The 72089-nt window shown below is 34.5% G+C and overlaps 4 protein-coding genes across 4 annotated transcripts; 2 read left to right on the top strand and 2 right to left on the bottom strand.

Moving 5' to 3' along the window:
* Positions 1 to 31654: 31654 nt before the first annotated feature.
* Positions 31655 to 38858, bottom strand: LOC123525097 (putative mediator of RNA polymerase II transcription subunit 26). The gene is made up of 2 exons (XM_045303841.2): positions 38535 to 38858; positions 31655 to 34054 (listed from the first exon to the last, which is right to left on the bottom strand). Exon 2 carries the CDS (start codon positions 34004 to 34006, stop codon positions 31823 to 31825), a length of 2184 nt encoding a protein of 727 aa, XP_045159776.2. The 5' UTR covers positions 34007 to 34054; positions 38535 to 38858; the 3' UTR covers positions 31655 to 31822.
* A 2405-nt stretch (positions 38859 to 41263) lies between these two features.
* On the bottom strand, positions 41264 to 71785 carry LOC123525099 (CST complex subunit STN1-like). Its single transcript, XM_053538178.1, has 9 exons — positions 71638 to 71785; positions 71135 to 71230; positions 70396 to 70458; positions 69646 to 69816; positions 63296 to 63450; positions 60952 to 61089; positions 52140 to 52244; positions 47918 to 47990; positions 41264 to 46251 (listed from the first exon to the last, which is right to left on the bottom strand). Exons 1-9 carry the CDS (start codon positions 71780 to 71782, stop codon positions 46085 to 46087), a joined length of 1113 nt encoding a protein of 370 aa, XP_053394153.1. The 5' UTR covers positions 71783 to 71785; the 3' UTR covers positions 41264 to 46084.
* On the top strand, positions 54711 to 60938 carry LOC123525098 (3 beta-hydroxysteroid dehydrogenase/Delta 5-->4-isomerase-like). The gene is made up of 5 exons (XM_053538179.1): positions 54711 to 56008; positions 57571 to 57735; positions 58472 to 58687; positions 59457 to 59642; positions 59843 to 60938. The coding sequence occupies exons 1-5, from the start codon at positions 55891 to 55893 to the stop codon at positions 60208 to 60210; spliced, it is 1053 nt and encodes a 350-aa protein (XP_053394154.1). The 5' UTR covers positions 54711 to 55890; the 3' UTR covers positions 60211 to 60938.
* LOC123525100 (uncharacterized) lies at positions 65177 to 66579 on the top strand. Its single transcript, XM_045303844.2, has one exon. It carries the CDS (start codon positions 65246 to 65248, stop codon positions 66335 to 66337), a length of 1092 nt encoding a protein of 363 aa, XP_045159779.2. The 5' UTR covers positions 65177 to 65245; the 3' UTR covers positions 66338 to 66579.
* Positions 71786 to 72089: the final 304 nt, after the last annotated feature.

Raw genomic sequence — 72089 nt, 5'->3', positions numbered from 1 at the left:
TCATGTTTATACATCATTTTTCAAATTTGAAAAGGTGGTTATTCTTAAGCCAATCTGAAAAGTTAACATTTTCTTTATAATTTTGCAGAATTTAATCATGAAAAACATGTAGCCAAAAATGAAAATAAAACCATAGATAAATCTTCATTGTTTCAATGTAATTAGAAAGAAAATATGTGAAGATGAATTGTGAAAACAAAAATCAGTAATTAAGTCTTCACGGCGTTAGGTTTAATTACAAAAACAAATGAATAAATAAATTGCAAATATTGTGTTAGAATAACAGATCTGCAAGTAAACAAAAAATATTATATATAGTTTTAGTGTGCAGTCGGGAGAGGTATAACGAGAGAAAACTTCGAACACAGCGGATTTCTACTTTCAATGGTTACATATCGCATTTTATAAACCGCCGGTCCATGAATTCTGTTACAAAGATATAACATGTCCAATGTCTAAATAAATCTGAATAAGAGAATTTCAAATAATGTTGAAATTCTGAAAAATATCTAAACACTCAGAGTTTTGGTTAAAATAATAAATCCTTTTGGATAAATTTTGCAGCCTGTGGACTTCTTTAAATGGATGTTTTGCAGGATTTTTTACAGAAAAAGGGTTTCTTCTTTATATCGATCTGTAGCAATCGGGAAGTAAAGGCTAACAGTCGAAAATTTCGTACTTAAGTCGGTCAGTACTACATCAATGCGTGTTTATCACATCTGTGGTAAAATATATAAAAATAAGGTTATAAAATGATGAGTTATGAGTGGATATTTGCACACAAACAAATGTGATGAAAACAGATGTAAAATAATTTCTTTTTAAGAAAGAGCATTCTATCATAATTTAGTATATAATAGTACACTAATGGTAAACATGAAATGATAGATAGTAAAGGAAAGGATTTTAATGGATTTTAATCATGATTTTATACATTGAAACCGTTATGGTTTTCCTTCATTTGCACTGACAAATATATTAATAAAATTAATGTTGCTCATTAACATAACAACGGGAATTTAAGTTTAGTTGCAACTACAGTAATACATTTTTACGCAGATATCGTATACTCATAAACACTGGAATTTCTGAACTGCTTGTTATAGTATTTGCGACTTATAGAGTTCTGTGGCCTAAAATCATGCATCGGTGATCTACACTATACATATTTAAGAATCACGCTGTCTATACAGAAATGTCGCCATATGACCTGTAACTTTGTCGGTGCACCGTTAAACCCAACAAAAACTTTTTTCAGAAAGCTAAGCTATCTTACCTTTACATGTCGGTCTTTTCTCCTCTCTCTCTGGTTTTTCATTCTAGCTCGAATGTTCGGCATCAGTATTGTTACAGGATAAATTTCGCGCCCTGGGAGCAGAGCACATTCGAACGAGTTTATCATAATAAGGGTGCATATGTAAATTTTGGGATACATATTTATACAAATGCTAATGACCAACTGCTTACATCGTCTCCAAAGCAATGAAATCGAAAAGATCATAGTTTATTATAATGTATATACACCCCCGATTTAACTATACGATCTGTCAAAAAAGATTTCGTTTTCGTTGTTTGAGACTTTGTATTCGGATAAACGATTTATCCAGTCTAGCGGTCGTACTTCTCCGAAAATGTTTTCCCAGTTCAAAGACTTAATTATCTCATTAAACGACAACGGTTTATAACCGCATAATGCAATAAATGCATTATGTATGAACTGTCATTAACATAATATATACAAGAAGTGTTGCTAATTTTAAATGTTTTAATATAGTGATAATGAATCTTTTATATTCAAACATTAAATGCCACATAAAACTATTGTAAAATCAGACATTTGATGTTTTATATTTTGATTGATCCTATGAAAAGGAAAATGTCGCAACGCCCTTTTGCTTATAATGAAGAATAAAGATAGTGACATATGATCCATTAAGTCGAAGGAAAACGGCTTTAATGCTGTATATCCCAAAAGTTATTATCGACCTAATATTTGACTAATTTATTTAGATATAAGTTTATAGTAATTTGTTTTAGCTGATTTGAGATGATAGCTTAAAGCTTATTTGAACCACTCTCGAGTCCGCCTCCTGGAAAAACCAGTCATATGAGAAGTCATGGTCGTGACCCCAGTGGGGCTCGAACCCACGACCCCCGGGTTGAGCGGCATACACCTTAACCACTAGACCACCGCTCCCCTCTAGGTACTATTTAGGTATTAATGCCGATATCGTGTTGTTGTCTTTAAGTTTTGCAAAAATCATTATGTCAACATTGCCGTTTTTAGCCAGAGCCGTATGTGCTGCCTAGACCTTCACTTCTGTCCTGTACATGTACATATGTTAAGATATAGCGTTATTTTTTATTTGATATATGATTCAGTTCTATATGGAGTTTGGATTTCCTATTTTATAATTATAATTGGCACTATTCGAAAGATGCTTTGACTAACACTTTAAATCACGGGAATCTTTTAATTGTTTTTTTTTTTCATGAAGTTTGAAATAATTTACATTCTCCAGCGTACGATTTCAGGTAAAACTACATTTGCATAGTATTAATTTGTGAAGCGCAACAAAATATAAGAGGGGACAATCAGTTGAGACACATCTGTCATGAAACAGAATGCAAAACGAAAACTCATTCCTTGTACTGAATTAAGTAGTTAGTTTACTAGCAAAAAAGAAAAAACAAGTTTTGCTAACATACGATAGTTATTTTGGTTGTAACGAATACTTGGTAAAGATAGTGTGCGACCATAAAATAACTCTTGTAATAATAATAACGACTTTTAGAAGAAGAAACATTATACAGTACAATTTTATACAATTTTATTGGTTATCGAAGTGTCACATTATAACTCTACAGACAGTATACACATGCCTACACATACGGTTAAAGATAAAAACAGTGTTTGTTATACATCCGGCCAAATATGGCTTATAAGACACTCAGACATTATTATACTGTCATTAGTCTACAGATCACATAATTTGTGATGTACAGTAATTGTTCTTCTAAATATTCTTTGTAGTATAAATCATGTAGAGATATGTACGAAAGTTATTAAAAGATGCATGGGCTCTGTCACAGCACAAAACTGCCACAAACTCTAACACAACCCACAAAAACAAACTCTTACAAGCCACAGGTGATTTAGGACTCAGTAGTGTTATATTTTCTGGTCCTCTTGGATAGAGTACAATTCAATTTCACTATAATAATAGAATTCCACTAAAGTCAGTGCTAGGGGCATGAGGGGTGTTACACATTTCATCATCTGTCTTGATTGCTCCTAACTAAGAGGCCAGTACTGGTTCTTTACAGGAAAGGCAGCTTCGCGTGTATTGGTGCTATACACAGGACACGTTTAAGAACCAGGTTGTCTATTCGCAAAAAGCTAGGCTAATTAAGCGGGACAGGCCTGTATCTAAATGATTTCTTTCTCTTTGTTATGGGGGGGGGGGGGGGGGCTTTCTCCCGCTCTGTCCCTCTGGTCATATCGCTGTGTGTCTGTACTTGTAGAGGATAAATTTGGCGCCCTGTGTGGCTGCCTTTGCGCTAGTAAAGCACATTTGAACGTTTTTATCATGAAAAGGGTGCTGTATAAATCTGATATAATATATCTATACAGACTCAGTTAAACAGAGTCTGCTTTTCATTTTACTTGGTTGCATTTTATGCTCTCAAAAGATATTCTGAGAGATTTAATTAGATATAGCGCATAGCGCAATTCGCTTGTTAACTCTATCTAGATTACTTAATTTAAAGGCAAGGACAGATTTCCCGGACGTACAGAGTAAAGCTAAATAGTCCCGCAAAAAAAGAAACTTCAGTAGACATATTTAACAGATGGGTTGCTTCGACCAGAAAAGCACAAAACCTGAGTCATTATGAAGGGGATACCAACGCATTTCACCTGCAAGTGCTGCAATATGTGTGTGCTTATAAACACCTAAAGTAGATTATGAACTTCTTTTATGCAATAGTATGACCGAAAGCTCATATAGCCGCCACATATTTGACTACCAGTTAAACAAGTGAATCTTAAATGTTTAGAGTAGACATCATATTGTATCCTCCAATGACCACCTATTTAGCATTGGCTAGACCAAATGCATGACTTGCACTTCGAGTTATAACCTTAACGCTGATACCATAACCAAGGTATTTATTTTATCAAGGTATGTATACTTACCTACAATATCAATAATCATAGTACCACACATAAAGCACAGCTTTTGAAAACGATACAGGTCAAAAGTGAACTACTCTACATTTGCTACTGTTGATTTTCATATTACCAGTTTTATTTATTTTTTTTATCATTAACGTCGCACCGACACATGATAGGTCAAATGGCGACTTTCCAGCTTTAATGGTGGAGGAAGACCCCAGGTGCCCCTCCATGCATTATTTCATCACGAGCAGGCACCTGGGTAGAACCGAACCACAAAACAAAGCATATAACAAAGTTTGAAAATCTGAAGTGATAAAATATATCATCGGCAAAGTCAAAATATTGATATTTTCATTCTCATATTAGAGATTTGACGTAAAGAGCTAAAACATTGTGATGGTACAGATTAAACAGCAAAGGAAGCAGCTTGCAACCCTGTTTCAGTTCCGTTAGTACACTCAACCAATCAGTCTTGAAAGAGGTGACTCTAAAGCAAGCATTAATAGATGAGTGCAGTGAATCTACTGCGGTCAACAATTTTCCAATGTCTCTAGTAGTTTTATCCTAGTTATTCTATTAATACGGTCGACATTTAAAATCGGCGAAGACAGAAAAATGATATTTGTACTGCTTCAAGATCACGTACCTGTAAGAATATTGTTTAAAATGTTCATACAGCTAAAAATTTGTTTTAATTAAATTTAAATTGTCTTTTGACCTTTGAAGTGTTGTGTAATTTTTCTTAAACGATATCCAATAAACAGGGAATTGATTCAGTTATGTATGTAGGCGTTAATTTAAAATGTATTAATTTGACATGATGGTAGATGCATATGTTTGAAATGTGATATATTGAAACAGGAAAACATTTTATTTACTTCAAACCTTTTACAATAAACGTATGGATAAAGCCAATAATTCTGCAATGAATGGAAATAGTTGAATTAGTTTTGAAATTGGACAAATTATGAAAAAATGAACAAACTATTACGTATTAATGAGAAAAGTAAACTTCTGCAGGAGGGAAGTGACACACTAGCTGATGGTATGAAAGAGGTTTTTTCATAACTGCGTTTGCGTCAACACAAATCTTCAGACTTCTAATGCAACAGTTAGTTTTTTTTGTTGAACGGGCAGTTCAAATTCAACGAGCACTTCAGATTTTAAACACATTATGAAAATCTATGTGAAACACTTACAAATTCGACAAAATAGAAATATGCAGTCACATAAAATCAATTCATCGTAATACCTTTACAAGTTTAAAAAAAATCGATGAAAATCAATTAAAAAAATTGCATTTATCTAAGACACTCGCTCACATTTTTGTGGTTAATTGGATTTATAAAACATTTGTTTCAACTCATCAGACAACATATTTTGAAATGATGGATAAAATGTTTACGGGAATACGGGATATTTTTTGCGGGATTACATTTCTTTTTTTCTCTTCTTTTTCATTACCAAAGATACTAAGAGTGTCTGAAGATTTCCGCTACAAAAGCCGAAAGTGTACGTGACTGGCCTTAAATGAGCGAACCTTTATTTCAAGGACACACAGAAATATACTTACTCTCTCAAATAGGGGCTTAATATTTTTATTTTTCTTTCAACCCAATCATATTTAAATTTTATTATTTTTTGTTGTTGTTGTTTAATTATTGAGATAAAGGAAATTAACTTCCAATTAAATCCGATTCAGTTTTTTTCTTTCTTTCTTTTTATATTATTTCATTTTTAGTGTGATCGTAAAATGAATAAAACTGTATAATGAGTTAGATTTATTTTATTGAAAATCAGAAAATGAATTTCTACAGTATGCTAAATTTTAGATATTTAGGTATGCCAAATTTCAGATATCTAGGTTTATGGGAACCGTTAGGTAAATGATAACTATGCTGATTAAAGATATAAGATATTCAGACTTAGCTTCATTTTTAAGAAGTTTAAGTTTCTTTCCGCGCTCAACCACGGTTTCCAATTTTATCTCACTATAAAGCACATTCATGCTATCTAATTTGGTTGCGCTCGTTACAATTGATTCCAATTCATTTAATCATAGAATTGTAAAGTCGTTCCAAATGACGTTACATTGTTCCAGGATTGGTCTTAAGAAGGGAAGGTACATTTTTCAAGTAAATTGTGAAAGATCTCTTAGATGCTTAAAATATTACGAAATAGCATTTAGATTGTACTTTTTCATACCTAACTCCCTGCAGTCTGGTACAATAATACGACTGACATAACAATCATTGCGAAAATTAGTGCATTGAAATTCTATCACCCATTGGGTAAAATCAAATAACCCTAAAAGTCAAACTCATGTGCAACATTAAAAAAGAAAGAACAGGTCTAATCCCATTATAACAATTAAGTGAAACACTAAATGCCAAAGATACTTTCAAATGCCGACCGCAAGGTCCCATATAGAAGTAAAACAGTATCTTTGTCATAGTTGTCATCATCAAAACAAAGAAATACCAAATGGCAACGAGTTGTAGGTGTAAGAAATTATTATAGCTTCATTCTGGTCTTATTCAAGCGTAACTCTTAAAGTTCCATAAAGGCTTTTAATTTTAAGTTAAAATCAGACAATGCTGCTGTCAATATAGAGACTGCACATAATTAAATATTTAGAAAAACACTACTTTCAATATTACACATGAAATTATGAAGTCATGGTCATATAGGAAGATAATCAAAACAGGGCATTTTATAGAACATTCTGTTATGTTAATCATATAGTCAAACCTCTGAAAAATTCATGAGAAAACAATATCAAAAATTGGATTTTAATAAGAAAATGATACATTCTATGTTCATGACATACAATTTGGCAGCCAGATTTTAATCCAAGGCATTGTGATCCTTTAAAGCCAATGTTACTACTCCTTAATGAGGTCACCTGACTGTATTGAATTGTTAGACTGAGAACAAAATATTTGAACATCGACAAGATTCAAGTTTAACAAATGACAGTCGTTTCTTTTAAATTTATTCTTTCTTTTACAAATAAGGAATACTCGTAATCTCGAAAGGCAGTATTTAGACAAACAAGAAAGCAGCAGAAATACAGTTTAGATAAAATAGACTTTGAACTGATTCTTAACAATAAGTATATGTTCATTGTTTTAAGCAAACGGCTACCTTTACAAAACATTGAACACTGTTAAATACTATACAAATAGTAAAAACTAAGAACGTCACTTTTGCGAGACCATTAACATGTTTCTTGCCGAAGGCGGTTCATAATTGAATTGACGTGCAACAAATTGAACTATGACGCGTACATAAAGGTTATGTTAGTGCATTTAATTTCTGTCAACGGGTAAAAAGCAAATTTCCCTTAAAACAAGTCTTTATACAAAATGAGGAAAATCTCATCAACAGAATCAAGTGCAACCCTAAAATACTAGATTACTTTCAAACTGTCTGTAATATACGACTCGAGGATTTATGATTTAACTACAAAATCACCATCGAAACAATAACAGTTTAAAGGTCGTACGTGATTTGAATTTCTGCATGACGGAATCAAAACAAAAATAAAAACTGGAAACAATGTCAAATATGTAGAGAAGCAAACCAAATAAAAAGGATATGGTTTGCAGTATCCTTTATAACAGACAAACACTCCTAAGTTTGAAAGGCGGTTCCTAGAAAAATAAGGATAAAAATAATAACATGTTCATGTGATATATCATGATAAGCATATCATGTGTTTATGTTTGTCTGTTTAACAAACAATTGCCTAAAAACATTGAACGGTGTTGATTATTAAATAAAATATGATAGAATAATAAAAAATAATGACCACACGTCTCCCCAGCATGCAAACAGGTTTCTTGCCGAAGGCGGCAACAACTGAACTGACGTAAAACAAATTGAACTATGACGAGATCACATGTTAGTTGTCATTTTCGATCGTACAAAAAATAAGCAGTGTGCGCACGTCGAGTATGCAAGATCGACGCAAACGCTGAGAAAATATAGGATCTAATAAATATCAGATTGAATGTTTATCATTTACGACGGCCGATAAAAATTGCATGACAAGGTAGTTGCTTACTTTAATTAAGAGTTACATGTCGTGTAATAATTTAAGCAAAAAGTGAAGTCGTTTCAATTTACATTAATCAATGTCGTAAATCAAGTGGTTGTCTGATGAGAATATTTGTTTCACCGATTTTTAGATTGTTATTGACTTTCGTTAAAATATCACGTATTAACATGTGTAACGCATTCAAATGAACTTTTTAACACCCTATCTTTCTATTTGTTTGATTATGATATATGATATTGGACAGACAATATAGACTGGCAACATTCACAACATTAAAAATGAAAATAAAAAAATGAAATATCATAGTTTATGAGCTAGTCTACATTATTTCATCATAATAAACCTTTTAAACACTGGGACAGTATAAACGTCAGTTATGTTTTTCAACTTGAACAATGTGTTAATGTTTGTAGGGAATAAACACCAAATGTGTTCTCTTTGTGTCATACTTTATGGTAAAATAGAATATATATCTTGTATTAAAACAATGTAGATCCCAACGTATTTATTGTAATGTTGTGTCATTAGTGTTTCCTGTTTGAATAATACCTTACTATACTTGAGCCGCACCATAAGAAAACCAACATAGTGCATTTGCGACCAGCATGGATTTTGACAAGCCTGCGCATCCGCGCAGTCTGGCCAGGATCCATACTGTTCGCTATCGGTTTCTCAAATTGCAATAGGGTTTGAAAGCGAACAGTATGGATCCTGACCAGACTGCGCGGATGCGCAGGCTGGTCTGGATCCATTCTGGTCGCAAATTTCTCATAGAGGGGCTCATATATGTATTTACGTACAGGATATAAAATTAATATTGATATGTCCCCATCTTAACACGCGACACAAGAAAGATATGCAAGGTTACTAACATCAACGGTACCTGAATATGAGACAGACATATTTAAATTCAGTTTTTCTCTTTACTTTTCATCTAAACATACTAATGCAATTATTAAAAGGTTAAGAAAACGAATAGGCATTATGAAGTGTTCTTCGCACAAAATAAATTGTTTGTTATAAGGCGGAACTTAATAAAAATGCATTGATATATTCAACACGAGTTACGGGTATGGACCCGTAATGATAATCAGCATTTTCTGTTTCCGTTTCTGTACACCCACATGCGGTTTTGGCATTCTCCGGTTATTACAAAAAAGAATATTTCGGTTGAAGCTCGTTGGTCAGTGTTCTAAGAAATTCCAGCAACAGAAATCAAATTCTTTTGTTACAACCTTATATCATGTAAGACAAAACATTTATGTACAATCTTTATGCAAATAGTATTGAACATGTGCGACTTTTGCCCTTCATCTCTTGAAAAATGCTTAGTAAGTCAGAAAACTGTACCTTAAAATATGCCTGGAGTTTATAGGTTTAACTTCAAACATTCAAGTGGAAACAAAAACGTGATAACAATGATTCTCAAAACATTATTGGGGGTGGGGGTGGGGGTGGGGGTGGGGGTAGGGGGGAGTTGAAAGTCCAGTTTAATTAGCTACCACTACAAGCAGTTTACTATAGCTCATATTGCTCAGCGCTACGCTACCTACGGAACACCCAGTATTAGCTGCATCAATCATTAAGTAAAGAAACAAGGCAATACATCCTTAAATTTCAGAGGTTTCTCTCAATATTCCCAAATAATTTCATCATTAGTTAAAGTTTTCTGATAAATCTCCCAGAATTGAAAAATTAAATCACAAGAAACGCTGTCGCCGTTAATGAAAATTAAACAGCAATTAAATCTTATTTGTTTACATGTTATAAAAATTAAAAACATCTCAAATGAAGACAAATTGCGCGAAACTGTAACTGGATTGTATTGATTTACTTCTGCTCCTTGGGTCGGTGTTCAATTACATTGTTTTATAAACAAACACATGTACATAGATACGACTTTCGCGATCAAACAGTTAGGACAATATGTAAAATATGACGAAACTCTGCTATCGGATAAAGTCAGATGCCCACTTATTCTACGTACCTTGGTGTGTTCCGCATTATTTCTGTATTTCATATATAATTGCCCCTCTGACTCTTGCCCCTTATTTTTGTTGGATAATGCTATGTATGGAAGTACTCTAGCTGGCATACGGAAGGTTGGTGTTTTTACTAAGGCGTCAGCCCGAGCCTGATATATTGCCTTGAACGGTAGCTGGGTCATCCTTTATCAAATGCTGGAAATTTTTTGACGTAAACCAAAACAAACAAACAAAGATAGATAATTCTATGATGGATATTTGTGAAAGTCAAATAAAACCCTATCAACAAAATCGATTTTGCCTTCACGACTCTTTAGTTAATTTAATATTGATACAATTTCTTGTGAATATTTGCTAAAATAGCCATTTGATATCAACATATTAATCATACCATGAAAATAGTAAATATTATTATAATGCGTATTTCAATGCCTTGAAGTAATGTACAAAAGATAAAAAGAAATGATTTTTGCCATATTGTTTGGAGAATGGTGATTACGAAATGATACCACCTTTATAAGCATCGGATATTGTAAGGGTTTTTCTGGCTAGCTTTAAATTTCATCCAAGAATTCAAATAGATCAAATATTTCAAATGTCAGAAACATTCTCATAATTTATTTAAACATCGTATTAATTGCTTTCGAATAGTCCAGTTATTCCGGTTTTTTTTTGTGTGTGTTTCAATTCAAGTGATAAAGTAATAACGTCATGAATAGAAGCGTAATGCAATAAAACATAATAATTGAGCCGTGCCATGAAAAAAACCAACATAATGGGTTTGCGGCCAGCATGGATCCAGACCAGCCTGCGCATCCGCGCAGTCTGGTCAGGATCCATGCTGTTCGCTAACAGTTTCTCCAATTCCAGTAGGCTTTAAAAGCGAACAGCATGGATCCTGACCAGACTGCGCGGATGCGCAGGCTGGTCTGGATCCATGCTGGTCGCAAACCCACTATGTTGGTTTTCTCATGGCACGGCTCATATATGAAAGCTAATTGATATAATATATACAAAAAGTGTGCTAATTTCAAAAGTTTTAATAACTGATAATAAACCTTTTATGATCAAACATAAAATGCCAAACAAACCTGTAACAAAGTAAGATATTTAATATTTTGATAGATCCTATGTGAATGAAAATGTCACAACGCCCCTTTGCTACTAATATTGATAGTGTTAAAATACTGTTATAAAGGTTTATTTATCACAGGTATTATATGCCTTTTCATAAATCAACATTCATTTTGTAAAAGATAGAAAAGATAGAACCAATATACTCAAAATCCTTACTTAGCAGTATTATTAAAACTAATAGTTAAAAAAACTAAACTATCGAGTAAAGATAAAACGTATGTTTTCATTAAAATAGAACAAAATGAAAATGCATAGGTCAAAACAATATTTGTAACCGTCTGTTACATAAACAAGAGGTAATATTGTTGAATTTATTTCACCAGCATTCGTGTAATGTTTGCATCTTGGATTGAGGGTTAAATCAATCCCTTAAGAGCTGCAGCATCTAAAAATATACGTAAATGTTATAATAACGGTTATTTCAATAACTGTAAGACATTGTTTTTAAAGTTAGGTGCAATTATATGGTTGGTTTTCTGTTGAACGGTCGTAAATTGTAAAAAAACATCATGAAATAGAGAATAAATGTTGACATATTTCTTGCCTATGGTGATTATGACTGAATTGTCATATAGCAAATTAAATTGAGTTATGACAATTATAAGGACATTATCATTTTAATAGTAAATATATTATGCATATGCTATTGACAATTAAACAATACCGATTTAAACATTGATATGAAAATGAGGGTAAGTGCAGTATGTGATCAGTAATGCTCTTTTTTTATCTTAAGCACTTGTTTGTTTTTCATAATAATATTATTCAAATGACGAAGTAACGTATATTCTAATATGCTTGTCTCTGTTAAAACACTCTTACGCTAGAATGACGTCACGTTAACGTGCGGTGACGTCAAAGTATTTGTTACGACCAAGAAAGAGCGCTGCTATATTTTATCTACTGTTTCAGATTAAAGGAATATTAGAATCGAAATAATTTATAGCAAAACCGCGTTTAACACTATTTTTACACTCGGGCGATAATACGTCGTACTTATAATTTCACTCGGGCTGCGCCCTCGTGAAATTATTACGCCCGACGTATAACCGCCCATCGTGCATAAATAGTGTTAAAACACTATTTTACTATAAATTATTTCTTAAATAAAAGATTGCTCAGGTAAATAAAAAAGATTCATATATCATATCACCTGAGGTGTAAAGTGATGCTATCTGGTTAAATATTACAAACTTTTGTCGTTCTATACGCAGTTTGAGAAGAATATACTTTACTTTGCATCTCATCACTTAATTATGTAAAACGTCACGTATGTAACACATAGTCACGTATGTAACACATAGTCACGTATGTAACATATATTCACGTATGTAACACATAGTCACGTATGTAACACATAGTCACGTATGTAACACATATTCACGTATGTAACACATAGTCACGTATGTAACACATAGTCATGTATGTAACACACATTCACTTATGTAACACATATCCAAAAGCAGCAAATTATGGGTTTCGTCTGCATCTAATTCATATTGTTTATCTTTCATTTTTATATATTAACATTAATGTTCGCAAGTGTGAAACAGATATGATTTACTGCTTTCCTGTCAAGTTAAGATCTAGTCAAGTTCTGTTTGGTTCATATTCTAGATGTTAATGAGATGAAACATAAGTGACTGTTTTAGATTTGAAAGACAATAGCTATCATTGTGAGTTAAAAGAGAAGAATGTTTTAATTTAAAAACAATCAAGGACAACAAGGTAATCAATGTACAGTTGTCAATGTACTCATATCCTTTATTTGATTATGTATGCGACTTTGCACGGCAGTATATTTATATTATGTTAAAAGTGCACCTTCATTAGTATTACAAATGACTTGTATTACCTTCAACATTTACACTTAATGCAAGCATGTTCACTGTTGTTAATCGTCTAGAATAAGGTGTGATGATTTATGTTCTCTCGTCCCTGAACACTGTCTGACAGATGTTTGCTTAAAGTGAAGAATCTTCAAGTAATAACAAGAGTATTTAATTACATTACTTCTTTGCTCAGTTTGCATAACTACAAGAGCAACAGTAACCTTGAACAAGTACATACACAGCCACAAGTATGGCATACAATTATATGAGGATGTCGTGCTAGCGTTTGCCTACTATCTTAAAACTTATTTAAACTGATTTTATCATGCAATGGCCTGTAGTATTATAATTAGTGTCCATATTTATTCTCTTACCGTTATTTCGCATAACTGATGTAATTTAACAATTTGTTACAGACTGATTGATAGCATTTTGAAAAAGAAATTATATGCCTGTTAAATGTCTTCTTTTGGCTGAAATATCACACTAATATTTCACACATTTTCTTAGCAGTTCAAAAACAATTCTTACAATATATTGTTGTGAGTAATTTTTAAAATGTGACTGACAATATCTGTCTACTCAGCGAAAATGATAAAAAATTTAAAGAATATTTTATATGATAATTACGCATTTACAAATGTCACCTTATGACACGCCTACACTGGGTATTAAAATTCAAAGTGCTACGTCCGATATTTACTTGTCACAGTTCAGTTGCATACATTCCTCAATTTCAACCCATACCATTGGCATGTGTTTCAAAACTTGCATGTATACTCTCTCTGTGTGAAATTTGATGGTTAATAAGATTAATGTTTTGAATTCAAGTAACTTAGATTTAACATGAATGCGAACATAATTATTGTAATGTTATGTCATGAGTTTCCCTGGCTTGATTTATGCTTTGTTATGTACAGTGTGCATTAAGCTTTAGATATCCTGCATATTAAAGATTTGCAAGGTCATCTAAATTGTGCTACCTGTAAAATAGAAATATAGGGCTGGCAGATTGAAAAATAGATCTCCAAATTCAAGTTTAAAAATACTTTTATTTCAAACAATAGATCAAGTGTACTTTTAAAGACAGAACACCATGGTAATGAATGGGTTGACAATAAAATCCCTAATAGTATTTAAAACAGCATGTTATTTTTTGATATGTATCTGATAAAAAATGTTTCAAACGTAATAGAAGATCATGATAGTGAATGGGTTGATAATAAAATGGTAATAATATGATATTATTAAATGCATCCCGTAAGGATAAACATGTACAATGGAAAACAGGTATAGATGGTGCAAATACTTTTGTAATTAAAGCTGTAGAATTACGACATATCTATGTCTATGATGAATACAAGTGTTTTACTTACGTTTTCAATTCAGTTTTAGTCTATATTACTGTTGTATTATTCGGGGGCTCGATATTCGGAATTATGATATGGAGAAATAAGTTACTTTTTATATATACGAAGATCAAACTGAAATTAAAATTTTGTTTTTCCTTTTTGCTGCAATAAAATGTGTAAGCGGACTCAAATTTACACAAGAACAGATATTGAACAAAACTGTTAGGAGACCACTGACCAATGCTTCAAGTAACATTCTACTTACTTTTCATGCAATTCCTTTATTTTTCTATCTAAATACCCATGCGGCTGCTCTGAATAAAGCTTCAGTCAATGCATTTGATAGAAAAACTTTAAGAAAATTTGTGTAAGTATGATACAGAAAAAGCTTATGACGAACCATCAGGTAGTTGGAGCGAACAATTCATTTAACTTTTTTTCTACATTTTACTCTGATTGTCCTTCAGTAGAGTAATCCATGCAAAACTATCTTTTATTATTCATTGGTCGGTTCTTGCTAAGAAATTTTTGATAAAAAATGCGGAAAAAGACGATAAACCATTGAATGCAAATGACAGATCACCCAGCTATACTATTGAGTACTTTGTTCAAAATAAATTAAGTTTAGATATAATCAAAGCCTTGAGACGTCTGGTGAGGGTGGGTTTTGGTAGATGTATCAACTATTGTGTACCTCAGTGCCATTCATTAACAGGCTACAGCTAGGATAAAGCAGAGAATATCTGAATTTACATTTTGTCTATTAAATATTGCCATGACACCTGTATAAAATGTAACTTTATAAAACAGCAACAAGAAACAGTTTGCATGCAAATCTAAAACAAAACTTTACTATATTAACATTCACCGCTTTCACTTATAAATTGCGCTGTTAATTATATACTTTGTATCTATTTGTAAAACTCTGTTTAATAAAGCAAATGACAAACTATTAAACTACATGTAGGAGAAACACATACAAATGTACCTCAAATCTAAGATGAACTCTACGTGACCTCACATGAATCTAAATGGTCACCTGGAGTGCAGTGATGTAACCATTTGCTGGAATACCTTAAACATTGATAACCCTTATATAATCCAAATGGTCATTGCGAATGGAGACAGACTAGTTTAGGACTGCTTGATCATTGAATGGAATTATTTTATTTAGCGCATGGACATCTGTTTGGTGATTCTCAGAAGTACAGTTATAACTTTGGTAGCGAGTAAAATCGCCCCCCCCCCCCCCCTCACACACACACATCCCTCCCTCCCGCCAACAAAAAAAGAAAAAAGAAGAAAAACTTCAAATATTATGTAGAATACCTTCTAGTAGTGAGAAAGTGTTATCGAACACCTGTTCTACAAGAAATATGAAAACAAATGGAAAAATAGGACCTCTGATGTGGACTTCTTTCGTCTTTCGACTATACCATGGAAGCATATCTTTGACCAAATAAATGACTTTAATCCTTAATGACAAATTTATATAAAGAGAATAAATTGTTTTGGATAGAAGCTAGTGTAACATTTTGTCTTTGAAACTTAGATATACACAACAAGTCCAACCAGTATTACGTGCACATAACGAAGGCATTAATCAAAACAAAGTGTTTTGAACAAACTAATCCATAATAATATTTAAAACAGCATGTTATATCTTGATATGTATCGTATATAAACCATATATCAGAAGTCAGAGAAAACTAGATGAGCTAACCATGTCGCTTGAGAGAGGAAGTAGAAATAATGAAAATGTTTTTCAATGTACATTTGAATTAAACCTCCCAGAAAATACCTATACTATATTTGGGTTTCTAGGAAACATGGTACAAACATTCTTTGAATATCCAATACACTTCGTTCAAAATGTAATTTCCAAATTGAACAACAATTACATTATTTAAAGACAATGGTTCATACTTAAGATAATATACATAAAATGTGTTACTACGTTTTAAATAATTGCTCGTTGATATTACATAATCAAACATTATTTTTTACATAAAACAGTTTATGGTTTGAGAGAACCCCATAAAGAGAAGTATGGTCCCTGCGATCGGCAGAAACCGTTTTAATGAACCATACTTTTATGCATAACTTCCAGACTCAAATTCAAATTTGTCGTTTCGGCCTGGAGCATGTTTTACAAATGTTCACGAGTTTCATCCTAAGTTCTCTCCCGGGCGAGACTCCAACTGATTGCATTGCAACACATATTATAAAATGCCCTAGCTCAGAATAAGTTTCAGCCTTGAATCTTGATTTAAAATTAGCAATTTGCTCGACCGATTCTGTCTGGCACCTGTGATAAAATGAACATGTTATTTTTTAATACAGATGATACAATGTTTAACCATCATTACAGCTGGCACAATGTGGAAGCTTTAGATAATAAAGTATATTTGTTTAATCTACACAAGCACCAATAATGCAGTTGTCTCTCTTTTATTTTTCTTCTCATAATGTATGTGTGAAGCTTGCAACTAAAGTAAAAGGTTACAATTTCAGTCGGGACACATCTATCATTGAAAAAGACGAATTTTAATTCTACTTAACACTGCATTATAATATTCCTAATTTGCAGATTATTTAATGTAAAATACATACAAAGAATCAAATGATGCAAAACATAATAGGCGTATATATGTTATCTTAAATGACATAAAAAAATAAAGTGCAATAAACTCATTACATGAAACTTCAAATACAATATTTTTATTGTGCAATGACCAATACATGAAAAAAGTATAAAGAGCACCTTGGTCATAAAACGCCCGTAAGTCTGCCAACAAAAAACAAACAAACTGTAAGGGATATATGTAACATTCTACGCTTTAGGAAGAATATCTATTCAGTTACAGAATTGAAAGATTATACTTAACAGTGCTATACAGCGGTCATCTTGATCATAGTTTGCGTAAGTTCAAAGTCGTATTCGTCGTCTTTGTCGTCGTCCTTGCGGAAATGTAAGACTGACCGTTTGGCCGAAGTAAACAATACAGGAACGTTAAGTGAATAGATTTTCAAACTTCAAAATTGCGCAACGGAATAAAGCGAAATTGCTAGGACTTTTTTTAATATACTTGACAGTAATAATAACTAGAACGCTTGACTTGATGTTGAAACAAATCAAAACATTTTGATTAATGAAGAATGATATAAGCTACACAATGAGCTTTTATATAAAATGGGTTGTCTTCTAAAAACGATTATTGAGTGATGGAAAATTGTAAACAAAATATGATGAATAAAACAAATCGACCATAAGTTTTGCTAACTTGATTGAATGAATGGGATTACATGTAATTGTCATTTTCATTTGTAGAAAACACGCAGTGAATGTTGGACAATTAAATGTAAACAATGTTTAAACTTGACAGTATGTGCATCACAGGATTTCGAATGACCAGTTCTAAACGTATACGCTTAACTGTTTCCTTATTACAATATTCCCAAAAGAAGTATCTCCCGACAGGTACAATAAAAGTTAATACTTATATCAATTAGGTTTAAAGTGTAGTGCAAGCCAAATGGTCTAAAACCTTTTCGGTATGCAATACAATATTTTGCTGCTAAAGACAGTCAAGTGAGAATATGCTTTCGCCGGTGTTCATTGACTTACGTTAAATTGTCAAGTATGTAACACACATTCAGAAATAGCAAATAATTTTCGTAGCGATATGTATGTGTTGTTAGTTCACAAAAGTTCACAAATGTGGCTGAAAATTGCCCTATAAAACTAGTCATTCATGCTCTCCATTTACAAGATTTCTTTTTTATTTATAATTCAAATGTTTAAGACAAGCATAATTAATAGTGTTTGATATTCCATAAAAGACCAAAGGTCAGGGAAATGTATAATATAATAAATGATACTTTATTATTTATAAAGTATCATTTATTATACATTTCCCTGACCTTTGGTCAGATTCAAGATAAAGGTAGGTAGTACGTTTACTTTTGATATAGTGTCATGGTTATGAGGTAAACATTACTGAGATAAACGGCTAAATATAGCCATCTAGTCGTAATAGTGTATTGTTTATAATGTTTCGTTGTAAGCCTAAGTTTTGACAGTTGGCCAATTATAACCAATACGATATGGTCAGTCAGTTACAAGGTCATAAATGATGAGAAAGTCAACCAGACATGTAGTCACATTAGCGGTTACACATTGATAGGAGAGCAAAAAAACGTTGTCTTTATTCATATTAATATGTGATACATTATCACTTTTTATAAGTTTTATGACTTTTCCCTTTATTCATTAAAAGAGTAATCTCCCCAACTTGGACTCAGTGTTTTTATTGTTTCTAGTGCTTTGGAAACATCGAGTTTATTCAGTCTTTATAAATAACAGAAGTCTGTTTAAGGATGTACTAGCGTTTATTTCAGGATATCAGCCATTTTGAAAAATGTTTCTTCGAATATTGCTTTCTAACAAAAGTGTTGCCAAAAATTAACGCTAAATAATTAAAATATGACTAATAATGTATCATTTAACCAAACAGATTCTACTTTTTGCGAAAAAAAAATTTCACCCTCATTTTTGGCTGGCATTTGCCTAAAATTGACGTAAGATTTACAATGAGGTAGGGGTAGGTAATTTCAAATATCTATGAAAGAAGATCAGGTTTGGTTTTGATATTTTCCTGACTGATACATATAACGATAAGCTATAATTGAAATAAAACTTTTCAAGATAGCGCTTTATTTTATCTAGAAAATATAGATTAAAATAAAAAGAACAAAAAATATCAAAATTCACCAGTTTTTAACAGTTTTTTCTTAATAAATCTCTTAGATGCACGATGACCCCAACCTTTTTTCTTTCCGTTTTGAAGCATTTTTGTGTGTCATTAAAGCTGCAAAATATTTTGAAAATCTTACCGTCAGATTTTTTTTGTAGATCTAAATACATTTTTTTCCATTGAAAATAAAGTGGGTGTGATAATCATGTCAACTTGTAAAAATGAAAGAAATTTGTTAGTGACATTTATGCTTATATAATACTGACATCGCCTTGTATTCATATTAACATGTAAGACATGAAATCCCTATAGCATTAAATAGGATATTATATGTATTATAGAGTACCATCATTTTTTCAATTTTAGAAAATTTCAGAAGTACTTAAACAGTAGGTGAAGAAAATGCCCTATACAAATAAAACGAGTTCGGTGACCTGTGTTTTTTCTTCTCTTGTTTGTCTTAGAAACTAATGTTCTTCGAGCTCACAGAGTATGAAAAAATTCTTAATGTTAGAAAAAATTCGCTCCTACATCCTTAAGCCATTGCTAGGCTCTTGAGGCTAGTTGCACTTTTCATTACCTGTCTTTAGAAGTTTCAGTCAAACCGAATTGGCTACTATTTACCTTGGTTGCAATCTATACCTTAAAAGGATTTCAAAGTATACATACAAAATAAATTTGAAAACGGTTGTTCTACTAATATTTATCTGAGTTTTTTATGAATCAAGTGCCAGTTGATAGATTACATACACAGATCCTCTTAAAACATTTGACTTTCTTTTAGTAATATCAATTCAAATACTATACGTAAAATATACAAACACTATTTCGATTATTCGTAGAACAAGGAGAGCTGATATACTCTCCCTGGCATCTGTGTCTCTGTAGGCGCTACTTCCAGATTACAAAGTCTGCAATAAGAGTTTTTGTCTATTAGAAGAGTATAACGCAACCAAGCAGGAAAATAACAGACGCAATTTGATTTAGTCTGTTCCTAAAGGTTAATGGCATGTGCAACACTGCTCAACCCCCCTAGAAAAAGTCTGTTATACGTATTCGTTGAAAAGATTTTATGACACCATAGGATTAGAAAATGTCACTCTTTGTTGTTTCAAAGCATCGCCCATGTATCCAACACATTTCCCATAACATCCCAATTCCGTCCTAAATATTGTTTTCTTTCTTTTTTTAAACTTCATATAATTGAACTCCTTATCATTTCTAAGCGTCCCTTAACTTATTCGCCACCTTCCACTATGAGTATTCGTTTCAATGTTCTCTTATGACTTCATTACACAATTGAATATTTCTTAGTAGTCCCATACACACAATCCCTTAAGTCCGTTCTCCAACTGCATCACGCAACTCCAACCCCTTCCCCTGTTAAACCAAAAATAAATATGCGAAAATATTTCTTCCTAATACTACTTTCTTATCTTGCTAAATATTGTTTCTATAATCCCTGTACACATCTCCCATTTACCCCTAGTATATTTTTCCTCTTATCGCTGCCTTTTGTGCTACTCAGATCGTGTGTTAAGTGTCCCCGTGTACACATATCCCTCCACTACTCCTCTTGTTACTTTTTCCTCCTTCTTTCCCTTTTCTTTTTATAACAGTTTTCTTCAGTTTTTGCTTAGTATCCCCATACATCCCTCACCTCTCTTCACATACACACAAAAAAAAACACGCACTGGAAAGAAGAATTACTGCTACTGAAATAATTTCAAAGATGTTTAAAGCCAGTTTTTGTTTCAGGGGGTTTTAAATGTATACTAGTATATTCTTGAGCTTTCAACTATACTTCAATACAATATATCTAATAATGCATACGGCCTTGTACAACAGCAGAAAAATAATTAAAAGATTAAAAAGGTAAATTCATTAATAACATACCTTAAAAATTGAAGCTTAATGCTATCACGTTCACTGCTGTTGTTCTTCTGGAGTAAGGTGCGCTGATTTATGTTCTCTTGCATCTGTACACCTTCCGACAGATGTCTACTTGAAGTACAAAAAGCCAAGCAAACTTCTTAATATAGAACTGGGAGAAATTACTTGCCTATCATCTAAAGCCATACCATATCCGTTGAAAGGATTTTTACTCTTATTTACGATGTAAATAAAATCGTCGTGTTCATACGCAATATTTGTTGTGACAAGGCAGTAACTAAAGCCTGACAAAAGTCCATGGCGTTAGAACAATGCGGAAGTAAAAGCGAACGATTATTGGACAAATTAATGTTTGCAATAACATATTCAAACAACTTATAAACAATTTAAAGTCACTAGATTTGGAAATTTTATAGAATGGAATAAGATAGAATTTCTATTAAAGTTTCGTCTGGATAATCTGTGTAATATGTATAGGCGTTTTGCGATCAGTTCAGGCAGAAAATTATTCTGACACACATTTTCAGTTCGTCACATTGTGATAATTATCAATTAACTAGTTATTATATAACTATTTACTTTATTAAGGTTAAAATAGAAAATGTGTAAATCGACAAGCCGCCTAACACGACAAAATGGAAATGCTGAAGGCTCGGTTTAATCGAGCTTGTATTTGAACGGTTTATGAACGGTAGTGAAAATACATGGTACCTTCCATTTCCTCTAGCCCAGAGTTGAGCAGAACTCAACATTTACACATGTTAAAAGTACCAAAATACAATTTAGAGATATCCGCAGATGTGTTCATGGAACCTTCAATGACACACTAGATTGCAATTCTGCAAAAAGCGGTGTATGGTTCCAGTAAAAATAATGAGCCCACCCTAACTGAGAAAACAATTTATCAAAGGTCAAACAATGTGTTACTGTGCAATAAACATTATGCATGCTCTCTTTGTGTCAAATTTGATGGTAAATAAAATCAGTGTCTTGAATTCAAATAATTCAGATTAAACATGAATGCGAGCATAATAAATGTAATGTTATGTCATCAGTTTCGCTGGCTTGATTTATGTCTTCCTATTTACAGCATGCACTTAGCTTACAATACATAATGTTTGATATCCCGCATCTTAACATGCGGCATAGGAAAATATTGCAAGGTCATTTATAGTATGGTTAATCAAGCCATGACACAGGCAGATAAAGTCTACTATTTTGCCATTAATGTTAGAGCTTATCTTAGTGGGAGTTACTTTATTTTCACTGTTTGTTTGAGGTTTACATGTCGGAGACACACTTAACACCCCCCCCCCCCCCCCATTCTTTTTTCAATTTGCTTTTTATCCGTTTATTTTATATGTTATGTGTTGATGGCATTTCTTCCCTTCACCCTCATCTCCTTTTTCATGCCTCGCTACTTTTCTTCTTCCCCTTTTTACTTCCACTTCCCAAATCCAACTTTTGACCCTATCACCACTTTTGATATATTTCATTTGTTAAAAGATATTTGAAGCAACCCATGTACTAGTACATCACGGCACTATCATGTTCATTTCTTGTGTTTAATTGAGACTGCTTGCTAACTATTGAACTTAGGGGCCAATCGTATGTATCAGTATATGAATGTCCCAAATAACGTGTCTGCATGAATCCAGAGCTTCAAAAGCCTATCTTTTAAGGACACGTATGGGACAAATGTCATGAGAAAAGCAGCGCAGTCTAACACATGAGTAGTCATCGATCATCAAATAGATAAGCGTGGAAACCCTGTTCTAAACAACACTTTTGTCATAATCGGATTTCTGTAATAACAATCCTCTAACTTTGAAAATGATCTTATGAAACGAGTAAGATGTGATATACAGACACATATGATGTTGCTTCATGAACATTTCAATCAAAGTGGGGAAAGTGAAAGTTGAAAATCGTCGTTCAAGTTTATCATATTTTTTTTCTAATTTCCATTAATAATTGTTAGATGTAACTCTACCTACGCTTCTAAATCCGAGGTATAAGTTTGTTACTTTTCTTTCGGGCGATTATATTGCACCTTTTCTGTAATAAGGTAGCGTTCGTTCTTTTGTTTTGGGGGTTTTTTTTTATAACTGATATGTGAAACGTGCGGCTTTATTAAGAGGTTACAATTTCAAACGAGACAAATCTATCATTTAAGAAAACTAAATTAAATGCTACTTTGCACTGAATTATAATTTACTTGATATGCAGATAATTTTATGCAAGGCACATAAAAACAGTAAATAGAAGCAAAACCGTATATTCGTACATAATCTTAATTGACATCACAAAAATAAAGTAAAGTGCATATTTAATATAACTCATCACATAAAACACATAAGTTAAGTCAGTGCGTAATTAGTGCACTAAATTTCTTTTTTAGAGTAAATAACGATGCTTAAACATATCAAAAGCTAAAAATAAAGGTTACTCTGAAGATTTCCAATGTATATCTTTCACAAAATACATGTTATTTTAGATGTTAACATTAAACTTTAAATAATGCAAACTTTTTATGAGGCACCTCTTGGTTTGAGGAAGGTCGTTTATTCTACCAAGAAGCGTCTGAAATAAAGTATGTTGGACACCTTGCGTCAGTCCCCACCACAAAAATACTGGTAAACTATCTTGTATCAACAAACCTACAAATTGTAAAGCATGTATGCAAAAGTCTACTCCTTTGGAAGGATGTATGTTTTGAATATATTATTTTATTTACAGCTCTTTTATATAAATTGTGTTGTATTTGTTTGTACTTGTTTTCAGTCGTCGGTTAAAAAGCTCATTCAGGGCTTATGTTGTATTTTTACATGTCTTGCCGACTTAAAATAAAACTTATCTTATCTATCTTAATTTATTACAGCTCGGTGGCGAGACTCAAATTTAACAAAATGCAAGCTTTACAGCGGCCATTTTAACCATATTTTGTCTGATTTGCTGTTGTCGTCGTCATTGTGTAAAAGGGGCGGGGATGTAAACCGCATTAAATAAGACATGAACGTTGAACATTTTCAAACCTTAATCTTAAGAAATTGAAAAAAGCGAAATGATAGGGATTTCTTTTATGCATGTTACAGTAATCAAAATATATAACATTTGAATCGTGTTAATACAAAACCAAAACATTTGATCAATTAAGTACGACTAGACTTTTAATAAAGTTTAGCTTTTTATTCAGTTAAAGGGAAAGGAAAAACATTATTGAGCGATGGTATTTTGTACATCAAAATAAATATGATATAACAGTAAATAAAAACCGCCCGCAATATTTAGCGGCATGTTGAAAGGTTTCTTGCCGGAGGCGGATTATGACTGAATTGGCGAGATTACATGTAAATTGTCATTTTCTCTTATACAAAAAAAATTATATCGGGGATAAAATGCAAACACTGATCTAAGCATGAGAGTAGGTGCATTTGATATTTAATCGCTTAAATGTTTCATTATTACTATTATACTCTCAAAACGTGAAGCTTATGACAAGGTAACGTAGAACAAAAAAGTTGCAATTTGCATTAAACCTTCACGTTATTTAATACGATATTTCGCTGACAATGTCTGGTGAAAATACAATGTATTTGCCGGTTATTATTGACTTACGTTAAATGTCATGTAAGTAACAAATATTCAAATATAGAATTTAGCTTTTAATTCATATCGATATGTTTGTTTCGTTAGTTCTCAGAAGTGGGAGTTTCAGGCAAGATTGAATGTTGCCTTACCAAGACAAATTCATACATATAATCTCCATTTGACAGGGCTCCTCTTTGTTCAAATGAAATGTTTAAGACAAAATATGCTAACCAGAAGAGCTTGATATTTCAGACCTGATCGACCAAAGGGCAGCGTAATCGAAAGTAATTGGTAAATTAAAATAAACAACAACAGAAGACACTCGATGCGCATACAGGCCTAGTACGTCTATTTCTGATATAAATAAAACCAATGTCGCGATTATTACAAATGAAATAAAGCCGATTTGAAGAAAAAAAAGCTATAACCGACAGGTCGCGATAGCGCACTTGTAATGTTTCTATAACAGTTTAAAGGAAGGTCTAATTACAATGGCACAGTAAAGGGTGGGTCAGGTCAATCAGTTTCAATGTATGATTCCTGTATACAAAATTTTTAGAAGGTCAGTTAGCCATGTTATTGCATTAGTTGTAGTAAATTAGATAGGAGAGCAAACCTTGTTTATTTTCAAATCAATATGGGGTCTTTTATCATCCTTAAAGGAACTTAAATTTGACATCAATAATTTTCTGCTAATACTTGTTTAAGGTGTTTATGAATCAGGTGAATATTTGACAGACTTAATACATACAGATCATTCAGATATTCAAACATCTGGATATCTTTAACCGAAGTTCATTCTAGTGTTTCATATAAAACATGAATGCTTTAGCTCGACTATCGAGGAATAAGGACGCTTTTTTACTCGCCCTTGTGTCGGCGTCGTTGTTTCGGCGTTGCTTTTAGGTTTAAACCATCTCACACGCCCTTTTAGAATTCTGTTTTATGTTTTCATTGAATTGACTACTTGATCCTCTAGGACAAAAATGTTACTCCATACCGTTTGTTAGTGTAACCCACATTCCCTTATTGTATCCCCTCCCGTCCAATTTTTTTTATTTTCTTTCTTTAAATTTCTTGCGTTGGAATTTCATTTAATTATTGTGCCTGAGTGACCCACCCACTTTTTCATCCCACTCACTATCAATATTTTTTTTTTGTTCTCGTTTCCTTTCGCAATTGCATATTTTTAGTAACCCCAGACACGGCATATATTCAATCCTTAACCCCCCTAAACCACTCAAAATTAAACCTTTTTCCAATTTTATACAATATTTTTCATCCACCTCCCTTTCCTCTCTCAATTTCTTGTGCATTTCCTTATTACCAACATACACCCTATCACGCACAAAATATGTCTATAATTTTTCTGTTACATGCTTTGTATTCTGCCTGTTACAACCCTGTATGAGCAAACATTTTCAAACAGGCGAGCGCAATGTCTTTCAGACAGCTGAAGTTAATGTTACATTTGCTTAATATATTAGTTGGGTGTCATATATATTGTTATATAGCAGAAAATCTAGACATCTCAAATGTGTTTTTTTTCTGATCTGAGTAGGTGATCATTTTGTACGATAAGAAGTGTTGCTAATGAATCAACCGCATTGCATTTTACCTAAACCTGATACCATATTCGTTTTTGCAATGATTTTATATACTCAGTGGTAGTGTAAATGGGATCGTCGTTTTCATGGTCGATATTTGCTGTGCAAAGACACTGATCCAAACCGTAACTTCTATAAGTCTTTTTACAGATCTTTTTAACTACAGCCGTCTTTAAGAGCTGTGTGGCGGCCGTAAAAGGTGTCCATTTAATATTTATGCATAACAAAATTCCGCTTAAGGCGATGCTAAATACCATTAAATTTCATATCTAACTTAAACATGTATCGCGTGGACAAACCTTTCTCTGACTTGTTGGATGAACTTTACTTCAGAATGACAGTAACCTAATATTCTATTTGTCCTGCTGTTACGACAAATTATTTCATAAGAATTGATTTTCGGTATGAAAATAATCCATTTACACTTTACTCATCTATTAGACTTCTTTGTAATTTGAATCATAGGTGCTAACCGTGCATTCATGTACAAAACAAATGGTTAAGTTTCAACTTGGACAAAATACAGCCGAAAACGTTTCATGAGTTGAAATCAATGTCCGCAGCCACTACCTTAAACTGCTTCATTTCCGGTATGAAAATGAGAATTCAGTGAAAGTCCTTCTACAACGGATGGCTAACTAACAATTTCTACAAACGCTGCTTAGATCAGGACAAAAGCCCCAGTTTCTAACATGCAGATATGATTTACGCTGCGAAACGCCAGGTTTGACAAAATAAAGGTCGATTGACTCAGGCTTAAAAACTGTCTTCGTATCGTACCGTATTGAGGTGGAATTAAATAGAATTATATAATTTTTCATTTTACCGTGTGTATGAACTGTTTGAACGGTCATCACATCTGAAATCTTGGCCCAGTTAACAAATGTCTGCTGTACATGTACTTAAAAAGTAAAGGCTGGATGACGTATAAAGGCAAACTTTACACGGCAACCCGATTTTAGCGGAATAAAGTGGTAGTGGTAGGATAAAATTGCTACAATAACCTGGTTTTAAAATTTTCTATGAAAAGTTATTTGATTACATTCCTCGGCCGGATTCTTGTTCAAGAATTTGTTCCTAGCCAATTCACTGGAGACGTTATGCTACACAAACTAAGAGTGTGGTTCTTGAGGAGAAGATGTTTAAAGTTTGTTAGCTCTGGTGGTCCCTACATGCAGAGTTCCTTGCAAACATGCATTTGACTAAGGTGAAAATTCATTTAACGGCTCAAGTGTGTTGGTGTTATTTAAAGAAGACACAAGCGTTTAGCGACTTACGATGGACGCCTAATATAGATAACCTTAAATTCTTTGTTCAGCTAAAATACTAGATAGAGTCTGCATTTACATTTATATAAGTTATATATATACCTAAAGAAAATGTAATTGCGAACTTCCACGTTTTGTATTATAACATCAACATTTTTCTTCTTTGAAATGTGACATTTTTCCTAAACTTATCCCTATCTCTTTGGCAAAGAGCCATATTTCGACTTTCCCTTTTTATATCAAACGTTACTTAATGTCAGAAATCATGTTACTTAATACAACTGGCTTTTTAATACTAAGATTACATATTTGACATATTGGGAGTGTTCCTGTGGTAAAATGAATAATTCATATGCATTACATAAATAACACGATAAAGGTATTTACTAAGTGAAGAAAAATACAGTATGTCAACTTTAGACAAAATATAGAGAGCTCTTCAGAAAACTTTTGGTATAAAATTAAACTTGCCTTAGCGACCACCTTTGCTGACTATTCAAATAAAGGGTTGGTCGCATATTAGGGTTATTATAACAGTTCCTTCTTCTACAATGTTGTATTCGGCTAGAAGGGATTTGCCAGGCATGGATCCAACGAAGCGTTTGCGCTAAGTGTTATCCGACATGGCAAAAGCCGCGAGAGCCGAATGCATCATTGGAGATCGAGGTACTGTTTAAATGACCCTTTAATGATATAACTATACACTTTTCTAGTGTTATATCAGCAAAAATTGACTATAATTTTGGAAAAAGAGAACTGCATGAAAATTCGTTTGAAAAGGTGAACTTTTTGACGCATCGGACATCGAGGCGCCATCCTTACGTCATTTCTGGTTGAAATGTTCCCGTATCCGGTGGGAGTTGAATACCGGGTTTTGTATTCCTGAAATATACACGTTGTATTTCAGACAGCAAGTTCGTAGTTATATGATAAAATAATTTTAGTATATACAAATACGAACAGGCAGAAAAAAAGTATTGTACCGTCTGTATTGTATGTTGCCCGGCTACTTTCGTTTAATTTACATGACCAGACACAATTCTATTAATAGCGCACACAAAATCTACACTCATTTCTATCTTAACATTGAAGATTTTGTTCGGTAACAAAACAACAAAGAAAAAGGTGGAAGTATATGAGCCACGCCATGAGAAAACCAACATAGTGGGTTTGCGACCAGCATGGATCCAGACCAGCCTGCGCATCCGCGCAGTCTGGTCAGGATCCATGCTGTTCGCTAACATTTTCTCTAATTGCAATAGGCTTTGAAAGCGAACAGCATGGATCCTGACCAGACTGCGCGGATGCGCAGGCTTGTCTGGATCCATGCTGGTCGCAAACCCACTATGTTTCCCATGGCGCGGCTCATATAATAAAAGGGTCATTATAATAGTAGCTAGATCTGGGATTTGTATTCGGCTCTCGTAGATTTTTCCAAGTAGGATCACAGGCAAAATATATTTGAGCCGTATACAGCATCCTAAATCAAGCTTCTATAATAATAATTCTAATATGCTTTTCTCTGTTAAAGCACTCTTACGCTAGAATGATGTCACGTTAACGTGCGGTGACGTCAATGTTTTTGTTGCGACCAAGAAAGAGCGCTACTATATTTTATCTACTGTTTTAGATTAAGGACATATTAGAATCGAAATAATTTATAGCAAAGCCGTGTTTTAACACTATTTATACACTCGGGTGGTAATGCGTCGTACAAATAATTATTGAGCCCGACGTATAACCGCCCATCGTGCATAAATAGTGTTAAAGCACTCTTTTGCTGTAAATTATTTCTTAATCCTATTATATCCATAGGCAAAAGACATAACGCTAACTCTCAGTGAAAAAAAAAACTAATGAACATATCACGTATTTTTGTGGATCTATATCGGGACATATTGAGGCACTCTCAGCCGGTACGATATGAGGTTAAGTACAAAACAAATTGACATAAATTCCTTCAAAATAGTTCTGCACGTTCGAAACAGGATCATGTTCATTACGCAATGTAGAGCTTGTGTTAATTTTGACCTTTTTAAACTTTAGGATATACTAAGAAACATGGGCAGTAAACAAGATAGGGTCGGAGGCTAAATGTCTGCAAGACTGATTTCAAAAGTTCGGACCTCAAGCAAGATTTCATATCAAAAGTCTACGAGAAAATCTCCGTTTTGACGACATTTTCGAGAAAAGAAAATTTTCTACAAATAATGATTTAACTGAAGTTTCGTAAATTAACATATATTGTATATTACGTGGTCAAATAAAATGTATTTCATTGATATTTACCCATGATTGGAGAGATCAAGAAAATTTAAATTGGAATTATTTCACGTGTCAACATTTTATCGATATATGTGTAGAAAGAGTGTGACGTTTTATAAATTCATACACGGATTGGTAGTAATTTCTATTCAATGATTTTTGATTCTGTATGCCGGGTCCAGGCTTTATTCTATGTTATCAGGATCAATGGCATAACAGGACTACAGAGTAAGCCAGATCCTTACCTTAATGTTTTAAAGCAATCTATATATATATATATTACAAAATCTACCATATTGAGGTTATATCAAGATTTCGTCAAGATTTCAAAGGCATGTAAGTTTTATCGGTTATTGCAATGATTCTAGCCAATTTACCAAAAATGGTCACCTCATAAATGGCACAATAGGACAATAAGTATCATAATTATAGCAAATACGTGTTCCATTTGACACGGCAAATCAATACGTTTTAAGGTACAAACAATTCATGACCATTCAGTAGAATCTAATCAAACATTTCACAAGTGGACAACAGAAGAACATAATTTTGGTTTATTTTCAGTCTTAATTCTAGCTTTACTTTGATGTTTGAGGGTATCGCTAGAAGAATAAAGGTGCAACTATAACATCTTTAGAATCTTTGACATGAACATATTTTATCATAGTATGTACTTGCGATGTTTTTGTCTGAATTAAGCCTGCATATCACCGATGACACAGAACCCCAAACGAGTTTTCAGTCGTATTTTCTAAATGTATGGTCACTTTGACTGATGTAACACTAGAAACAGGCGTATGTTTATGAGAAACTGACTATGAAAGCAGTCTACTGATCTGCAATGAGGCATTTGGCTCTCGTGGATTTTGCCAGATCGGATCATACTTATGGATCTATACCTAGCAAAATCCAACTGAGCCGAATACAACATAGCAGATAAAGGTACTATTACAATAACCCTGTCATAACTCTTGTCTATGCATAGTTTATATTACCATGGACTTGAAGCAATCAGTGAAACGTCCGATACTTGAAAAGAGTGTAAAACCTAATTGCAGAACAGGTAAGTAATCTTTTATGAAAGTAACCTTGTAGAACTAGAGCATTATCACTTTAATTTAGTTCAATAAATTTAATGTGGACAGGAACACATGTAAGATTCCCTCTTTACACCTGTTAACTTTCCTTTTACTGAAACATCGAAATTTCTCATTACATAGACAAAGTCAAGCCTACCAACGTTTTAAACTGGAAATGATCCAAACGTCAACTAGCTTAATATCAATGGCACTATTTCTTTCCCATGAAATAAAATATGTGACAAAATAAAACAATAGCAGACACTGTTAAGGGGTCTTATTTTTTTCGATGATCAGTCATCAACCACTACAACAAGATTGCTGAGATTTACGAATTGGATCCAGTGCCAAGGTACACGTTTACATAATATGTGTGTAAATGTCAAACCCGTCAAATGAGCATTTAAACCGGAACGTGTCCCTTCCTAGCGGATAAACATGTATCCTTGTTTTGATTAACACGACATTTTAAAATAATAAAACAACCCTTTCCCGGAAAGATTAATTAAAAATATGTTTGTGTCAGTAATTAATCAACTTACTGTGGAAACTTGTCACTTAACCGACATTAAAAAATATACAAAAACAAGAAAGTGTAAAGGGGGGATATATATTAATGGAAATTTCAACGTAAAGTGAGGAACAAACAATTTACATTTTTATTAAGATAAAACTGCAGTGCTTGTTAAACCTGTAACCTACTGTCATAGATAAACAAAACAAAAATTAAAATGTTTTACTGCAAAAAACAACATTTATCAACGAAAAAGCAACAAAACGCGGATAGTTACAGATGATGTTTCAGTCCTTGGGTCACGTGACCCTCCCTTTGGTACCAGTAATAGTTTTACTGGTTTGTTTAATGTTTTCTTTTGACAAAGATTTTTGAACATCCGAACTATTTTGTTTTGTGATAATTTCTATTTTCACAGCGGAAACGTTTTCTACAAATTTATGAGAACGAAATATGTTCATGAGCTGCATGATGGGATTTATCATCTGTGATGTTGTACTTTTCCGCGTGTCCGAGTTTTGACTAGCACCAACCTTTTTCCTAGCAGATTTATTCGTACTGGTTGTCGTTTGCAAAGCTGACACAGTCGTGTCACTTTTCTTTACAGATTCTGACTGAAATTTTGTTGAATCTTTACGAACAGGTTTACTTTTTATTCCCTCTTGTCCTTGTTTTAGATCGTTGTTTGCAGTTCTATCAAGCGCACCTACTGCTTTATTTTTGACAATTTTCTCGAGTCGATCTGCCGATGAGGCACTGACGTCGTTTATTGTTAAACCAACGGATGTGTCTGTGATGTTATTGCCATTTAGAAGTTTGTCAACATTTGAAGTTTCAATAGTGATTTTTATTTCTGAATTTGCGAATACAGGATTCACTTCAATCACAGTACTGTTAGCAATACTGACAGATCCAGCTTCTTTCGCTACTAGTGTCTGGTCTGTCTTTGCTATATCTATTGCAGAAACAATTTCTGAGTGAGGTTTCTCTTTTGGTTTACTTTCCGTTTTTCCTTTAGAAATTCTTTTACTGGCTTTGCTAACTTTAGATTCAATTTTCGTCCCCACATTTTCGGTCTGTTTTGTACTTTTTGTGCCTACATTTATATTTCTTTTCATATCTGTTTCAAGGGGATCGCGAATAGCGGAAGAAAGCAATTCTGGTGCTACTCCAAGTCGTGTTTGCTTAACTGAAGTGGCTGTTATAGTGACTACGTCAGCTTGTTTGTTAATAAGTGAAGGTTTCCCTTTATCTATTTCATTTCGTGACGTTTTTATGTCAGTCACACTATGATCAGAAGGCACATGTACCTCCGGGCCTTTGAGGTAACTACCGTCAGAAGACACCTTAGTAGCTTTTGCGGCATGGACAGTTTTCCCAGAAAATAAATGTTTTATATGTTTACTAGGAGCATCGGTGGAGTGCGTAGATTTCTTCAAGGATATACCTTTCACCTTCTTTATCTGATTTATTTTCTTGTCACTGGAGCTGCCGCTTTTGCTACTATTACTAGTTATCAGTTTATTATCATTTGTCAACTTTCTACTAACTTTCTTGGAATTTCCATTACTTCTCTTTTCATTTGAACTCAATTTCTCATTGACTTTATCTTTCTTAATTTTTCCATCTCCATTTTTTGATCCACCCTGACTTCCTTTAACTTTACCATTATTTTTTCTGCTTTTACCACTACCATTTACATGTTCATTTCTGTTATTATTCCCATTGCCGAAGTTGCCACTTTTAATCTTTATCAAGTTATAATCGATATACCCATTCACTAACACTTTAGTTTTAGGAGTGGTTGTTGACGTACCATTTGCTAAATCTTTGTTTTTTGGAGTGTTTGTTAATGTATCATTTAGTAATTCTTTATGTATAGAAGTAGTATTTGATGAACCGTTTACTAACTCATTACTTTTAGGTGAAGTGACTGATTTTCCACTGACTAGTTCCTCATTCGAAGGACTTTTTGTTGACGTTGCTTCATTGTTACCATTTCCCTTTCCATTTTTAATTTCTATCTCTGTGATATTTTTATCACATATTTGTCCTGTAAATCCTTCATCACATACACAGTAAATTTCCATAGAACATTTCTTAGTATGGCACGTACCTCTCCTGCAAAACCCTTTCAATGACTTACACATGTCTTTGGTATGACAAGTATCGACAACTTTCGGCGTAGGTTGCTTGTCTGGCAATGAGAAGTCAAAAGTAGGTATTGAAGAAATGATAGTTTTATCTTGTGCAGGTTTGCTTGACGTCGCATTCTCTGACGAGGTTGTTGCTGACGTTGAATTTGACGAAATTTTACTTGAAGCAGGTAACACTGATGTAGAGGTTCCAATCGATGTTTTGGCTACAGATGAGGTTGGAACAGACTTTGCAGTATTTACTGATGTAACAGAGGAGGATAAGGTCACAATGGAAAAAGTTTCAAAGCAAAGTTGCAAAACTACTAATAATGTTGTTCGTCTCATATTTATGTCTAGTTGGTTAACGTTTATGGTTGTATGTTTTGAAGATATCTGAAATAAAAGAATGATAAAACTGTTAAATGGTATACTAGGCCAAAATTTCATATTTGAAAACATGAACAAATATCACACATAGTACATAAAAGTAACAATATTATGTGCATTAACAGTACTATGCATTAGGATAGAAATAGTGCACGCTGTAAACATGTTTGCACATTACACTACCACTAAAAACTGGAAGACTGTTACAGCAAGACATTTCATTATGAATGTAGATGTACATACACGATTAGTTTACATATTTAGTAAAGTTAGATATATATGATGAGGATTCTCTACATTTGGATATATATATAACAAGTGACCGAGTATTGCAGTGGCAATACAGAAGTCTCCTACCGGTGGGAAACTTTGTTAGTGTTCGTCTTGGTTGTTTGGTTGTTGGCAACAGTGTTAGGACTAAAAATGATTCAATGCATTTAGGAGCTAAGAAACAAACACTACTTTTACTTTAATTTCAACAGTAACTTTCACCTACAAGCATAGATCATATACGCAACACAATGTCTTATCATGGGGAACATTTCTGTGAAGGTATTGATTAATCCTTCCATGCAAATAAAAGTTACGGAGCAGAAACAAACTTTTAATTGACCCTAAACAGTGATCTTGATCTTTAACCGACAAGCACAGAGCATGCGTTGACACATTGTCTCATAACGGCACTAAGATAATCTAATATTGCATATAAAAGTTGTGGAGCGGATATAATTTTCACCTGACCTTCAAAAGTGACCTTGACCTATGACCTACAAGCGTTATGTATAATTTACAAACTTCCCTCTATTCACATACCAAATTTTATTAACCTAGCTTGAATACTTTTTGAGTAATTTCATGATCTAGATTTGCGGACGGACAAACGGCTGAACGGACGGTATTCCTATAATCCCCACCGGTGTTGCACCTGTATGGGACTAATGAAGACATATAATGCCTTCGTTTTGGTTCTGGCGCATGTGCAATTTAGCTTTTCAATGATTCCTCTCTTAATAATGTCGTCATTTTCACATTATATTTATTCCATTGACAGTTTCACAGGGCAAGGATTATTGTCAAATTACTCGTACTCAGCACTACATATTTCTGTCTACGGCAATGTCATTTCATAACTTCATATTATGAAATAGTGTATAAAAAATAATGAATGATAAAAATAGTGCCAAAAGTCAGTGAACCTGCTTATATACTGTGAAAACATCCGGTGTATGAAGTATTTATTTGACAAAATATATCGAGTTTTGCCACTTACACATTGTAGAAAAATAATATATAGCCGAAACTCAACTTGGGTGTGTTTGAAAAGTCAATTTAAACAATTTGACAATATGACTTCTTTATAATAAAACAGTCAAAATATGTAAATGTGACTTGATAGATTAGACAGAATGTTGACAAAATGTTGACATAACTGAAGGTGTCACACGTGCTTATTTTTGTGTGAATATACCTTATTCTAAGTTTGAAACCGAATGAACACACCGATTGAGACCCAATAAATGAGGATAAAAAAGGGGAGGTATATTACTTGTAATAAACATTTTGAGCGTTTCTTCAAATATATTCAAGATGCTACAGTCTTCCTTCCAATGTCACGATAGAGCTATCTGTCTTATGACGTAAGACTTGATTATTTTGCCATACAAATGTAAGTTATTATTATTCTTAAACAATCGTAAGCGAAAAGGTAGCAAATGACCTTGTAGCAGATCATTTTTACGCAAAAAATATATCTTTATTGTAGTTGTTTTATATTGCAAAATATCGCATGATAAATGGATAAGACTGATGTTTCTTATTTTTTAAAAAAAAGTTTAAACTGATAAATTGTTATTAATTTGAGAATAACGTGCTGATTTTCAATTTAGACAGATTTGATCATTTAATTACAAATTATTTCAATGATAATAACACAACTTCTCATATTTATTTTGTTTTCCCCGCCAAGTTATTTTATGTTTATCTATCGGAAAGGGCCGTTTATTGATGTTGCAAGAACTTGTGGCCCGGCTCATTTTCTTATCTTTTGGCTGTACATGTACAATCATTTATATATGTTATTATAAATAATAATAAGCAATAAAATATGATTAAACTAAATCATTGTTAACACAGAAATTATCTAAGATTTGAAATTAGGGAGACCTGATTTTGTAAATGTAAGAACCTATTGACACATCTCCTATATATAGTTTAGTCTCAATGGATTTTTAAAAAATTTAACCGATATTCTTTGATCATTACTTTTTTCACTTTTTTGTTAATTCTGTAAAAAGGATAATTCATGCTAAAAGTTACAGAAAGTGGATTTCACCGCATTTATAGCTGATAACGTATCAGTTTTAAGCAGTTGTAAGCGATTAGCAGATCATTTTTGATTTCATTGTTAAAGCGTAGATTTTGCTACATTTCGTTTATGGTTTCAGCTATCTTCTTATTCATTTATTTGTAGGGACTGAGCCACATACAACATACGGTAGGTCAGCCAAATTAAAAAAAAATTAAAAAGGTAGTATGTGTATCATTTACAATAATGTTTATGATAAAACTGGATAAGCACTCGAAAATTTTAAGGACAATTTTGTAGATTTGGTTAGATACAAATAACTTGCTGTTGGATGATGTTTTTTGTGAACGTTTCTCTGAAATGCTTTTGGCATACTCCGGCATGCAAGCGGCGTACTCCAGCATGCTAGCGGCGTACTCCGGCATGCAAGCGGCGTACTCCGTCATGCTAGCGGCGTACTCCGGCATGCAAGCGGCGTACTCCGGCATGCAAGTGGCGTTCTCCGGCAGGCAAGTTGTTTACTCTGGCATGCAAGTGGCCTTCTCCGACATGCAAGTGGCGTACCCGGCATGCAAGCGGCGTACTCCGGCATGCTAGCGGTGTACTCCGGCATGCTAGCGGTGTACTCCGGCATGCGAGCGGTGTACTCCGGCATGCAAGTGGCCTTCTCCGACATGCAAGTGGGCTACTCCGGCATGCAAGTGGCCTTCTCCGACATGCAAGTGGGCTACTCCGGCATGCAAGTGGCCTTCTCCGACATGCAAGTGGTCTACTCCGACATGCAAGTGGCCTTCTCTGGCATGCAAGTGGGCTACTCCGACATGCAAGTGGCCTTCTCTGGCATGCAAGTGGGCTACTCCGACATGCAAGTAATCTACTCCGGCATGCCAGTGGCCTTCTCTGGCATGCAAGTGGGCTACTCCGGCATGCAAGTGGTCTAATCCGGCACGCAAGTTGCTTACTCCGGCATGAAAGTTGCTTACTCCTGCATGCAAGCAGCATGATCAGATTATACAGCTATTAATTTCATTTATTTCTGCCATTTTACTAATTCATAGCCTATAATATAGGGGCGCTTCAAATGAAAAGACACATTTCTTCTATGAATTTAGTTTGCAAATGAGTATTTTATCACTTAACTAAGAAAAACAAAACGTTATTATTTCTTTTGGGTCATAATAAATGACAATACGAGGAATCCTCATTATACATTGTAACACGGCCCTTGCATAGCTTTAGATGAAACAGTCTGACAGGAATGTCAATATATGTCCAAAATAAACTAACAACCTAATTAATTAAGCAGTCTGACAACAGAATGCGCCTTTGGTGTCAATGTGACATAAGGTATATTGTTACATAAAACTGCGTTCAGTGTATTGTGGGCAGCTTCATCACATGAAATCAGTTCGTTGCCTTAATTTACGTAAAATTAATATAACTATAAATAACTCGATTTTTATGTCTAAAGTCAACATATGCATAGTAGAGCAACAGGTACAGACATTAAATACAAAGCATGGTCTATACAAATTAAGTTAGTAAGTTATCTTAAGCCCATCCCCGATTATTATATACTCTTCGGGCATCGACTAAACTTTCTTCAGGCTTCGGCCTTTCGGATACACCCGGAAAATACCTGCATTTCAATTCACTTCAAAGTTTGCACGTGAAAGAGATCCCTGGGCAATAAAACCATTGGGCTAAAACTGTTCAGTTTTGTGACATTTTAAAATGGAAGCCCCAAAATAATGGAATGGATTCTCAGTAAATCTCCAACTGTCTAGAAGTATTCGAACGTGTTGACTACACATCAATTGAGATAGTAAGGTTGTCGAGTGACCGTCTATAATCAAATAAAAATGCGCAGTGATAAACTTAGAGAATGTGTTCAGTTTCCACTTAAAAAGTCTACATATTTTTGTGTGTGCCTCTTTCTATTCAGCCTATGGTATCCCTTTTTTCTTCATCATATGTATATCATATAGCCGGCAGTTGATGCCTCATTTACTAATAATGCTATAGTAATCAACAAAAACCGTCTGCCCAACAAAAAGAATAGAGTTATAAATTTCTTATGTCATTTCCATTGAGCATTTAATAAGAAATATGGACCAGATTCAATTATTACTCATAACAAAGATTAAATCCTTATTAGTCATGAAATGAGGATACACATACCTTCCTTACTGGCACGAATATTGATTCACTAAACCACGTCTTTCTTCCTGGGATCCGTAAAGTACAGTTTCCTAGAATACATCCGAAAATATTTCAACAACGCCTTAGCCGCCATTATAACATATTTACGTCACTTACGTTAACAGTCTATTATCCTTTCCGTTAATATGGACTTAAAATTCACCGTACATATCACAGTAACATGTGTAGTTGTCCTGTGTAACTGGACGTCTCCATTAACCATTAAGCGAGTGTAAAGTGATCAATCATATGTTATTGTTTTCTTTACAATGTAAGTGATAACAAATGACCGCCAATAATAAAGAAAATTAATTAATGTAACGTGACGTTGTGTGTGCAATAACGTTATGATCAGTTCAGGGGAGGTAACAAGTATAAAACAAAATATCGGGTGATTGTTGTTGACATGGTACCCTATGTTACCGCCGTAAACGAATGGTGGTTAAACTTAAGTTTCTTAAAGTTTTTATTGAAAGACTAAGTAACTACGTAATAGATGTTAAAGCTGTTATAATGGCAAAAGATATATTTCTATATTTTTTCTGTATGTCACGCTATTATACATGCATTATCAATTCATAATGACCAAAAAGTAAGACTATAAAAAACTAAATGTGTAGCTGCTCACGCGATTCATTTGTAGTAAAATAGTTTAAAAATGCAGAAATTCGGTTGAAACACTGATGCTGCATCCAAACCATTGCTTATCCGTCACATAGGAAGAGAAAACGTACCATTATTTGTTTTAATTCAGTTTATGTATATACATATATATCCAGTTTTTAATCTGATCATTTTTTGTTTTTCGTTCTTATTCTAAAGTTCTTTTTTGTGTGTGCATGAATCATACCAAAGGTACAGTTTAGCGGTAAGACTTATTTCTATCCCCTACCCTCAAAAGGAGCGACAAGAAGTAACTGGACCGTCCGTCCGTCCATTCTGTTACACCAAGGTAGTAGCCCACGCCTAAAATAATACCCCGAGAGGTAGCTGAGGTTTTCCTTCACCAGCAAAAGCTTGAAATGCGACGTAAGTTTGTCAGTGTTACTCAAAACCAAACAAAAGAAAACCAACCTTCAATATTGTGTGCGTTTTAGAGTTTAGAAAACGACTCACTTCTGCAGATGGTCGATTAAATACTGTAAACTGTAGATGATACTTACGCAAGAAAATAATATTTCACCAAAGTGTGGTGATTACCGAAGGCTGAGTTTTAAATACGCTCGTAAACTGTTAACTTCATGAATATTTTATCAAAATCTAATGCGAAATATGAGTTTTTTAAAAAAAAAAAATTGAATTTCCGTTCTAAGACAGCCAGATTCTCGTCTGTTAGCGTGTCTTTTATTGAAGTATCAAACATGGAATACTAGTAGCAAAACCTCTGTCACTGGTTGTTGATGCAGATGGAAATATCTGGTCCAGTGTTACTGTCTTTGACGTAACGACGCTCTGTAGAGTTGCCGCTGAAGTCGCTAGTACCACCCAAGAGCCTGATATTCTCATTTGCATCTGCAACTACTATTATTCTTTTCATTGCATACCATATTCTTCGAATTACAGAGTAAACTAGAGCTATCACTGACGGTGATGAATGTACCACCCCCGTATGCACTGACAGTACATTGCAATCTGACATAATTATGTAGACTGTATGTATATAGACTCCATGCATATAGTGCAACAACAAAAAAAAACCATTTCCTATAATTTTGCCTAACATTTTTCTGGAAGAACCTAATATGCACCATGCACAAGTAAGGTTGGTACTGATCACATGTGTGAAGTTTCATTAAATTGTGTGCAAAGGTTCGGGAGACTAGGCGCTAACAAGATTGTATATGTAGACTGTATGTATACAGTACATCAAAGAAATTTATTTATTTGGGTTTTACAGCGCACCAACACAGTATAGGTTATATGGCGCCGAACAGGACTACAAATTTTGGTTTCACATCTCATTTACATCGAAATAAAAACATGAGGTATGGAATCAAAATTTGCATACCTACTGGAATCACAGAGTTACAGCAAAACCAAGTGTTAAGACCCTATTAGTCGCCTCTTACGATCATGCAAGGGTAAGGCAGTGGTTCCAATTCTTTTCATACCAAGATCGTCCCAGAACCACATGGGGCTTATACAGTCCCATAACTGTGCAGAAGTTTTATCTGAAAGAACCCAACATGCACCATGCACAACTAGGATTGGTACTTATCACTCGTATGACGTTTCGGAGATTAGGCACGCACAAGACTGCATATGCAGACTGTATGTATATAGTACATTAACAAAAAACAAAGTCCCATAACTGTGTAGAATATTTTTCTGAAACCTAACATGCACCATGCACAACTAGGGTTACTACTGATCACTTCGTTAAAGTTTCATTAAATTGTGTGCATGGGTTCAGGAGATCAGGCGCGCAGACAATGTATATAGAATAGTAATAAAACCAAAATCCCGTAACTCTGCATTTTTTTTTCTGAAAGAACCTAACCTACACTATACACAACTATTATTATTACTGAATACTCGTGTGAAGTTTCATTAAATTGTGTCGAGGAATTTAGGAGAGTTGGTGCGCACAAGATTATGTCTACGGACAGACAGACAGGCAACTTGAAACCAGTATACTCCTCGGGGAGGAAGGTGGGAGAGAGACAATAAATCAAAATAAATTTAATACTTTATACTTATTGTAGCCTATGCATTAAAACGACAGCAGGAAAATAACATCATCAACAATGTGCAGGTGCTGTTCTGTTTCATCATTTGTAGCACAATATTAAAATAACATTTTTCTGAATTTAGACATATACACTGGTATAAGGAGGATAGTGAAACTACCAAGGTATTTGATTTTCATCGAATTTCAAAAATAGACTAGAGCTATCACTAAAGGTGATGAATGTACCCCCCGCATGCACTGACACAGTACATTGCAATTTGACGCACACAAGATTGCATAATCATGTGGACTGTATGTATATAGACTGTATGTATACAGTATAGTAACAAAAAGCAAAGTCCCATAACTATGCAGAATATTTATCTAAAAGAATGTAACATGCACCATGCACAACTAGGGTTGGTACTGATCACTTGTGTGAAGTTTCATTAAATTGTGTGCAAGGGTTTGGTAGATTAGGCACGCACAAGATTGCATATGCAGACTGTATGTACATAGTATGTTAACAAGAAACAAAGTCCCATAACTCTGCAATTTTTGTCCCTGAAAGAACCTAACATGCCCCATGCACAACTACTGTTGTTACTGACCACCTGTGGGAAGTTTCATTAAATTGTGTCAAGGGGATGAGGAGAGATGGTGCACACAAGATTGTGTCTATGTATATAGTATAGTAACAAAAAAACGAAGTCCCATAACTCTGCAAATTCTGAAAGAACCTAACATGCCCCATGCACAACTACTGTTGTTATTGATCACTTGTGGGAAGTTTCATTAAACTGTGTCAAGGGGATGAGAAGAGATGGTGCGCACAAGATTGTGTCTATGTATATAGTATAGTAACAAAAAAAACAAAGTCCCATAACTCTGCAAAGTTTTTTTCTAAAAGAACCTTACATGCCCCATGCACAACTACTGTTGGTACTGATCACATCACTTGTGTAAAGTTTCATTAAATTGTGTCAGGAGGATGAGAAGAGATGGTGCGCACAAGATTGTGTCTATGTATATAGTATAGTAACAAAAAAAAAAACAAAGTCCCATAACTCTGCAAAATTTTTTTCTAAAAGAACCTTACATGCCCCATGCACAACTACTGTTGGTACTGATCACTTGTGTAAAGTTTCATTAAATTGTGTCAGGAGGATGAGAAGAGATGGTGCGCACAAGATTGTGTCTATGTATATAGTATAGTAACAAAGAAACAAAGTCCCATAACTCTAAAAAAAATTTCTAAAAGAATCTAACATGCCCCATGCACAACTACTGTTGGTACTGATCACTTGTGTGAAGTTTCATTAAATTCTGTCAAGGGAATAAGGAGAGATGGTGCGCACAAGATTGCGTCTACGGACAGACGGCCAGACGGACGGACAGACAGACAACCTGAAACCAGTATACAACCCCTTACAATTTTGTTATCGGGAGGTACAATAATTTATGCAGGAATCTAATACAAAAATTTAGTTTCTTTTATCATCAGTAAAAGGACGGGTCATCTAGTATGGTTGGTGTCAGAATGGTTTTGTTGGTGTCAGAATGGTTTCGCTGGTATCAAATGGGTTTGGCTGGCGTAAGTAAAATCACTAGAAACTCCAGTCTAATGTGCATGAATTCTTATCACTCTCATCAAAAGGTCTTGCTGTTATCATTAAATTAGAATGATACTGGGTCGGCAACTTTATGTGTTGTTTAAATAAGACAACTATCAGTGTTCATGGAAGTGACAAGTGATGAACGAAGTAGCAAGTATTACATGGTATATATCAAGTTTTATTAACACACAATTATCACATACATGCATAAGATTAAGTTAAGTATAAATAAAAAAATAATTAAGATGTATGTCTCAGATGATAAAATAACTTAAAAATAGTCTTTTTAGATCTAATACAAAACAGGCAAAAGTATATTTGCACAACAAGTAAACTACATCTTTCGGAGCAACTTTCCAGTTTCCAATCCCATCACTGTATAGGTATTCATCTTGTAGGAACATTTCAAGTAAAATCAATATTCTCGTTTTTCTTGAACTTGACCTTTAACAGGATGTAAGAACACTTCTATTTGCTGGCATGTAAGTTAGTTACCCTGATAAATATCATGCCACTTATGTTGCTATGTAACGGCATGCAATGTCTGAAAATCCATCATCTTTCTGAAGAAAGAACCCTAACTTCACTTCCCTCAAGGTGTAAACAATGAGTACTGGCTGTTTCATTGACATCACTGTGTCCTCCAAGGTTCCAAAAGATAAATAATAACATGATTTCTTCTGAGGAAATAAAACCCTAGCTTTAGTCTCTACATGGTACATAATGAACACAAGTTGTTTTCAAAACACTATTTTGCCTTTCAAAATTACGGAAGCAAAGCTTAAGTGATGGCATCATTTTGTTCTAGAAGCTTTTGAAAAATCTCATTATGATAAATAGTGTGCATAGGTTGTTCTAATAACATCACTAGTCAGAACTTTCACTTCAATCACAACCTGGTAAATTGTGTGCACGGGTTGTTCTGATATCACTAGCCAGAACATTCACTTCAATCACAGCATGGTGAATTGAAAGCATGGGTTGTTCTGATAACATCACTAGTCAAACCGACACTTCAATCACCATATAGTAAATAGTGTGCATGGGTTGTTCTGATAACATCACTAGTCAGAATGTTCACTTCAATCACCATATAGTAAATAGTGCACATGGGCTGTTCTAATAACATCACTAGTCAGAACGTTCACTTCAATCACCACATAGTAAATAGTGTGCATAGGTTGTTCTAATAACATCACTAGTCAGAATGTTTACTTCAATCACAACATAGTAGTGTGCATGGGTTGTTCTAATAACATCACTAGTCAGAACGTTCACTTCAATCACCACATAGTAAATAGTGTGCATAGGTTGTTCTAATAACATCACTAGTCAGAACGTTTACTTCAATCACAACATAGTAGTGTGCATGGGTTGTTCTAATAACATCACTAGTCAGAACGTTCACTTCAATCACCACATAGTAAATAGTGTGCATAGGTTGTTCTAATAACATCACTAGTCAGAACGTTTACTTCAATCACAACCTAGTAAATTGTGTGCATGGGTTGTTCTGATATCACTAGCCAGAACATTCACTTCAATCACAGCATGGTAAATTGAAAGCATGGGTTGTTCTGATAACATCACTAGTCAGAACGTTAACTTCAATCACCACATAGTAAATAGTGTGCATGGGTTGTTCTGATAGCATCACTAGTCAGAACATTCACTTCAATCACCACATAGTTAATAGTGCGCATGGGTTGTTCTGATAGCATCAGTAGTCAGAACGTTCACTTCAATCACCACATAGTAGTGTGCATGGGTTGTTCTGATAGCATCACTAGTCAGAACGTACACTTCAATCACCACATAGTAAATAGTGCGCATGGGTTGTTCTGATAACATCACTAGTCAGAACGTACACTTCAATCACCATATAGTAAATAGTGCGCATGGGTTGTTCTGATAACATCACTAGTCAGAACATTCACTTCAATCACCACACAGTAAATAGTGTGCATGGGTTGTTCTGATAACATTACTAGTCAAAACGTACACTTCAATCACCATATAGTAAATAGTGCGCATGGGTTGTTCTGATAACATTACTAGTCAAAACGTTCACTTCAATCACCACATAGTAAATAGTGCGCATGGGTTGTTCTGATAACATCACTAGTCAGAACGTACACTTCAATCACCATATAGTAAATAGTGCGCATGGGTTGTTCTGATAACATTACTAGTCAGAACATTCACTTCAATCACCACACAGTAAATAGTGTGCATGGGTTGTTCTGATAACATCACTAGTCAGAATGTTCACTTCAATCACCACGTGGTAAATAGTGTGCATGGGTTGTTCTGATAACATCACTAGTCAGAATGTTCACTTCAATCACCACCTAGTCAGAACGTACACTTCAATCACCACATAGTAAATAGTGTGCATAGGTTGTTCTGATAACATCACTAGTCAAAACGTTCACTTCAATCACCACATAGTAAATAGTGTGCATGGGTTGTTCTGATAACATCACTAGTCAAAACGTTCACTTCAATCACCATATAGTAAATAGTGTGCATAGGTTGTTCTAATAACATCACTAGTCAAAACGTTCACTTCAATCACCACATAGTAAATTGTGTGCATGGGTTGTTCTGATAACATCACTAGTCAAAACGTTCACTTCAATTGCTGCTTAGTAAATAGTGTGCATGAGTTGTTCTGATAACATCACTAGTCAGAATGTTCACTTCAATCACCACATAGTAAATAGTGTACATGGCTTGTTCTGATAACATCACTAGTCAAAACGTTCACTTCAATTGCTGCTTAGTAAATAGTGTGCAGGGGTTGTTCTGATAACATCACTAGTCAGAATGTTCACTTCAATTGCTGCATAGTAAATCGTTTGCATGGGATGTTCTGATAACATCACTAGTCAGAATGTTCACTTCAATCACCCTTAGTAAATAGTGTGCATGGCTTGTTCTGATAACATCACTAGTCAGAACATTCACTTCAATCACCATATAGTAAATAGTGTGCATGGGTTGTTCTGATAACATCACTAGTCAGAACGTACACTTCAATCATCACATAGTAAATAGTGTGCATGGGTTGTTTTGATAGCATCACTAGTCAGAACGTACACTTCAATCACTACATAGTAAATAGTGTGCATGGGTTGTTCTGATAACATCACTAGTCAGAATGTTCACTTCCGTCACCACATAGTAAATAGTGTGCATGGGTTGATCTGATAACATCACTAGACATCAGAATGTTCACTTCAATCACCACATGGTAAATAGTGTGCATGGGTTGTTCTGATAACATCACTTTGTGCTTCAAGTTTCTGGAGACAAAACATAAGAGCTTCTTTCTTCACTTTTGAATATGGAAGGGTTTTGTGAAGTTCATCCAACACATGTAAATAATGACATCCTTTCTCAGAATCTGAAGACATAAAAGCATATATCTAACTAAATCAACTTTTAATATGAATGAACTTACATCAGGTTAATAGAATTCTGGCAAAAATATTTAAAAGGTATACATATATTAAAGTGTTATTATTTTTGCACTTACTGCTGGGTATTCTTATTATACCAGTCTATGAAACATGTAAGAATCTTGGACCTCCAAGGAATATTGCTCTCTTGGGAACTGGAAAATACTGATAACACATAAAGAAGACCATAAAGTGTAATAAAAAATGATTAGTCAATTAATCAAATAAGCTTTAAGAACTTGACTACTGGGACTATAATATTAAAGAATTGGGATATAGAAATGTAAAATTGCAAAAATGCTTTACTGGTCCAGTGCCTAAATCCAGACGGTGCTTAATAATTCGGACACCGTTAAAAAATACTTTACGATCGTGATTTTTTACTGGAATGAACAGGATCGACGCAAACGAAAGCTTTGATGACCAGTTGTCAACAACAGTGTATGAAAGTAAGTATTTCCAAAGAAAATTACCTTCAAATATCCACACTGCTAAAAGTAAACACTGTGTTTGGCAGGTAATGACATCATACAGCGCACACCAGTTATCTGAGGTGCAACGAGGTACTGATTTAATAAGAAAAATATTCTGCCAATTGCAGACGACTCTTTTTCCTAGTTGATCGAAATTGATGTAAAAACATGTTTTAGAATTCTGTACTTCCCACAGTATTTATTTAAAAGATTTAACCAATTTCTGTTATATAAGAATTAATTCAGTAGAGAAGAAAATGCCAGCATTTTGCAGACAAGGGAAGCAATTCATTAGACAAAATCGGCGCGGCGTCATTATAGTGATCCCCGTAGTTGTGTCTAAAAGTATAACGACAGCAACAGAATCTGCATGTAGGCAGGGACATAAATAGATATACATTATTCCTGATGTAGGTAAAAATAGTTGTAAACATTAATTTTCGCTCAGATAGATTTTATTGCGTATTATATTATTGTTATATTTGGCAGTTATATGTTAAATTAGAAACTAGTCCACATGATCACGTGATTAATAGGTAATAAAACTTTAATCGAACGGAGATGTCTGTATATATTTACAGGACTGACTCTGGCTGTTTTGTTTCAAAGTCGTGTTAATTGTTATTTTTGGGTGCACTTATTTGTTGCATTTCATACCCAAATAGTGTCCGAATATTTAAGCACTCTGAAGGTCGATTTTGACAGCTTTTACTGTCCAAAATTCGGATGACATTTTTATGATGAAATCAGCAATATACGATTTTGTTGTTTTGCATAAAGACATAAAGAACCTAAAATTATACAGTTAAAATTTCATGCACGTGTGGTTTCATAATGCAAAGTTATTGTCAAAAACCCACCAAAAGTGTCCGGATTTAGGCACTGGACCAGTAGCACTATACAATCATATCTGTTGATTCAAGCAATAATTTTTTTTGCTTTTTTATCAATGTTTTAAGGCTAAAATGCTTGTACTTGAGAATTATTACATCACAGGAAGCTGTAGTATTGGCATCTTGCAAAGCTGTATCATTTCTAAATGAGCCGTGCCATGAGAAAATCAACATAGTGCGTTTGCAACCAGCATGGATCCACACCCACTATGTTGGTTTTCTCATGGCACGGCTCAAATACTTACATTTAGGTTTTGCTGTATCTGTAAGAAGTATTTTCATTATGCTTGTGTCTAGCTTTGACTTGTGCAACAATACCTGTAAAAAGTAGACAAATCACAAGTATTTTCCCCAAAGTACCTGATTGTATCCAAAAACATTTATCATAACTGTGTAAATCAGAAGAAAAGCACTACAAGCAAAGATACATAAATCTGCATTCAAAAATATGTAAAAGTTGTTGACTGGTATCCAGTCTTAGGAAAAGGATTAAGATAAGTTACCTTGTAGCTTTTTTCCTTATCCTAAATGTATTTGTTACAATGCTGTTTATGTAATGTTTACTTGATTGAAATAAATACTGTTTAAACTAAAAACCCTGTCTTTTGAAAGCTTTTTTTTTTTTTCAAAAAATCTTTAATTTAGTTATAATGCCAAAACCACTAACGGCTTGTTTTGCAAAATACTGGACATCCTACCCAGTCACAAAGCTGCAAAACTGTCAAATACAAATTTGTATAAATTCACTAGACCATTTTTATGCACTTAACAAAACTCTGTATATTTTTTATTTTGTTTTTATTAGTCAAAAATAATACTTATATCCTAAAAATAAACAAACTATTATTTGTATTTGTATTTATTTTAATATTGCTCCATAAACCTTGTACAAAGGGCATTTCTTCAACTTTTAATTTGAAACAGTCATATATCTGTATATTACACACAGAATTAAGCTTTTTAAGATTATGTCATTCTATAATCTCGTATATGTGCAGCAACTGAAGAAACTAAAAACCCAAGGTCTGTCATAAAAAGTGTCATCTGTAATACTTTTTCAACTTCCCAAGTTTGCAAGAAATAATTTGGTCCCAGAGTTTAAAAAAGGTACGTTATTTGTCTCTCCTGAAGTTTGAAAATGACCAAGCGAGGTTTTTGAATCCAGCTGATGAAATGTCTCTTGGTGAGGCCAATATTTACATAACTTTTGTTATCAGTAGAAGCACATGCATGCATATAAAAGAATAACCATATAATACAAGAACAGATTGTACCATGTTGTAAAGCATGTGCGATTATTATCATAGCCTTTTAGAGGTAACAGGATGTATAATTTTAGGCTCAAATATGCTGTGACATTGAACTAATGGACTAAAAGATAACAACAGGGGTCATTTACTGACCTTTGACAATTATGAAACATGAAAAGCTGCAATGCTGGGAAACTGCAGAAGTGACCTTGACTTGGTTACTTAAATTAAATCTCAACCTTTGTCTGAATACAAAGTTACCTACACACCAAATTTGGTGATAATAGGTCTGTCAGAACTAAAAACATTGAGTGGAAACCATTTTAAAGTAACAATGACCTTGACCTGAGTGACCCCAATGCAGTTCCAATGTTTGTCTCGACAAAAACTGTGGAAACACAATGTTTGCTGGAAATTTGTGTTTCTAACACTACATTATTATTATTTCTACCAAAGGCCCAGATTGGAATAACTAGAGCTATCACTAAAGGTGATGAATGTACCCCCCGCATGCACTGACACTGTACATTGCAATTTGACGCACACAAGATTGCATAATTATGTGGACTGTATGTATATAGACTGTATGTATACAGTATAGTAACACAAGAGGACCATGATGGTCCTGAATCGCTCACCTATCCCCACATGACCCAGTGTTGAATTGAGTATGACGTCATTATTTCTATTATTTGACATAGTGACCTAGTTTTTGAGCACATGTGACCTAGATGTCATCAAGATAAAAAAATTCTGACCAATTTTCATGAAGATCCATTGAAAAATATGGCCTCTAGAGAGGTCACAAGGTTTTTCTATTATTTGACCTACTGACCTAGTTTTTGACCGCACATGACCCAGTTACAAACCTGACCTAGATATCATCAAGCTGAACATTCTCACCAATTTTCATGAAGATCCGTTGAGAAATATGGCCTCTAGAGAGGTCACAAGGTTTTTTCTATTTTTAGACCTACTGACCTAGTTTTTAACCCCACGTGACCCAGTTTCGAACTTGACTTAGATATCATCAAGGTGAACATTCTCAACAATTTTCATGAAGATCTCGTGAAAAATATGGCCTCTAGAGAGGTCACAAGGTTTTTCTATTTTTCGACCTACTGACCTAGTTTTTGACCGCAAATGACCCAGTTACAAACCTGATCTAGATATCATCAAGCTGAATATTCTCACCAATTTTCATGAAGATCCGTTGAGAAATATGGCCTCTAGAGAGGTCACAAGGTTTTTTCTATTTTTAGACCTACTGACCTAGTTTTTAACCCCACGTGACCCAGTTTCGAACTTGACTTAGATATCATCAAGGTGAACATTCTGACCAATAATCATGAAGATCTCATGAAAAATATGGCCTCTAGAGAGGTCACAAGGTTTCTCTATTTTTAGTTCTACTGACCTAGTTTTTAACCCCACGTGACCCAGTTTCGAACCTGACCTAGATATCATCAAGATGAACATTCTGACCAACTTTCATAAAGATCCCATGAAAAATGTGACCTCTAGAGTGGTCACAAGCAAAAGTTTACGGACGCACGGACGCACGCACGGGCGAACGCACGGATGACGGACGACGGACACCGCGCGATCACAAAAGCTCACCTTGTCACTTTGTGACAGGTGAGCTAAAAAAACAAAGTCCCATAACTATGCAGAATATTTATCTAAAAGAATCAAACATTCACCATGCACACCTAGGGTTGGTACTGATCACTTGTGTGAAGTTTCATTAAATTGTGTGCAAGGGTTTGGTAGATTAGGCACGCACAAGATTGCATATGCAGACTGTATGTACATAGTATGTTAACAAGAAACAAAGTCCCATAACTCTGCAATTTTTTTTCTGAAAGAACCTAACATGCCCAATGCACAACTACTGTTGTTACTGATCACTTGTGTGAAGTTTCATTAAATTGTGTCAAGGGGATGAGGAGAGATGGTGCGCACAAGATTGTGTCTATGTATATAGTATAGTAACAAAAAAAAACAAAGTGCCATAACTCTGCATTTTTTTTTTTCTAAAAGAACCTAACATGCCCCATGCACAACTACTGTTGGTACTGATCACTTGTGTGAAGTTTCATTAAATTCTGTCAAGGGGATAAGGAGAGATGGTGCGCACAAGATTGTGTCTATGTATATAGTATAATAACAAAAAAACAAAGTCCCATAACTCTGCAAATTTTTTTTTAAAAGAACCTAACATGCCCCATGCACAACTACTGTTGGTACTGATCACTTGTGTGAAGTTTCATTAAATTGTGTCAAGGGGATGAGGAGAGATGGTGCGCACAAGATTGTGTCTATGTATATAGTATAGTAACAAAAAAACAAAGTCCCATAACTCTGCAAATTATTTTTCTAAAAGAACCTAACATGCCCCATGCACAACTACTGTTGGTCTTGGTCACTTGTGTGAGGTTTCATTAAAATCTGTCAAGGGGATAAGGAGAGATGGTGCACACAAGATTGCGTCTACGGACAGACGGACAGACGGCCAGACAGACAGACAACCTGAAACCAGTATACCCTCCCCTTACAACTTTGTTGTGGGGGGTACAAAAACCATTACCAATCTGCTGCCTCCAAAATTTCTACATTACAAAATGTACGGTAGACCAAAACCTTAGCCCACTGTGCCATGGTGGAATTCTCAAAGTATGCAGAGATTAATCATCTCATTCCTAACTAAGTCACTGAATGACACTGGCCTTGACTGGAGTGATGCCAAACTTATTCCCAATCTGTCTTGGAAAAAGCTATTTACACATCAAGGTTGCTGACAAATTACCCAAACTGAAGATACTGAGCGGAAACCATTTTTCTAGTTTTAGTAAAAGTGACCCCATGTACCATTCAAAGCCAGTTCTTCAAATAAGCTTGCTATATACCAATCAAAACCACTACACATCTGCTGCCCTAAAAAAAATCTACATTACAAAAGGTACCATAGACCAATGCTTTAGCCCACTGTGTCATGGTGGAACTTTCAAAGTATGCTGATTAATCAACTTATGCTGACCTTTAACATGGCCCACTGACCTCATACACAAATATACTATCCCAACCTTAGTTATTCTTTGAGCTACCTATAGGTTATAGGACAGACCAAACCAACCGATAGGCAGATTGACCAACATGATCAAAACAACACAAACCCTGTTCTTCAAAGAGTGTGTTCTTACTGAATAATCAATACCTCAAATAGCATCCTTCTGTCATTTCTTCTGGTCACATGACCATCATCTTCCAGTAAACTTAGAGTTTCAAACAGTAATGAATGCTGCTTTTCCATACTGTCACCCTGCAACAGATACAAGAAAATATAAACTTTTAGTAGAAATTCACTAATTTCTCTCCTACATATAATCATGATCTCTAATACAACCACAGGACATGTAATCATAGCAAATACTATTTTCTCTTTAATTTTGTTTTTGTTTTTGTTGGGTTTAACATCGCAAGGACACAATTATAGGTCATATGGCGAATTTCAAGCTTTGATGGTGGAGGAAGACCCTAGATGCCCCTCCGTGCATTATTTCATCACGAGCGGGCACCCGGGTAGAACCACCGATCTTCCGTAAGCCAGCTGGATGGCTTCCTCACATGAAGATTTCAACGCCCTGAGTGAGGCTCGAACCCACATCGGTGAGGGGCAAGTGATATGAAGTCAGCGACCTTAACCATTCAGCCACGGAGGCCCCTTTCTCTTCAATACACTATTTAAAAATTGATTTCTCTCCATTACAATAATAGGACATACAACCAGGAGGCAAAAATTGATTTCTCTCCAATACATTGAGCATATAATTGTAAAACAAATATTGAATTCCTTTGATACAATCACTGGATGTGTAATCTGGAAGCCAATACTGATTCTTTCCAATACTGTACATGAAGCAATACTGACCATGTGAACAAATGAGAAGTTTCCTTTGATTCCCATAAGAGGATACTGCGAAACAAGCCTAAATACAAAACTTGACCAAGACGAAAAAGGGGCATAACCTTCTAAAAATGCAAGAGTTATGGAACCTGTGCAGGTCATGTCAGTGCAAAAAACAGCTTTAATAAATATCACAAAGATCAATGTTTTACAGAGTTCAAATGAACTTTTTCATAATGGGTATTGGTAAATGACGAGCATTAAAATGAACCAACATTAAGCTGCTTCCAACAACCACTATTAAAAACAAGAGGGTCATGATGACCCTGGATCGCTCACCTGAGTAATATGAGCTACATGTTTCAAATGTCAAACTGATGATTTTTAGAAATTTTTTGGAAGATTTTTCGATGTACAATCAAGTAACCCCTGGGGTGGGGCCAATTTTACCTCGGGGGTCATGATTTGAACAAAGTTTGTAAAAGTCTGCAAGGCAATGTTACATATCAAATATCTAAGATTTAGGCCTTCTGGTTTATTTTTAGCAAATTTATGAAGATTTCCATTTGTACAATCAATCTGACCCTGAGGGGGTCAAGATTTGAACAAATTTTGTACAGGTCCACTAGGCAATGCTACAAGTCAAATATCTAAGCTCTAGGCCTTCTGGTTTATTTTTAGAAAATTTTGAAGATTTTTCTATATACAATCAAGTAACCACATGAGGCGGGGTCAATTTGATCCCGGGGGTCATGATTTGAACAAATTTTGTAGAAGTCTACTAGGCAATGCTACATGTCAAATATCTAAGACCTAGGCCTTCTGGTTTATTTTTAGAAAATTTTTGAAGATTTTCCTATGTAAAATCAAGTGACCCCTGGGGCGGGGTCAATTTTGACCCCGGGGATCATGACTGAACAAATTTTGTAGAGGTCCACTAGGCAATCCTACATGTGAAATATCTAAGCTCTAGGCCTTCTGGTTTATTTTTAGAAATTTTTTGAAGATTTTCCTATGTAAAATCAAGTGACCCCTGGGGCAGGGTCAATTTTCACCCCGGGGGTCATGATTTGAACAAATTTTGTAGAAGTCTACTAGGCAATGCTACATGTCAAATATCTTAAGATCTAGGCCTTCTGGTTTATTTTTATAAAATTTTTGAAAATTTTCCTATGTAAAATCAAGTGACCCCTGGGGCGGGGTCAATTTTGACCCCGGGGGTCATGATTTGAACAAATTGTGTAGAGGTCCACTAGGCAATGCTACATGTCAAATATCTAAGCTCTAGGCATTCTGGTTTATTTTTTAGAAAATTGTTGAAAGATTTTCCTATGTAAAATCAAGTGACCCCTGAGGCAGGTCAATTTTGACCCGGAGGGTCATTATTTGAAAACATTTTGTAGAGGTCCACTAGGCAATCCTACATGTGAAATATCTAAGCTCTAGGCCTTCTGGTTTATTTTTAGAAAATTTTTGAAGATTTTCCTATGTAAAATCAAGTGACCCCTGGGGCGGGGTCAATTTTGACCCCAGGTCACAATTTGAATAATTTTAGTAGAGGTCCACTAGGCATTGCTACATGTCAAATATCTAAGCTCTAGGGCTTCTGGATTTTGAGAAGAAGATTTTCCTATGTAAAATCAAGTGACCCCTGGGGCGGGGTCAATTTTGATCCCGGGGTCATGATTTGAAAAAAGTTGATAGAGGTCCACTAGGCAATGCTTTACACCAAATATCTAAGCTCTAGGGCTTCTGGTTTTTGAGAAGAAGATTTTTGAAGTTTTTCCTTTCGGTTGCCATGGCAACCAGAGTTGTGCATAGAATTCAATTCTTTGAAAAAATTTTGTAGAGCTTCACCCAAGGAACATTCCTGTGAAGTTTGGATGAAATTGGCCTAGCGGTTTATGAGGAGATGTCGTTTAAAGTAAAAGTTTACGGACGGACAACGGACGATGGACGAATGACGCCGGACGACGAGTGATCAGAATAGCTCACCCTGAGCCTTTGGTTCTGGTGAGCTAACAACAACAACAAACCCTCAGAAAATCATCGTATTATGAAGCTGCTCCTACTCTGAAACACTACTTTTAAAGATATTGTTCATGTTAACACATCTCAAATTACTGTAAAATGCAGTGTAACAGATCTACAGCTAATTTGGTTTGTAGTCAAAGTAACACATGTGGCAGCCTTCTATCACCTGCTGGTGAACTGCAGATATAAGCTGATTTGCTCTGTTACCGTGACAATCCTCAAGCCGAATCACACCATTAGTCTCACACTACTTAAAGGCTAAAAAAGTAATTTTATTTTGTCTTCTACCTATTTATTTTTTGGAAGGGTATCACTAAATTGTTTAATTTCAGTGTTCAAACTTTGATTTAATGCAGTTATTAGATACAATGCACAGTTTTTGGTTAACATTAAGCAGTTAATGTAAAGCATTTTTCCAATATTTTTTTCTTCTGGGAGGATAAGAAACAAATATTTCTGTATCAGTGCTCTTGAAAGAATATAAGCTTTATTTACAGTGATATGACTGTCAATATTAAATACTGTTATATGAAAGTTGTAATATGTTAACAATATTCAGAAGAACAAATAAAAGTGTTTCTGGACTTAATACAAAATCAGGTTATATGAGTATGGATTTATTTTCATCAAGGTATTATACTTTCCTGCAATAATCTTTTTTTACTGTTGCAACTATACAATTTATGTAACATTAAAATCATATTTATTAAAGAATTACTGCATACTTATTCCAAGATTAAAAATGTCTAAGAATGTCTGTCATTTTTAATTTTTACTTCTTTTTTAACTGAGTTTTTAATGCAGAAAAAAAACTTTAATGACCACATTTAATTGCTACAATTCTACTATTACTCTTCAATGTATTTCTGCATTTTCATATCTTCAGTTAAAAAAAAACAAATGAAAATGTAACAAGCATCCTAAATTTGATTACAGAACAAATAAAAACACACCAAGAGCTAAACCTGTTCATGTGAGAACCAACAGTCAACAGCTGAACATTTCATCACCAAAAGGAGAGGTTGTCATGGTAACAGGAGGGGCTGGGTTTCTAGGGCAACATATTGTCAGTCTGTTACAAACAAAGGCACCTCATGTGAGGGAAATAAGAGTCCTGGACCTCAAACTATACAATAACTTCCTAGGTAATAGATATTCTAACCTGTCTTTAAACAAAATGTATCTTTTATTCATACAAGAGGGTCATGATGACCCTAAATTGCTCACCTGAGTAATATGAGCCACACGATTCAAATGACAAACTTATCCTAAAATATAAAGAAAGAAGGTCAGTAAGTCACATTCATGGTCACTGAAAGTCAGTTATAAGATCTGTGTGCTTAACTGCACATGTCATCCAAAATTCAAGGTTGTATCTTAAAAAATAAGAACATAGGTCAGTAGGTCAAGGTCACAGTCAGGTGACCCCTAATCACTTGGGTCATCAGGTAATTATAGTTAAACAGTCTAGGAACTATGATCTAATAATTTTTAAGTGCTTTTTCCTATATAACCCATATAACAAGTGACCCCCATGGCGGGGCCTCTTTTCATCCCAGGGAAATAATTTGAACAATCTTGTAAGAGATCCACTATGCAATGCTGCACACCAAATATCAAAGGCCTAGGCCTTGAACTTCAGGACAAGAAGATTTTTTAATTAAAAATAAAAACTTGAGCCCCCCCCCCAACTCCCACCCGGGACAGGGCCTCTTTTTACCCCAGGGTAATAATTTGAACAATTTTGGTAGAGGACCACAAGGCAATGCAAAATACCAAATATCAAAAGCCTCAGCCAAGAAGATTTTTTTTAAAATTTCCTATATAAGTCTATGTAAAACTTGAGACCCCTGGGGCAGGACCTCTTTTCACTCCAGGGTAATGATTTGAACAATATTGGTAGAGGACAAGGCAATGCTACATACCAAATGTCAAAGGCCTAGGTCTTATGGTTTTAGACAAGAAGATTTTTAAAGTTTTTTCCTATATAAGTCTATGCAAAACTTAGGATTCCCCCGTCCCCCGGGGCGAGGCCTCTTTTCACCCCACGGGCAAAATTTGAACAATTTTCATAGAGGACCATTAGATGATGTCACATGCCAATATCAAGGCTCTAGGCCTTGCAGTTCTGGACAAGAAGATTTTTAAAGTTTTTCCTTTCGGTTGCCATGGCAACCAGAGTTCTGCATGGAATTCAATTCTTTGAATAATGTTGGAAGGGGACCATCTAAGGATCAATCCTGTGAAGTTTGGTGTAAATATGCCCAGTGGTTTTCAAGAAGAAGATTTTTATAGAACTTGTTGACGAACAGACGAAAGGACGATGGACATTCAATTTGAGCAGTCACAAAAGCTCACCATGAGCCTTTGGCTCAGGTGAGCTAATAAAACTAATGGACATCATGGACCAAATTTTAGGTGATGAGAAAGAACTACTGGCCTAGGAAAAAAAACAAGCCACCTTTGACTAGATTTATTAATTTAAAGGCAGGTTACTACTGGAGTCAGTTTGAAACTGGAAAGTTTCAGCCGACTTGCTGTTTAGGGCAAGTGACTGCTTTATACATATGGCTGCTATAGGAAATTCAATGTGTTCAGTTACTGTATGATGCTATGATAATATTAAAGTAGGTCTAAGTAACACTATTGCTGCTTGGTGTCATACTACTCTACGAACAGATTCTTTTACAACGTTTTATACAAACAGGTCACAGTGACAGAAAGCCAATTTCATCTGTAATAGGAAGTGTGACAGATCTCAGTATTCTAGCAGAAGCCTTAAAGGGTGTTGATAGTGTGTATCATATAGCAGGGAAAATCAGCTATGGTACATTTCCTGACTTCAAGGGAATGTACAACATCAATGTTGAAGGTAAAACAATACATTATTAGGTAAATGCATCATATCATTGTAGTATGAAATGTAGACACAATGCTCCAGATCAGTTCTACCCTTCATATGTTGAAGGTCCAGTTGTAATGGTTGAATAATTTTCAGGAGCCATTACAGGCAAAATGTAAGGCATGTGTGGGCACATTACACACTATAGTAAAATCATAAACATTTCATATTATATATTGTCAGTAGTCATGGATACCTCACAAGAAAAATTCAAACCATGGCTGAAAGGCAAACTCTACCTGAATCAAATAAACTGAGGATAAGTTGAACCGTAAAGCATTAAAAAAGTATACTTAACTATAACAAAATATTTTACTGTTCTTCATATACTTTCAGTCTGTTATCAACTACAACTATGGCATGCTATCTCTTTAGGTTGTCTTTATCAGCCAGAAACTTCAAGATGTAACTGAATCTTTTTGAAAAATGAGATTTTGCCCCAGTAAATGTCACATGACCTTAAAGTTCTGAGCAGCCATTAAGAAAGTGTTTTACTAAATAGTATTTATATACCGAACTTTAAACATGTCAATAGCACAAACTCTGGACCAGACATTTATATCATAAGTCGCGTAATAATCTGACAGTATATCGGGTAAGAAGCAGCATTTGAAAAGACCTACCAACAATTTGTCTTACACAACCAAACTTTCCCTACATATTTAAAGCAACCTTGATCATCAATTTGAAGTTTTTCATGTTTCAGGTACTGCCAACCTTATAAAGGCCTGCCTCCTAAATGATGTCAAAAGATTCATTTACTGCAGTACTGTGGATGTTGTCATTGGATATGATGACATCATAGATGGAAATGAGGCTAACACAGCGCCACCTACAGAATTTTTATTTCCAGGCTATCCAGAGACAAAATATAAAGCAGAGTGCCTAGTTCTGAAAGCTAATGGTACTCCAACACAAAATGGTAACAGTTTTGAATACATTTTAATTTTCAAATTCAGCTTAAAGTATTACTAAAACTGCTCCTTTGAAAAGAATATAAGCTGTGTTTTCTACCATCAATTTATTTGATAACAAGATCAAATATTTACCAAAAGAAGTTCACTATCAGTGATCTCAACTGAAAATGTGTGTGTGTGTGTGTGTATGTGTGTGTGTGCGTGTGTGTGTGTTTTTATCTTATACAACTAAATTTGCCATTAGAATTGATAATACTTTCTGAGTTTATTTCATTGGGTTTCACAAACCTTTTTGCAAGTATTACCATTATGTTAGTCTGTTAACTTAACAATATTCTTGGTTTCCAAACAGTTAGGCTAGACAAACTGTGTATAGAATTAACAAGTTGACCCTAAATTTGAACCCCAATCCCAAAGTATTTATGTTCATCTTGAAAGAAAATGAAAAAAGGATGATGTAAAAAGCTGATTTCAAGGATATTTTGACAACATTTGTTAAAATTCATACTTTGGTGTCTGTTTTATAGCTGTATTTCACACTTTGGAAAAACTATCTATCCTATTATTACAAGATTGGGGGGTGGTAAAGTAACCCTAATCACATGTATTTTTTAGTTTGGCCTTATTAAAAAATAACCATGACTTGGAGGTGGAGAGTCAACCATCACAAAGAAAATACAACTTGCTAGGGAATCAAACCTATGACCTCTTAATGAGTCTTCTACTCAAATTATTCAGCAAATTTGCAAATTAATGTCATGGGTATATTTACAGGAAGTCTGTTACAGACAATGTCATTGAGAGCTAATGTTATGTATGGAGAGGGAGATCCGTACTATATTACCAATGGTCTACGGAATGCACGAGATTCCAATGGTACATTATACCAAGTTGGTAATGGCACAGCACTGTTTCAGCCAGTCTATGTGGGGAATACTGCCTGGGCTTTCATTTGTGCTGGTAGGTATTAGGTCTAAAGCTGTTTTTGATCAGTACAAGTATTACATTAACTTGTGTTTGTCACTTAACAAAAAATCCACGTTTAAAGAACAAGCATAACTGACTCAGGTATAGCAAATAACAGAGTTAGTATACATATATCACAAAATCCTACCGGACTATCTATGATATTACTTTTACATGTAGTATTTCTTTTCCAGATAAAGAATTGACTGGGAACTCAAAACTCGGTGGCAAGTTCTACTTCATACCAGATGACACTCCTCAACAGAACACATTTGAATTCATGGAACCATTCTTAGAGGTCAGAGGTTACAGACTGTCCTCAATTAAATTTCCTTTCAGACTGGTTTATATTTTCTTGCTTTTCTCAGAATTAGTTGTGAAAGCATTATCTCCCTTGATCAAGATAAATCTTCCAGCAGAATCCTACAGTGTGAAGTATATCAATATGACCTTGACCTTTAGTAGCATGAGAGCCAGACAAGAGCTTGGTTTCAAACCAATTTTCTCACCGGAGGAAGCCAAACAGAGAAGTTTACTGTATTACAAACATATGGAGCTATAGGCAGAATACAAAGCACTGTCAATACTCAACTGCAGTCAGTTTATCATATAAACAATGGAACAGCAGACTTACAGAACATTGAAACTTTGTGCTAAGTGAATGATTTGTTCTTTATAATGGGCTACCTGTGGTGACTATAAATAATCTTTAATAATAAATACAAATCCGTACTTTTATTCCCTGTAAAATCCAAAAATGAGTAATATTACAAGAGAATAACTTAATATATAGTATATACATTTCTACAGCACAATGGGAGGGGTTTTATCTGCCTTGAAACCTAAATGGGACGGGTTAAGTCCACCTTGAAATTTCAGCAGGAGTGGTTTTGCCTGCCTTGAAATTTTAATGAGAGGGGTTTTGTCCTACCCATTAAACTGTTGATGTTTTGTCCCCTTCATCAGGAAACAGCGGGAGGGGTTTTGTCTGGCTCCCATTTAAGTGATACTGTCCCTTTTTTATGCAACTTGTACACTAAATTCCTTTCAAAATTTATAAAAACTTGGAGAAAAATTGCCTTTGGAATTAATGATGTATGCAAAGTGTCACAGAATAGTACAAAAACAGGGATGTAAAGGAGTAAAACATAAGACACTTTTGACAAAAATGAAAACCCTGCTTTTTCCAAATATTCATAATTGGTTTCAGTTCTTTTGTTATATTTCAATATCAGTTTTACATCATTTATCAACCTTATCAACCTCAGTGAAAATAAAGCTATTCAGAAATGAGATAACTTACCTGACCATTGTTTAGTTTTGTTAAGATGTCCTTGACCTTGGTGTATTGCAAAAGGTCACTAACAGGAAGGTCAACTATGTGATTGCTTTTGGAAATATAATCAAATATCACAGCTTTTAGGTCACACACCACAGATGTCTGAAACAGATTAAAGCATGTTATACATGATTCAAAGTGTTACGTAAGCAATTTAAAATGAATTCAGTATAATAGAATACAGGACTGTCAAAAAAATGTGCAAAAAAAGCAGTCTTCAATACTATTTTTAGTACAACAGTACTAAATACGTATGGTCTAGTCACTTTCCTATAACCAAACCAGAAATGCTTTCATTGAAAATGCATGTCCCTAGAATGGCACAGCGCGCTGACACAGGATTAAGGTTAGTGTGAGAGCTAGTGCCCTTTGTCAATAACCTTGATCTTGGAGGTACAGACTGTCAAGTGAAAGACCTCCTCCTTATTCTTTGTTTCAATGAAATCCCTTGAATCATTTAAAACAGAGTTTAATACTGACAGACAAACTTACAGAGAGGTATGATGCCTCACTCAGGGGGATATGATTGTATATAAGCATGCATGTTTATGTAATACAATAAATTCCTCTAAAGAATGTTAAGTACTTGTATAAGAAAAGTTGTTCTGGTATCAAGGTCATCTGTTTGGTGTATCTTGCAGACCGTAGAGGCAACTTTCTGTAACTACAACCCTTTGAGAACAAATCATTAGATATTCAAATGCAACACTACATGGAAAGTTGAATGTGGCAACATACTTAGAAAGGCTAAAGTAAACATCAAGCAAATCTGATTTCCTCACACTAAAGACAGAACACCACAGACATGATGTATACTGGTGCTATACAGGACTCCTTTGTATGAATAACAGCAGTATTATAAAACCTGCATCAACTAACAATAAAATTAACCTTAGATGTAATACCAGATGTAGAATCTTGTCTATGTTATTTCAGTAATATTTACCTCAGATGTGATACCGGATGTGGATTCTTGTCTATGTTGTTTCAGTAATATTAACCTCAGATGTGATACCAGATGTGGATTCATGTCTATGTTGTTTCAGTAATATTTACCTCAGATGTGATACCAGATGTGGTTTCTTGTGTAAGTTGCTTCAGTAATATTTACCTAAGATGTGATACCAGATGTGGATTCATGTCTATGTTGTTTCAGTAATATTTACCTCAGATGTGATACCAGATGTGGATTCTTGTCTAGGTTGTTTCAGTAATATTTACCTCAGATGTGATACCAGATGTGGATTCTTGTCTATGTTGTTTCAGTAATATTTACCTCAGATGTGATACCAGATGTGGATTCTTGTCTATGTTGTTTCAGTAATATTTACCTCAGATGTGATACCGGATGTGGATTCTTGTCTATGTTGTTTCAGTAATATTTACCTCAGATGTGATACCGAATGAGGTTTCTTGTCTAAGCTGTTTCAGTAATATTTACGTAAAGTTGTGATACCGGATGTGGATTCTTGTCTACACTGTTTCAGTAATATTTACCTCAGATGTGATACCGGATGTGGATTCTTGTCTACTCTGTTTCAGTAATATTTACCTCAGATGTGATACCGGATGTGGATTCTTGTCTATGTTGTTTCAGTAATATTAACCTCAGATGTGATACCAGATGTGGATTCTTGTCTACTCTGTTTCAGTAATTATGTCTCCCACCACACAGTGATGAGGGAGACATATCGATTTACTCCTGTCTGTGTGTGTGTCTGTGTGTGTGTGTCTGCGCGTGTGTGTCTGTCTGTCTGTCTATCACAAATCTTGTCCGCACTCTTAAGTTGTACATTTCTCATCCGATCTTCACCAAACTTGAACAAAATGTGTTTGACCATAAAACCTTGGCCAAGTTTGATAACTAGCCAAATCGGTCCAGGCACTTTGGAATTATGGCCCTTGAATAACTGAAAATTGGCCTTTTTACTCTTGTCGGCGCTCTTAGTCGAACATTTCTTATCCAATCTTCACCAAACTTGAACCAAATGTTTTTGTCCATAACTCCTCGGCCAAGTTCATTAAATAGCCAAATCACCTGACGCATTTCAGAATTATGGCCCTTGAATTACCAAAAATAAGCCTTTTTACTCTTCAAAGGTATATTTGTAGTGAGTAAACAGTTTATATAAAGACTGACTTGCTATTTAGATGATTAGGCAGTTGTGGGAGACATACGCTTTTCTCAAAAGCAGCTCTAATATTTTCCTCAGATGTGATACTAAATGTGGATTCTTGTCTATGCTGTTTCAGTACTATTTACCTCAGATGTGATACCTGATGTCTATTTTGTTTCAGTAATATTTACCTCAGATGTGATACCAGATGTTGATTCTTGTCTACGTTGTTTAAGTGCCTGCTGCACCTTGTATGGCAGTTGGAATGGTCTGTCATAACGCTGACTATATAGTCTTGGTAACTCACACATTCTGAACACCTGAAACTGTGGGTCAGTAATCTTCTCTGATGCTCAAGTTAAGGACTGGTAAAATATATAAACTTGTATGACAGAACCTGGAACACAAAACTTCTTTTAAAGGTGTCTATTCCTTAATTAATATGATAGCCCCTGCATGCTGTAACTTCTTCTGAAGGTACCTTATCCCTTAATAAATATCACAGACCCCTGCAAACAGTAATTTCTTCTAGAGATACCCTGTTACTTAATTAGTATAAAAGACCTCTGTGCACACTAACTTCTTCAAAAGGTGCCTCATTCCTCTTTTTTTTTAGTATGACAGGTCTATGCACAGAATGACATCTTCTTCTTCAATTAAGTATGATAGACCTCTGCACAGAATAACATCTTCTTCTTCAATTAAGTATGATAGACCTCTGCACAGAATAACATCTTCTACAGATGCTATGTTCTTTAATTAGTATGACAGACCCCTGCAAACAATAATTTCTGCTAAAGGTGCCCTTTCCTTATAATTAGTACATTTACTCTTCAATTAGCATGACAGAACCTGGAGTACCATCACTTCCCTTAACAGTATCTGTACTCCTAAATAAGTATGACAGAACCATGAATAACATTAATTACTTCCCATGAACAATCAGTACTTCTACAGCTAAATAAACATGACCCAAACCTTGAATGTTATTACCCAGTACTTTCCTTAACACAGTACATCTACACCTAAATAAGCATCACTATTACCATCGCTATGTATGACAGAACCCTCCCTATTATCTACATATATCTCAAGTTCTAAAATAGCAAAACAACTCTGCACAACATATTACTTCCAATTTACTAGTGCGCCCATTCCTTAAATAGAATGATTATCACAGAATCCATTTCATGGCATTGCCATTTTAATAACAAAATTTTCAATTTTGAAACACAAGACTGAAATTCAGGATTTTGTTTATGTTTACTTCTGAAAAGATAACAGTTGGGTAAACATCTATTGAAGAATTCTTTCACCAGTAGGATCTAGACAATAAGATAATTTTTTCCGATTACTCTTGATAACATAGGAAAAACCTGAGACTTTTCTCAGATATTTTCTGGCAAAAACAACATCTGAAGGAAATTGTGTGTAAACAGGATGCAAACTTTTTATATGATTTCAGTGTTACTGTAAGTTCAAAGCAATTGTTGTTTTGTTTATTTTGTAGTCTTCATTTGTGACCAGAGCAGATCAAGACCATGGTCTGCACAGTTTGCTATTCAGTCAGTAAATTTTCTGAGAACATCCCTTTATATAAGAAGTGGAACTGCCAAAATTGATTGATGGACCAGTTCATTTTAGAAATTTAGCAGAGTAAAGGTTAAAACTGTTTTGAACTATTAGAAGTAGTATTCAGAGATTTTATTTGACATTTTTGCTTAAATTTTGGCAAGTTTTAGATGTTCACAGGAGATTACAGAACTGACAATGATATATTTAGAAACAACTGGAACTGTTTCATAAAAGTAAACAGATGAAATCAGAATTTTATCTTTATGCACAACAATGCAGATTAATCATTTGTTAAACACCACAACAGTTGCAAAATTGTGCACATTATCAGATTCAGAAAAAGGTGCTAACTACTTGTGCAATACAGTGATAATCTAAAATACAAAATGTAAAACATTAAATTTTTCTTATTTCATACTTTTATTTACAAAATTAATGTTTCAAAAATTTCCCTAGTTTACAACATTAACACAACGTGAGCAAATGATTGAAAATATCATTTTCTTCCCAAACACACACTCAACAATTTCTTATTAGAAATACAGCACTAAAATCTAAGAACAAAAATGGCTGTGAAAATTAACTTTCAAATGCTGTCTGTACTTTATTTGTTTTTTGTTGGATCAGAATGCAGGGGAATTAATCATATAGAAAAAAAAGTAAACATTTTAGAACAGAAATTTGGGATTCAGACATATGAAAATACGTTGATGAAACAAGAAATAAATAATTTAAAAACCACAGTAAGGGAGATAGCGGAGAATATCACAGATTGGAATATAACTGACAAGACTAACAGAAATAGTGATTGTGACGATAAAACAGTGGATATGTCTGAGGTAAACCAGAAACTCAGTGATGTGGTACAAGTAACAAAGTCCTTGTTGTATGCTTTCAATGCTGAAAAACAAGAACGTATCAAAGTTACTGCAGAGCTTGAAACTCTGAGAAAAACAGAACAGGATGCTAAAACTGAAGTAAAGACACTTAAAGAAAATCTGGAAGTTATTCAAGAGAACCTGAAAACACAGGAAGACATGCACAGAGAAGAAATGGAGCAAATGCAAAAGAAAATAGATGATATAACAGCTTATAAAGAAACAATGGAAGAGTTGCTTATTGAACAAAAGGTTTTAAATAATGAAAAGTCAATTTCTAAACTTGCAATTGAGTGTGACAGAGCTGTCAACACAATGGAAACAAAATATGAATCTGTTGTTACAAGTATTACAGGAGTAGCCGAGAGCTTGAAATTGCAACAGATCGCATTTTCTGCCAGGCTCGCTTCCCACATTGAAAACCTGGACCCGTGGCAAACCGCTGTGTTTAATCAAGTTATAACTAACACAGGAAATGCATATTCTGGACAGACTGGAATCTTCACTTCTCCGGTACCTGGTGTTTACGTGTTCTACACACACATTTTGGCAAGTGATCGCAACCTAGAAATGTGTTTGCAAAGAAATGGTCGCAATGTGTTATGGCTGTATGTTAATGGGAAAGGACATGGAGGTGACAGTAACATGATCGTGTTACACCTTAATAAAGGCGATGAAATTAAGGTAGTCAAACATGGACCATATGGAAGTCGGCCATTCTATGTGCATCATGTATGGAGTACATTCTCTGGCTATATACTTTATCCAACAACTGGGTGAAAACAAAAACAAACATATTCTGACACTGTATAGAAAATACCAAATTTTACTGCATAAACTGACATGGTGACTCTTTTATACTATCATACTATGTGTCAAAGACAATACACAAGAATGTAATTTTCTATTATTCATTTACAACCATTCTGTCAAAAGCAAAATGATTATAGATACAAGCTACAATGTATAAATATGTACAAAACACAGCTTTTCATAACATTAAAGAATTGCTGAGTGGCTGAGTGATACTTAATTTTTGATTTGTAAAATTTATGACTATATCTAATAGGCTATATAATTTACTACAATCCCCAAGACAAAATTAATCATTTAAAAAAAAACAGAGCTATCTCATAACAATAAGCAAAACATTCTGAAGCCCTTCAAAGTTACACTAGCTTACATACAAAATCTTCAGCAGAATTTTTTAAGTTGAAAAAGGGACATAATTTTGCCAAAATGTAAGCAAGGTCTATGAAATATGCCATCTGAAATGATCTCATGATGACAAAATTATGTACAGAATCTGAAAACATTTGGTCCATTAGTTCCTTAGAAACATGCTCTAATGCTACACTTTCATAATTGTAAGTTAAGAAGGGGCATAATTTCAACAAAATAAAAAGAGGTAACCTCATGTTGCAAAATAAAAGTTTGAAGTTTGAAAAACCAATAGCCAATCAGTTTTAGAAGAACCTGTTTTCACACAAAACTTCCTTGACATAGACGCTAGTACAAGCACTGACAAAAAGGGTGACAACAGTAGCTCTATTACAATACTGTTTTGATAAGCCCAATAAACATGGTAGATCAAAGAAGTATAAAATACACAGAATGGCAACTGGCTGTAATCTCGCGTGAGCTCGTGTCAGAGCGTGATTCGGCGTTATCTTACTAAAAACAAACATCGGCGAGCATGGAGTTACAATTTGTACCTTTAAAACTACATTTAAAATACATGTTAGCTTCTAAAACAAAATTAGTTTAATGTGAAATGGTCTTAAGACACGAAGTACACGTTTTTTTTTGTCATCGAAAGAAGCGTGGTCATACGGTGATAATTATTTTACCGATGAATAATTGCTTTCGCATACAAAATGGCGCGTGGAGAAAGCGCCACTTTCGGTAAACGAGATCTCGTTTTTTTGTCACGGGAGGTTGGCGAGATTTGCTCTATATGCCTTTCAAGTTGCCAATCTATTTATTTTTATAGCTCTTTGGGTAGATCTACTTAATATTCATCCTCAAAAATACCAGACAGAAAACTACAGAGAAAGACACTGTTTTTTTCAAGTGGCCTGAAGGACCACAAACTTTCTAAAATCCAGCAGTTCCCAAAAATCAATATCCACTATAAAATTTAATGACACCAACAGTTTTAACTTTCAAAACCTCTGGTATAAAAAGATTATATAAAAGTTTTACTGTTCAAAGACTTTGAACTTTACGGAAATGACAACCGTAAGCTAATTAGCTTTTTGTCCAATTCCCTTAACACATTTGCTGTGTATTATTCATGTAATGACTTATAAATAGAATATGTTTAAACCAAAGACTCTGAAACGATAATTATTGAAAACTGTGTTCTAAAATCTAGGGGCATTCATTTAGCTAGAGTGAAGAAAAAGTAACTTAAAATATAACAAGAACTGTCTATAAGACAGCGCACTCCAACATTCCTCATCTTCAAAATCAAACAAGGGCCATAACTTGACAAGACACTAATGTAGCTGAGTTAACTTATCATTATAATTTATTCTAATAATTTCGACAACTTGCATGCAAAACTTCAACCAAATTTTGAAGATTTTATCTAGCTTGGTTACTTCAGTAGTTTTTGATGACTTAGAAACATTGTATAAAATTTCAATCCAATATATGTAAAGGTTACTTAGATAAACAAGAGTGCCAGACTGTCACAAAATAAGCCTGTCTAAATAATTCAAGGGCCATAATCCAAGAGTGCCTTGGGCGATTTGGCTTGTTATCAAACAAGATATTATGCCCGCAAACATTGTTAGCAAGTTAGGTGAAGATCTGATGAAAACTGTTCGACTTAAGAGAGCGGACAGGCTAAATTCGCAGTTTTTCAAGTAATTCAAGGGCCATAATCCAAGAGTCCCTGGGGCGATTTGGCTGGTTATTGAAACTGGTTGAGAAATTATGCCAACAAACATTGTCAGCAAGTTTGGTGAAGATCAGATGAGAACTGTTTGACTTAGAGAGCGAACATGCTTTTGGATGCCGAATGCCACCCGCCCGCCACAGGTGTTCACATCATACGTCCCGCTATTTCAGGGATGGGCATATAAAAATTGCATGTGTAACTTACACAAATGACTACACCAACTACTGCGATGAGTAGAATAGCTGTCATAATTCTTTAAATAATTCAGCTGAAAAAACACAAACACACAAACATCTGTTTGCAGCATGTTTATCAGAGCAACTGAAAAACCAAGTCAACTTCAAATTTTCAACACAAAGGGAGCTGCCACCATTTTGTGTATAATATCAAAGCTGAAACTGCTGGCCATACTTTCGATTCTGACATTGTAAACTGCCTTTCCAGATCACATAAATGAATTACTTGAAAAAAGTAATGATTCAGTTTTTATAGAGATTGTATTTATTTCAGATAAAAACAAAATGAGATTGAGCAATTGGTCAGACATAAATAACTTAATAAGTCATTATGACTTGAGTATTGCAGATCTTCCTTGCAACACATTTTCAGATGATTTTTTTTCCTTAAGGCAATTTCATTAAGATGCATTGACAATGGATTAAAATTTAAGTAATCTGTAATGTTCTAGAGTTACTGAAAAAGTGAACTTGTCATAAATTCATGATCACAGCACATGTACAATCATCATATCACACAGCAGAACAATCATGTACTTTTCAGAAAATCTTAGTTACTTTCTGTCTTTGATAACTGCAATTACTTTCAGATAATGTATGTTAAAAATTCTTAGTAGATGAGCAAATTTTAGTTGATTTTATATTGACAACCTGTGAATCTTAGGAGTTTAGCATAACCGCCAGCTTTCAGGATTTACTGGCCCACCTGAAAATACTGTCCTGCGGTCAGCAGACCATCGTTAGTGTCATTCAATGATCTCTTTTTTTTTCAGTTATTGAACATGGTCATTTCAACATGATTTATTGTTCATAGCAACATTTTAGGTATACCAATTTTTCTATTAATACTCGTGAACATAAAATAATCTGTTCTAATTCTAGTTTTAAACTTTCAACTCTTATCTTGTCAAGTTTCATTCAAGCACTAATGAAATAAAGGATACTGTGAATATTTGCCACAACTTCTTTTTTGTCTCTAAAGATCTTTAACTTCCCCTTGACTTGTATCAGATCACCGAGACTATAGCCTTCCGTGGTTTCGGCAGTATACATCTGTATCTCATTCACCTTCTGTCTTAACAATACTGGAAGACCATCTAAAGTTGAGACAGGAGCTGAAACATTATAACATGATATGATATTGTAAAATCACTTTAAATTAATGCATATTTATAGCATGTCAAGGGGGCCTCCTTGGCCAAGTGTTAAGGTCTCTGACTTCAAATCACTTGCCCCTCATCAATGTGGGTTCAAGCCTCACTCTGGGTATAGAATTCTTCATGTGAGGAAGCCATCCAGCTGGCTTACAGAAAGTCGGTGATTCTACCCAGGTGGTCACCCATAATGAAATAGTGCAGGGAGGGGCACCTAACATCTTCCCTCCACCATCAAAAACTAGAAAATCACCATGACCTACACTGCGACTTTAAATCTGACAAAAAAGCAAAACAGCAGGTCAAAACTGGAGGCTGGAGAAATGAAAACCTTCTTCACTTCCATTTCAGTTCTTGCACATGCAACATATTGCAAGCTTGGGCAAGTCACTCCCACTCGCTCCACGTGTACTTGCATATTTGCAAGTATGCAAGTTTACATTCAACCTACAGGGAGCCTCTGAGCCTCAACCCAACAGTGGTGATGTTGTAATTATTACAGTAACTGTTGCAAGGGAGACAACTAAGCTCTGTTATTACCTGTATGACTGTAAAAGTTGTCCTTCCAGCAACAACACAGTATAACACCAGTTCCATCATCAACTGAAAGAGATTAAATGAGCCGTGCCATGAGAAAACCAACATAGTAGGTTTGCGACCAGCATGGATCCAGACCAGCCTGCGCATCCGCGCAGTCTGGTCAGGCTCCATGCTGTTCGCTTTTAAAGCCTATTGGAATTGGAGAAACTGTTAGCGAACAGCATGGATCCTGACCAGACTGCGCGGATGCGCAGGCTGGTCTGGATCCATGCTGGTCGCAAAGCCACTATGTTGGTTTTCCCATGGCACGGCTCAAATGTCTGATTGAATAACAATCATGTATTGCAGTCTATGTCTATGCTGCTCTTTTAGGTATTTCTCATGCATAATTTGTGGTTTTCAGTTGACTAACTGCAGTACATAAATTCCACAACTCTGCAAGTAAATGACAACTTCAGTACATGAACAACTGGTGAAAGACAAATAATTTTTATAGGTAAACTTTCCTATCGAATCATCAGGTTGATTTAGACTTGGCGTATAATTTTTATTTCGTAATCTGATAAGACAGTAACCTTAGTCCTGCTCAAAAAATCACACTGTTTTTGAACACATACGGATTTTAAAATATTTGCTGCTGATTTCAATCGGTTTGTGGTATTGTTTGTAAATATCTAAGTGAAATAAAAATAATAATGAAAATTTATATTATTTCTAATATAATCTCTGATTTACATACCTGCATAAATGAAACATTTTGAGTTTTCTACTTTTTTCACGACCACTCCTAGAACATCCACCTTGTAAATGGGGTGATTCTTGAACGAAAAAGCACCTGTTGAATATAAATATAATGGAACATAACTGTATGCAAATAACAAAACTTACACTATATAATGCAAGGAATACAATAATACAACTTGCCATTCCATAGGTTGTCTCATATGTAACTTGCACCTATAAATACATATAGATATAATTACCCAAACGACAAAGTCTTTTTTGCACAAATGGGCCAATAGCTCGTTTGGCAAACCAGAGAGCAAAACTGGCCGTAAGTCACCCATAAGATTAAACCAAGCCATGTATAGTGAAGCAGAGTGGTCTACCAGTCTGAAGGAGTTCATGCCAAGATGCCAAAGACATAGCCTGGCTCAGGTGAGCTTCAAGTAATGTCAGATACATGTTATTTTCCTATGAATCAAATACAAACTGAGAAGATAATGTAGGCAGAAACTTCACCTGTATAATATGGATACTCTTCCATTTCTAGAATGTCCTCAATGTACATCTTGTTATACACGTTGAAGTGGTAGTCCAAACCCCATAGCTTTGGTGGATAAAACTCCAAACTACTGTCATCTGTAAAGGACCCGGGGCAAGCCATCCTGAAAATGTACTTATAATTTTCAAATTTCTGTGTGTTATGAAATGGATCACTATATATAAATAACATTTCTTATAAATAACATTTACCATCCCAACATACTAACTGACAGTTCCAGCTGCAGTTTCTAAATAATTAATGGTCAATAACTCTAATGTTAATGAGTTAGATCCTGACTATATTTGCTGAAAAGCATCAAGTCTTAATACAACAAGAGCTGTCCGTACGTTAGCCAAAGCTCTACTATTCGAATTGTTGTCCTAGAAGCAGGAATATTACCCTTTTAAAATGTTAAAATATCTATAGT

The sequence above is a fragment of the Mercenaria mercenaria genome, chromosome 3 (assembly GCF_021730395.1).
Source record: "Mercenaria mercenaria strain notata chromosome 3, MADL_Memer_1, whole genome shotgun sequence".
Taxonomy (NCBI): domain Eukaryota; kingdom Metazoa; phylum Mollusca; class Bivalvia; order Venerida; family Veneridae; genus Mercenaria; species Mercenaria mercenaria.
The sequence above is the reverse complement of the archived record's forward strand: the minus strand, read 5'-3'. Positions and strand labels throughout refer to the sequence as shown.

Coding starts and splice junctions, on each gene's coding strand:
- LOC123525097 (XM_045303841.2), bottom strand. CDS start 34,006: ATGAGACGAACAACATTATTAGTAGTTTTGCAACTTTGCTTTGAAACT.
- LOC123525098 (XM_053538179.1), top strand. CDS start 55,891: ATGGTAACAGGAGGGGCTGGGTTTCTAGGGCAACATATTGTCAGTCTG. Junction 56,009..57,570: donor ACTATACAATAACTTCCTAG/GTAATAGATATT, acceptor TTATACAAACAG/GTCACAGTGACAGAAAGCCA. Junction 58,688..59,456: donor TGGTACTCCAACACAAAATG/GTAACAGTTTTG, acceptor GTATATTTACAG/GAAGTCTGTTACAGACAATG.
- LOC123525100 (XM_045303844.2), top strand. CDS start 65,246: ATGGCTGTGAAAATTAACTTTCAAATGCTGTCTGTACTTTATTTGTTT.
- LOC123525099 (XM_053538178.1), bottom strand. CDS start 71,782: ATGGCTTGCCCCGGGTCCTTTACAGATGACAGTAGTTTGGAGTTTTAT. Junction 69,817..70,395: donor CAACTTTTACAGTCATACAG/GTAATAACAGAG, acceptor ATAATGTTTCAG/CTCCTGTCTCAACTTTAGAT. Junction 52,245..60,951: donor CAAAACTAAACAATGGTCAG/GTAAGTTATCTC, acceptor TATCTGTTGCAG/GGTGACAGTATGGAAAAGCA.